Source organism: Lactuca serriola, chromosome 2 (assembly GCF_051521515.1).
Source record: "Lactuca serriola cultivar US96UC23 chromosome 2, Lser_US96UC23_V15, whole genome shotgun sequence".
Classification (NCBI taxonomy): Eukaryota; Viridiplantae; Streptophyta; class Magnoliopsida; order Asterales; family Asteraceae; genus Lactuca; species Lactuca serriola.
This window is the reverse complement of record NC_136409.1, coordinates 207,600,776-207,672,864: the sequence shown is the minus strand read 5'-3', so window position 1 is coordinate 207,672,864 and position 72,089 is coordinate 207,600,776. Positions and strand designations below refer to the sequence as shown.

General features: G+C 36.9%; 1 protein-coding gene and 1 pseudogene across 1 annotated transcript; one reads left to right on the top strand and one right to left on the bottom strand.

Moving 5' to 3' along the window:
• Positions 1-30,389: 30,389 nt before the first annotated feature.
• Positions 30,390-31,067, top strand: LOC145090007 (latex serine proteinase inhibitor-like). Its single transcript, XM_079028368.1, has one exon. It carries the CDS (start codon positions 30,390-30,392, stop codon positions 31,065-31,067), a length of 678 nt encoding a protein of 225 aa, XP_078884494.1.
• A 2,043-nt stretch (positions 31,068-33,110) lies between these two features.
• Positions 33,111-33,825, bottom strand: LOC145090766 (agamous-like MADS-box protein AGL62 pseudogene; annotated as a pseudogene).
• Between the last annotated feature and the right edge of the window lie 38,264 nt (positions 33,826-72,089).

Genomic DNA, 72,089 nt, shown 5'->3' with positions numbered 1-72,089 from the left:
TATGCCATATACATATCAATATGACAGAAGCAAAGAGGTACAAAGAACAACAAGGGCAAATGAGTATCATATGACATACTTTCCATATCAATCAATAAGACATAACAATTTCAACAACTTGATATACATCAATAAATCTTTGGCCAAAATGGCACAGAAGACATATACTTTATGATTAAACATTTTGGTTGGTAGATTTCAGGCTTTCAGCCCTATCTAACCATCTGCCAATGCCATAGAATAAAAGTCATTCTCTTACGAGACATGCTCTACATGGCCAGAGGCTACATACCAATACCCAAGTGATGCTTATGCCATACACTTCAAGTCAAAGGTATAGCTCCGTTAGTATACAAATCATGTTTTACATAGCCAAAGGTATAAAACTAGAATAACACAGGAAAGCACAATGAACATATAACACATAACATACAATTGTTCCTATATATTGAACTCACTGTGAAATAACCGTGGATTAATTTTGGCAGCACTTCGGCTCTAAATATGACTTTCTGCGATGAAACTGGGGAGTTTAGTTGAAAACTGGCCTTACACGGGAAGAGTTTCGACATGAAAATATAATTTTCTCGGGAACTTCGGTGCGTCAGGACTTGCTTCGGGTGTCGTGGATGATACCGGGGCTTGGGGGGGGGGGGGTTTAAAAGTGGGCTAAAGAAGGTTTAGAGAGTGAGAGATATCAGAATTAGCAAACAAATCCTGAAGGCTTCGTTTTCTATTTATAGGGTGAAAATTTGTGATTCACCTCGTGAACCAAGTATGTTCACCTCGTGAATCAAGTATATTCACCTCGTGAAATCGATCCTGATCATCTCCTAGGCTTGCCGTGTATCTTCTAGGCTCAAAAGGTGTCATGCAACGAACTCACCCCGTGAATTTCAATGTTCACCTCGTGAAGGTCTCGAAGTTTGTGCGCCGAACTTCAAAAATCCATATCTTTCGCATACGAGCTCCTTTTTTTATGTTCTTTATAGCCACGCGTAGGTGAAATTATGCTCTACAACTTTCATTTAGACTCCGTCGGCTAATTTTGAATTGGTTATTATTATTATTATATTTTTAACAGGCCGAGACAGGAAAAGTTGTTTAAAAATTCATAATTTCTTCATCTGACATCTGTTTTCTTCTGTCTTTTTACCGTTGAACTACAATCGTGAGATCTTTGATTCTCGTTTAGGTTGTGTCGGATAAAAATCACACGGTATTTATTTCGAGTTTTTAGCTGTCTACTACTATACCGAAACATAGAAAAATCATAACTTCCTCATACGAAGTCAGATTTTGACGTTTCTCTTTATAAAAGTTCTCAGTTTAACGAATACTACAACTTTAATTTAGATCACAAAGGCTAAAAATTAGTTTGTCGAAAACTCACTTTTTACGTCTTTCGGCGTCGTGTTGGTTTTGTCGCGGATCTTCGATTGGTCATAACTTCTTCGTTATAACTCGGATTTCGATGAGGTTTTCGCCTAAATGTTTCTAACGAGATTCTTTCCAACTTTTAATAATAAAATTTTACTTATTTCAAATTTTATATTTTCATTAAATTTCAATATTAGATTGGAATCTCATAAGACTTCCAATATTTTTCAAGTGATTCTAAACATAGTTTACTTCATTTCTAGTAAAAACTATCAGGTAGAACTCAATACTTAAATTTCATATAATATTTCATAATATTATTCACTTTTAAAGATACATAACACGATAACTGAACGTGTATGTTATATTTATTGTTGGTTGATGAAAATTAATAAATTTATTATTTGTGGGTTGAAAACCCTATATGCTCACCAGGCTCCCAAGTCTGACCCACTCAGCTTTTATATTACAGATAGTGGACCCAGAGCATAGTTGGATGACAACGAGGGACTTTTTGATTATAGGCTAGTAGTTGTAAATAACTGTTGTAAGACTTATAATGTACTGTTTATGCTTTTGGTTTGTATTAGAACATGACATCCCGAGGTTTTGTTATATAATGAAAATATATTTCTTTAAGAAATGTTTTGATAAATTTTTATTTTATTTTGTTTTGGGAACAAATTCCGCAACATCTTTTGGAAATTTACTCTGATTTTATTTTAAAAGCATAAACTAAATCGGTTTTTTCTGGCCGAGAAAATTAGCGATGTCACAATTCTCTTCAAATATATTTCCATTCTTTGGGAACAATGATGATATTCACTTGCAACAAGTATTGGCGCTCTGTTAGAACCTCCAACACTGTTTGAAACATTTAATGAATAAATTGTGTCATATTTCCTTTTTTATGTGCTTTAGTGGTATAAAAAGCATTTTAAATCAGAGCTTGTTGAAAAGAGTTTTGTTTTTTTGAAAGGAATTAAAAGGAAACCACTTTGGCTCTGATACGAATTGTTGAGAGAAAAACGTGATAATAGTTAGTAACGAGATAATAAGTTGTGGAATAATAATAAGTTAATCTCATTGGATCTTGTTAGCTCAAAAATAAAAGTTAGATATGTTAGATTGCGAAAATATAAGGAAAGTAAATAGCAACAAGTTTATATCAATAAGCGTTAAACAAGTAGACACTTAGTCGTATCGTAACATGATTTGGATGCAAGCACAAGTTAGCATGTGTTGAACAACATAATTGAAGAGGGACTCGGTTTAAGTATCAGTTAAGATAGCTTGAGATATAGAGATGAACGATCTTATATTACTATGATACGAAGTGATAAGAATATATGAAGTGGGAAGCTCTATTTATAGAGTCCCAAAAGTTACACATAAATAATATAATAACATAAAGTAACTGACTTTGGTGACCTTGAATGGTACATCGGATAATACTACGATTACAAGCAAAGTCAGTAAAAAAAGGTAACTTATAATAGTCTTCATATATGGTTCATATGCGGGTCATCTTCATGTATTCGAATTCACATGATGACAAAAGTAGTCTCCGGGTAAGTCTTCTTTGTTTCACAAGGCATGAGGTATTCGGGTCTATCTTAACTGAAGAGGGTCACTTTCTTGTTTCAAAACACATACTACAACCCATGCTAGGAACTTCCACTCTCACTGCCAGTTGCCTTATGCATGAAAATTATACACAATGTATGATCAAATAGACTATCGAATAAAAGACTCTACCCTAGGACCACAACCAAACGAGGAACAATAAATAAGGCCAAATCGGTCATTGTAGGGCTATATGATCCTAAGTGTATACAATTTTTAAAGCATACACTTAGCGATTACTGATACGAATACATATTCCCAATCTAGCATAGCATCCAATGCTTCCTAGGCTAGAAGGCATCATAAATCAGGCGCATCTATCATGCAATTCCTGAAAGTATCCCTAGCATTATCCTAGCATGCAACGTTCATATCATATAACATATCAACATGTATGGGTATTCCTGGAATCAATTAATTGAGCTCGGTTGATTGAACATACCACACCCCCTATTTATTTATAAAAGTCTTTTTAGAAATCTATTTTCTTTTAAAAGATTACCAACTCCTTAATTTAAGTTCAGTCACACTTGAGAGTGTGTTCGAATCCCACAAACCAAGGCTCTAATACTAACTTGTAACATCCCAAAAATCATAAGGTAAAAATGTCATTTTTAAATCAACCACAAACACCATTTTTCCTTTTCAATCATTCAAAAGTATATTAGAGTGAAATTAGTTATCAGAGTATAATCCCAAAATCATAGAAGTTGCGGAAACATGGGTGGATGCGCTGTGATCTAGTCGGGCCCTTTCATTTTGAACCGACAGTACATGAAACCATAACCATAAGAACATAAGCACAAAGCTTAGGGAGTTCCTCAAAATACCACATACCATACATACATTGGGTCTTGCCCGGCAACCATTGGGCTCCGCCCAACACACTCATCAGGCCTCGCTCGATATACATTCAAACACAAACAATACATGCAAGAGTCACAAAGACAACTAGCAAACTACATACTTATCAGGCCCCGCTTGGTATATATGCAAACACATACAATACATGAAAGATTCTCACAGATAGCTATCATAAAAATAACAACAATCCATGGGCTGGCATTGGTGCCTTCGACCTACCAAACATTAGGAGGTGACTCACCTCAATCGAAGATAAACCGAGACAAATGCGCTCCTACTACCCGAAACCTCACATTGGATGTAATAAAATATTGTAATCAATAATTAAGGTCATTTCCTAAAATTCAAGGTCGAATGCATATTTTATACTTCCAATAGGTAAAAGATCATTTTACCCTTCTTCATATCTGATCCAATAACCCATGACCCAAACTCTAAAAGGCCCAAGTCCTAAAAGAAGACCTCACGAGTACGCCATGCTTACCTAACTCATACACCCCACGTATGGCCAACTGAAGCACAAGGTACAACTCACTAAAGCTCAAGGATAGTGACTTCTTGCATTACGTTGAGCATACACATACGTACACCCAACTTACTCATAAGATAACCAAAACTTCATATTAAACACTTAATGCTTAAGACCAAAATGTCTAAACTCCGATCTAACTTCTAAATAAGGTCCTAATCCATAAAGTTTCCAACTTTACTCCTTTTCATGTCTTGATAGGACCAAAAACCCATTTTTATCCATCTAAACCCATAATTTGAACATCAACTTAAGCATGATTCATTAAAACCCATCAAGATGATATTTTTTTGGCTCCTAATAACTTCATAATTGATAAAGTTACCAAATTTATCCATTAGAATGGTCCAACCAACCAAGATATAGTCTTTAAGTCTCAAAGGGACCAAAAGTGCATCCTTTCCAACTTAATCCATTAAGTCCAAGTCTCAAGCTTTTAGATCTGAATCAATATGATGTTTAGATGGATAAAGTTTCCAACTTTATCCATAATAAGGTCACAAAATTTCAAGATCTAAAATTTATGAACTAAAGTGACCAAAAGCTCATAACACCCAAGACTAGATAGATCTATCAAAAACATCATCAAGAATCAAACTTTATACCTCTAGAAGAAAGATCAAGGTGAACAAAGTCTGGATCTACAATCTCTAATGCAAACAACACTTCTCCAATGAGCTCCTTCTTCTCCAAGATGCACCAAGAACAGTCAAAAGCAGTAAAAACACCTTTTTTTCTCACAAGGCTCAAAATAAGGTTATGGTTAAAAAGGAAGATGTTGGAGAGGTGGAGATTGAGAATGGAATGGGTTTGGGGAAGTTAAGGAGCTTAAATAGGGATAAAACCACAAAAATATGGTTTAGGCACTAATCACTTATGCCCAATGTACTCCTGGTATGCCCAACATACTCATGGATGCCCTAGTATGCCCAACGTACTTCACCGTACGCCCAACATACACGCTTAACCCAAAACCACCCTAACTTCAGACAGTCATAACGTCTTCATTTCAACTTTGATTTCGATGTTCCTTATATCCATGGAAAGGTAATGAGAAGCTCTAAAACCCTCTCAACTATCATTTTCTTTAAAACTTTCCGAACTTAAATCCAAAATTCATAAAAGGCTCGAATTATCACTTTACAGTTATACCCTTGGGCTCCAAAGCGACAACTGAACTCTCAGATCACCTAATCTACATTACCCACATCCAAAAGGGGTCTAAATCTCTCTTTCCCTCAAGGCCCGAAGCCTTAAGATAATTGATCTTCTGGTCACGACCCTAAATTATGAAACGATTTGAAACAGGATTTTACAGAAAATATGCATGATAAACAAAAACAAATAAAATTTCATTGAATAAGTTATAAAATAGTAAATATAATGCTAATATCACTCTCATGAAGCAGCAGGCTTCTAGCTACTCTACACCATGTCTCCGCTCATTGGGGAGGTGTTCACATCTCCACGTCTATGCCACATCAAACCTACGAACATCATACAACCTTAGAGATAAGAGGAAAAAATCATTTGTTACAATATTTGGGAATAAATCAAAACATTTCTATAACAGACCATAACTACCACTTCATCTTTGAGGAGATCCGAAAAATGCTGAAATCGATCATGAAACCATCGTGCATGCGGATTTTTAGGTCCCATGATCCCAAAATCACTTATTTATGTCCTCTAAATAAAATGGTGTCTCTAGTCGACCGAGATTGAGAACATAAACTTTTTAAAGCCACCAAGAGTAAGTCAGTTTTAACATAGGAACTGACTTGAATCTTTATCGAAAAATAGATTAAATTCATTTTTGATTTCTTTTAAATTAGAGATCCACGAACCATTAGAAAGAACTTCTTGAATATTTTTATTCCTCCTGCCAAGATTAACAACTAATGGAAAATCCTAGAGTTTTCATCCTCATATTTAATCCATTTGTATTTAAAGTTTAAGCTTTATCACAAGTCTATTTCTCTTATAAATCTCTAATGCAAGTAGATTTTTTAGCTCTATAATTCTAACATGACCTACTTCTTCAGTGGCAGTCCCAATATCAATTTTAAGCTCCGATTCGTATGGTTTCCTTTTGGCATTCTCCTTATCTATCTCATATTATGATTTTGTCTTTAGACTAACATGTACTTTTCACTTTTAAACTCGAAGCTTTCATTTAAGGTATTTAGTTTGTTCTCCCTATCAATGTCATATAGGTTAGACCATGCATTATTAATCATCTATTCAAACCTTATCTCCCATTGCATGTTTATTATTACTATGAAAAGCTCCATATAGCCCTTTCTGACACCTAGAAGAATGGAGTCCTTGTAGGTGTCAAAGTTGGGGATCATGCTTATACGATGTCTCATTTATCAATCAATCACAACCACTTAAATTGCCTTATCTACGGTTACAATGAATCCCTCACCAACACCAATTTTCCCAACATAAAAAGACACAAACATTTTATAACAATCTTGATCCCCATCATCGGAGATTTTGTAACGTCCTAAAATTCATGATAAAAATTTTCGTTTTTATAAAGCATTTTTAATAAAACCATAAGATGATCAAACATTGTTTCCAAATCAGATCCATAAAATCAGAGTCTCAGTTAATTTATCAAAACAAAAATCAACAGGAGGATGTGTACGATCATGCATTCGCCTTGCCCCGATCGTATGATATACCTGAAAACAATAAAATCAACAACTATAAGCCAAAGATTAGTAAGTTCCCCCAAAATAACCCTCATAAAAAACATATAGAAACATGCATGTTGGATCGACAATCATGAGATTGGATTACCCCTGACCCACAACCACCTGACTGGATTTTCTTGCATATTGGGTCCATAGTCATCAGACTGAATTAACCTTGGGTCTACAGTCAGCAGACTGGACTACCGCTAGCTCATAGTCATCAAAATAGATTTCCCCGGCCCACAGTCATCGGATTGGATTGCCCTGGGTTTGTTGGCTTACAACACAGAGCAGTAAAGCCTCAACCCAACCACACTATGTCTACATATGCAACATATAACATATAACCAGCAAATACAGATAATCATACAGATCTTCCAATCTAATAGATCACTACATCTTAATATCATCCTATATACCAGGATACATAACACAACCTAGTGCACTGGCATTGGTTCCTTCGAATTACATGTACAGTGATGATAACTCTCCTTGCAGAACCAGAGAAGTATATAAGCACTCTAGCTCCTTGAATTGATTAATCCCTCAACCGACAAACTCCTAGAATAGATAAATCCTTAATTAACACCCTACTTCCTCCAAGTTTGACCCTAGGTCAAACTGGTCAAAAGTCAATGGTCAAAGGTCCACAAGGTCAACGATTAACTTAGTCAAAGTCAACGTCACTTCGTGACCATTCTTGGTCATGTCGTGAGGATGCAAAGACAAAATAATCATGATTTTGGAACCCCCCACATCGTGACACATCCTATGTCACGTCGTGACTTTTGTTCATAAAGCATAATGTTCATTAAGTGCTTAATTACTTTAGTCCAAGGTGATGGGTTTTATGCATAAGAAACATTCCTATGTGCTCATACAAACCCTAATGCTTGGATCTAGGTTTCACTATTGAACATGCTTTGATTCCAAGACTTACAAACCCTAATCTAGCATATAAACAACATAACTAACATATAGAATCAGATCTAGATGTTTACCTTTTCAATTATTGGCTTAGATCTTGTATATCTTCTTCTTTTGAGCCTAGAATCACAAATGCAACTCCTCTAATGGTTCACAAACCCCACAAGCAAGAAGGAAATATGAGAGAGGGAGAGGGAGGCTAGAATTCGGCCTAGGGTACTCTTGGAATCAAGTGGTAGCCGAATTCATGCCCTAGGGGTCATATTTATAGTTACAGATTACTAGGGTTTCACTCTAAACCCTAATGGACAGCTTAACCACCAAGCAGCCCATGGAACCTTCTGGAATAAGGCCCTTGGACGAAAATATGATGGTTACCCATCATAATTTCGTTCCCCCTTAAGCCCATTAGGTTTCCTTAACCTAAAACTCAACTATCACACATTTGACAGTTTATACCCCTTTATTCAATTAATCTCTTTTGACCACTAAATTAATTCTTAATTAAGTTATGACCAATACTAATTAAATAAATATGATTTCTCCTTTAATATATTATCTTGTCAAGTTGCTATGGAGAAGGCAACCCAAAAGGACCATGCACAATCGGGTCAAGTACATACCAAATATAGTTACGGGCTTAGACACTATTCCAACAGTCTCCCACTTGGATAAGTCTAGTAACTATATCTCACATATGACTTCAGAATCCGATTAGCAATCGTAGCTCTTATACTTCGCTGTCAACTCTGATCAACTTGTCCTTTAGATAAGGGATCGTATAATCCTCTGTTCTGGATATTATGCTGACAATGCTTATTGTCCAGCAGTAGTTCCTTGATTTCCGATTTGTTTGACATAGAATTTAGTTGAACACATCAACTTCATTCTGACCGGGCCTGGCACATAAGTCAAACCAAATCATCAAGTGGCCAAAATATCACTTTTATCCTCATAGAATAAAAGGAACAGATCAACTTCGACTCATATGCATCTATCATTTGCTAATGGATCACACACAATAATGTGTTTTATAACATCAAGTTACTGATGCGTTTACACATTATCAATGTATAACCAACCAGCAAACAACAACCATATCTCTAAGTTTTAAGACTATATGATGTTATCACTTTGCGATCACTTAAGATAAAACACCACTAAGTGATACAGCAAACTCGGGTTTAATCCAATGCTCAACTCATATTCACAAGCACTCATGAACTTTGCAGCAAACCTTTGCTATGTCCAAAACCTTTCAGATAATCTACAAACAATTCATGACAGTCTTAATTCATATCTACTTCCAAAATATGACCGACTGTGGACCTTTTTGAATAACCATATCATTCAGGAAGTCAAAACATGCAAAATGGAAACAATAGATAACCAACATAAGATAGTAACTTTACTCATAAATAATACAATTTCATTTATTCATCAAATGTCAAGTACAAACTATCTATTACACATTTCCTATCTAATCCAAACTTATATCATCCTTCAGCCCAATGCTCCTAGCGTGCTGCAAGTGTTTGACCCTACTCAGTCCTTTCGTAAGGGGATCTGCTGGGTTCTCTTCTGATGATACCCTCTTCACAATGAGGAGTCCCTCTTCTACCCGATGTCTGATAAAATGGTATTTTCTGTCAATATGTCGAGATCTGCCATGATCTCTCGGTTCCTTGGTCAAGGCAACCACACCTTCATTATCACAGAAAATTTCCATCGGCTCTTTTATGGATGGCACAACTCCAAGGTCTCCAATGAAGTTCTTCAACCATATAGCCTCCTTTGACGCTTCGCTCGCCGCAATATACTCTGATTCGCACGTTGAATCAGCTACGGTCTCTTGCTTGGAACTTTTCCAAGTCACTGCTCCTCCATTTAGGGTAAAGACCCAGCCCGACTGTGATCGGAAGTTATCCCGATCCGTCTGAAAACTAGCGTCACTGTACCCTCGTACCCTTAAGTCATCACTCCCACCGAGGACTAGAAACCATTCCTTGGTCCTCCGAAGGTACTTAAGAATATTCTTAACTGCAATCCAATGTGCTCTACCAGGGTTCCCTTGATATCTGCTGACCATGCTCAAGGCGAAGGCCACATCAGGGCGAGTACAAGTCATAGCGTACATGATAAAGCCTACTGCGGAAACGTAAGGTACTCGACTCATATCAGCTATCTCTGTCTCTGTACTCGGGCTCTGAGTCTTACTCAGCTTGGTATTGCTTTGGATTGGCAACTCCCCTTTCTTGGAATTTTCCATACTAAAACGCTTTAGTACTTTTTCCAAGTATGTATCCTGACTGAGTCCTATCAGTCTCTTTTCCCTGTTTCTAACTATTCTTATTCCCAGAATATAAGCAGCCTCTCCGAGGTCCTTCATAGCGAAACATTTCCCAAGCCAGGACTTGACCTCCTGTAAGGTTGGGATATCGTTTCCTATGAGTAGTATGTCGTCGACATACAATACGAGGAAGCTTACTATACTCCCACTGGCTTTGACATACACACAAGATTCATCTTCGCTTCGCAGAAAGCCAAACTCTTTAACCTTCTCGTCAAAACAAAGATTCCACCTGCGAGATGCTTGTTTCAATCCATAAATGGATTTCTCAAGCTTGCATACTCTATTTGGATGCTTCGCATCGACAAAACCCTCTGGCTGATTCATGTAGACATCCTCAGCCAACTTTCCATTAAGGAAAGCGGTTTTCACGTCCATCTGCTATATTTCATAATCATGAAACGCAGCTATGGCAAGCATCACCCTAATAGACTTTATCTTCGCAACTGGCGAGAAGGTCTCATCATAGTCAACTCCGGGAGTTTGAGTAAAGCCCTTCGCAACCAATCGCGCTTTATAAGTATGCACTTTCCCATCCATGTCCGTCTTCTTCTTGAAGATCCACTTGCACCCAACTGTCTTACGACCCGGTACATTATCAACCAAATTCCAAACTTGGTTGTCGTACATGGACTGAATCTCGCTGTCCATAGCCTCTTTCCATTTCGCAGACTCTGGGCCTGCCATGGCTTCCTTATAGCTGCTAGGTTCATCCAAATTTACTAGTGTACTATCACTAATAAATGTATCCCCTTCAGTAGTAATATGAAAACCATAAAACTGGGGTGGAACACTAGCCCTAGTGGAACGTCGAAGAGGTAGGGACTCGTCAATAGGTTCAACAGGAGTTTCCTCCTCAAGTTGAGTGCCAGTGTCCGAGGTTCCTTCATCGCTTTGATCTTGAATCTCTTCAAGTTCAATTTGCCTCCCACTGTCTTCTTGGCTTATTAATTCCCTTTCTCGGAAAACCCCTCTTCTAGCAACGAAGACAACATTGTCACTCGGTCTATAGAAAAGGTAGCCAAAAGACTTCTGCGGATAGCCAATGAAATAACACTTCTCACTGCGAGGTTCTAGTTTGTCGTGAGTCTCTCGTCTTACGAAAGCCTCGCAACCCCAAACCTTGATATGTGTCAACGAGGGAGCCTTCCCTGTCCACATCTCGTGAGGAGTCTTGGAAACCTTCTTGGTGGGAACTAAGTTAAGTATGTGGGCGGCAGTCTCTAAGGCATACCCCCAGAAAGCTATTGGTAACGAAGTCCGACTCATCATAGAACGAACCATGTCCAACAAGGTCCGATTACGTCTCTTAGCCACACCATTCAATTGTGGCGTTCTCGGAGGCGTCAATTGCAAAACGATTCCGCATTCCTTTAGATAGTCGTGAAACTCAAGACTTAGGTACTCTCCTCCTCGGTCTGACCGAAGCATCTTGATTTTCCTGCCCAGCTGATTCTCCACTTCATTCTTAAACTCTTTGAACTTTTCAAAGGTTTCCGACTTTTGCTTGATCAAGTAGATATATCCATATCTACTATAATCATCTGTAAAAGTCACGTAGAAGCGGCAAGCATCCCTTGTGGTGGATCTAAAGGGTCCACACACATCGGTGTGTATGAGATCCAATAAACCCTCACCCCTTTCACAAGTGCCAGTAAAGGGTGACTTGGTCATCTTCCCAAGTAAACAAGACTCACACGTGTCATCGTCCCTAAGGTCGAATGACTCCAACACTCCATCCTTTTGGAGTTGGGCTATGCGTTTCTTGTTGACATGGCCAAGGCGACAATGCCACAAGCATGCTTTGTCTAGACTAGTAGACGAATCAATATTCAAAACATTATTTCCAAAATTATCAACAATCATCACATATTCATAAATCCCATTACAAGGTAATGCATTGAAATAAAAGACACCAATCAAATAAACATTAATAGAACCATTATTATTATCAAACGAATATCTGAAACCTTGTCTAAACAACCCGTGAAAAGAAATAATGTTTCTTGTCATATCTGGCGAATAACAGCAATTCTCTAAATCTATTCCTAACCCATTACTCAACACTAAAGAATAAACACCGACTTTGGTCACAGGCGAAGATCTTCTGTTTCCCATAATCAGGTTCATCTTCCCATGCTCCATCTCCCTACTTCTTTTTAGGCCCTGCAAATCAGAACAAATGTGGTAACCACATCCTGTATCAAGAACCCATGAAGTAGAAAATGATGAGTTATTAGATTTAATAGAATACATACCTGCAAATGTGGGCTTGATCTTCCCATCTCTTATGTCCTGCAGATATTGAGGGCAGCTTCGCTTCCAGTGGCCCTTTTGGTGGCAATAGAAGCACTCTGCTTCTTTAGGATCGGAAGAGGGTTTAACGGAGCCAGCTTTGGTCCCACTTGAGGATGAACCATCACGGGGTTTCCCCTTATGGTGGCTCTTACATGGAGCCTTCCTCTTTTTGCCCTTTCCTTGACCTATTGCCATCACAGGAGCGGCCACAGCAGGGGATGGTGCAACGGATTTGTCTTTGAGGTTGCTCTCAGCAGTCCTCAAAAGTCCTTGGAGCTTGCTCAAGGAGACCTCCTCTTTGTTCATATGGTAGGTCATCCTAAACTGATTGTAGCAGGAGGGTAAGGAGTGGAGGATTATGTCAATAGCCAAATCCTCATCAAACTTAACATTAAGTTTGAGAAGACGATCAACATACCTCTGCATTTTCTGCAAATGAGAGGTTAGGGATTCTCCACTCCCCATCTTAGCGGTGATCATGTTAGTAATGATCTTATAGCGCTCTTGCCTTGCGCTCTGGTGATACCTGTCCAGCAAATCCTGATGCATTTCATATGGATACATGTCCTCATAGGACTTTTGGAGTTCGAGGTTCATGGTGGCCAGCATGATGCAGTGAACTTTCGTGGCATCATGCTCGTGGGCCTCAAAGGCGGCCAATTCCTCAGGAGTAGCAACATCTGGGATGATCTTCTCAAGCTTCTCATCGAGGACATATTCTTTGTCCTCGTAGCGTGTGATCATGCGAATGTACCTCATCCACTCGTTGAAGTTTGAACCATCAAATGTCACTTTTTGACACAAGTTCATCAACGTGAATGACCCAGAAGCGTTGTTGTTGTTGTTGTTAGCAGACATCTGAAAAAGAAAGGAACAAAGTTTGATTAGAATTGAATCCCTAATTAAACACCCAAATGAGAAATTAGGGCTAGGATCCAACAACATTATTTACAACTTAGAAAGGGATGCCGTACTCTAAAAGTAAATAATTTGAAGGTAAGTGAATGATGATTCACTAATTCTCACCATGAAAAACGAAAAAGCAATTTAGGTTTTAAATGTATTGAAAACTCCTAGATCTTTGAGATTCATTGAACTTTTCAATGGCATGTTTAAATCTCGATATGCATTTCAAATTTGCGACTGGGATGCCGAGGATCGCAAACAAATTTGTGAATAACCATGCGAATTAACGTGGTGCACTCAATGTCATTATCACCCAATCAATGTGCCAGTAAACCACACAAGCTCCATTGATCTATGACAAACATCAAGTCACCCTTCGCTACCTATGTCATCCCCAAATTGATGTGCCGGTTAACCACACGCGCTCCATCAACATTTGACAAGGGTATAAAGTGTAATTCCATGGATTAGCATCATTTTCACATTTTACCCTAAAGTAACTAGGAATGGGAATTTGCAAAAAAACATGTAGTTACTTTATATTCAACATTATACTTTTAATGAGTAGAGGGTTGCCCTATCCTACCCGTTCGGCAAACGACCCTCCACCAGTCAAGCAAGCGGTAGGTGTGAGTGTACACCCATTAAGCGCCATTTTATAGGCAGCAACCTTATACCCACCTTATAGACCGGCTTCGTGAATGAGGCCTACTAATGGTAAGACTAGCATTTAAGTTATACATATATATATTATTAATCAAGCTTGTAATATATAATAGTATAGGGTTGAATTTTAAACTTGTAAAATTCTAAGGGTTTGAAATTCAAATTATTCAAAATTAAACTTTTAATTACAAAATTCAAATTTCAAAACTTGAGGGCAAGTTTTGAACTTTTCAAAACATAAGGGATCAAATAACAAATAATTCAAATTAATCAATTAATCTCATAATTGTATATATTTGACCTAATCTTAATTTTAGTTATTTGATAATTACCAAATAATTTTTAAAAAATCCATATTTATCACATAAATAACTAATATTTAAAAAGATTTGAAATTATCTATTATTTTGGCAAGGATAAACACTTAATATAGATAAAATTCGGATTTTAACTTCATAAAACAATTAAGCATCAAGTCCAAGTCAAAACAGCAGCCAAAAACCCGAAAAACCCTAATTCTGACGAACTGACTCGCCGAGTCAGGCCTGGACTCGCCGAGTAGGGGCCAACTCGCCGAGTCCAGGTAGTGACTCGCCGAGTTGAGTTGGGCAGGGACCAAAAATCGTTTTCTCAGCAAATAAAGCAGTTAAGCATCACATACAACTGAAACCAATCAAAGCTCTGATACCACTGATGGGTTTTATGCATAAGAAACATTCCTATGTGCTCATACAAACCCTAATGCTTGGATCTAGGTTTCACTATTGAACATGCTTTGATTCCAAGACTTACAAACCCTAATCTAGCATATAAACAACATAACTAACATATAGAATCAGATCTAGATGTTTACCTTTTCAATTATTGGCTTAGATCTTGTATATCTTCTTCTTTTGAGCCTAGAGTCACAAATGCAACTCCTCTAATGGTTCACAAACCCCACAAGCAAGAAGGCAATATGGGAGAGGGAGAGGGAGGCTAGAATTCGGCCTAGGGTACTCTTGGAATCAAGTGGTAGCCGAATTCATGCCCTAGGGGTCATATTTATAGTTACAGATTACTAGGGTTTCACTCTAAACCCTAATGGACAGCTTAACCACCAAGCAGCCCATGGAACCTTCTGGAATAAGGCCCTTGGACGAAAATATGATGGTTACCCATCATAATTTCGTTCCCCCTTAAGCCCATTAGGTTTCCTTAACCTAAAACTCAACTATCACACATTTGATAGTTTATACCCCTTTATTCAATTAATCTCTTTTGACCACTAAATTAATTCTTAATTAATTTATGACCAATACTAATTAAATAAATATGATTTCTCCTTTAATATATTATCTTGTCAAGTTGCTATGGAGAAGGCAACCCAAAAGGACCATGCACAATCGGGTCAAGTACATACCAAATATAGTTACAGGCTTAGACACTATTCCAACACAAGGCCCATAATCTCAGGTCTAGTTTCTAAATAGCTTCTTAATGGATAAAATTTCGAACTTTATCCATAGGATAGTCCAAACAACCAAGGTCTAGTCTTTAAGTCTCAAAATGGCCAAGAATGCATCTTTCTCAACTTAATCCATTAAGTCCAATCTCCAACCTTCAGACCTGTATCAACATGATGCTTACATGGATAAAGTTTCCAACTTTATCCATAATGATGTCTCAAACTTTCAAGATCTAGGCTTTAATACACCAAAATCACCTTAAGGACCAAGATAACTTGCATGGATAAAAGGGAAGGATAAAGATCATAACTTTCGTAGTCCATAAGGTCCAAGAAGCATTCTAAACTGATCAAAAAGGTGTTGGAGTCCATGTCTGAAACGTACTATGTTCTTGTGATCTTGGAGAGTAATAAAGTTGCAAACATTATTCCCAACTCTCACTTAAAACTCATTAAAATGAACAAAACACCAAATATTCTTAGACTTGAGATGAAATGCAATAAAGCTTGGAACTTTATAACTTAGAAAGGTCTAGAAGGTAGATGAAAATTGAGATCTTTAGTTGCGAAGCTTCAAGGATCAATCTTGCATGGAAACATTGCTACAAACCACCAAAAACTCCAAAAATGGATTAAAGAGGGGAAGGGAGGCTCAAATCTTGAAAATGGAAGCTAGGGTTTCACCTAAAGGGTTCTATATACGATGGAGGCTAAGAAAATATGCTATCATATGAATCCTTACCTCTAAATACCTTGAAAACTCTAAAAATTTGTAAGCTTGGGCAGAACAGTTCTCACGTCGTGTTCTCACGACGCGAGAATATATTTTCACCTCGTGAGAACGGGCTCCTCACGTCGTGACACATTTTTGTCACCTCGTGAGGATAGTTTTTCACCCAATTTCACTCCAACTTCAAACAATCATAAACGGATCGAGGCTTAAAACACACCGAACTTAAATCCTTAATTTATGAAAGAAGTCTGGAACATCACTTTTCCCATTTTACCCTTTAACTCTAAGACACAATCCAAGAGCTTAGATCACATAACCAATATTATCAACATCCAGTAGGGTCTAAACCTTATTCCCTTGAAGCCTAAGGCCTTTACTTGATCCATTTATTATACACAATCTCGAAATAAGAAACTTTCGAAACAACATGTTATCGATTTTTGGAAGGAAAACTAATGATCCTTTTTAGAAAGAGCATTACATACTAGTTTTAGCCATCATCGATGTTCTGCATCAAGAAGACAACACAATTGACCAATAGATCAATGTATATATTGTTTTAGATCTTGGGGATTCAATAAACAAGAGTTCAATATATAGCTTATGTATTTATGTTTGCCGAAATTTCTAGGCCAGTCTTTACAAATAAAGTATTTTTCTTTTTTTTTTCTCTAAGTTAAATAAGAAAACTTGAAATCATAGTAGAAGATATGGTATAATGACATCCAAGGAAAATAATTTTTTTTAAAATGATAACACACATACTTTAGTCTGCAATGAAAATCCACATATGTCCATAATGATACTTGAACCCTCAAACTATGGTTATCAAAATCGCGATACTGATTGTAGGATCGTACGATCCTATGATCCTAGGTATGAAAAACGAGTTGGATCGTAAACGGATCATAAGATCGTAGGTAAGGATCGTAGGATCGGGATCCGATCCTATCTTCCCTTGATTTTTTTAAATGAATTTTTTTACCATTTTATGTTTTTTACCTTTTACCTATTTCATGTTTATCATTTTGTGTTGTGACTTATTACTAATATTTTGAAGTTTTTATAATATTTGAACGAAAAATTAAATGTTTGAAATATTTTTCATGTTTTAAAATTATAAATTAAAATTATGTTTTATTTTGTGGGATCTTAAGATCTCGATCTTGCAAACCTAAAAACGATCTACGTACACTACAAGAAGTGTTGGCATTACCGGCGACGCCTTTAGCGGCGACAGAGGGCATTAGCGACGACATGTAATTGACGCGTTACATGTCGCCGCTCTTTCCCTTTGTCACTGCTAAAGGGTCACCGGTAATGCTCGCAAACGGGGATCCGCGTCAAATTACCCCCATCCGTCCGATTTGTTTTCAATCCAGTGGTTGTAGAAAACACGCTGATTTTTCCCTCCAGCGAGTCGCCGCTATTGCCCTAATGTCGCTGCTAATACCCTTCTGTCGTCGCTATTGCCTATCGCCGCCAATGCCGATAACACATAACCACCTCCAGTTCCCTTTTCGGTGACATTTTTTCTGTTCTCTCCTTTCGTTCTCTCGTTTATGTTGCTACTTCTCATTTTCATAACTTGGACGAGTCGACTAAGTGAAGGATGAAAGTTAAATTCGGTGCTAGCCCCCCTGCCCCCACAAGACCGCCACACCTTCCCCCAAAACCTCCAAAACCGGCGACCCTTAAGCTCAATTCCGAAATTGCCCACATTCAATGTCAAATTCCTCCTATTTTCTATTATTTTTCTGTTTTGGTGTTATGTTGGATGATACATTGTTAGTAATTTTGAGATAAGAAGTGTTTGTGCATTTTGTTGGATTGTATGCATTTTGTAATTTTTGTTTACACCACCTGTGCTGCTTCTTCCTTCTTTGTAAGTCCACTCCATCGATCCTCTTTTAATCTCTTGATTTGTTCGTAGATCACCGATAAACACAAGACCATTCGTATTTTTTCTTGCTTCTTATGTGCGCATGAACGACGAGGAGGAATCAGGAGGTTTTAAATCTCCTGATTTAACCAAACTCCATTACAAAGTATATATGATCTGCCCCTCAACTTCTGACTTGTACGGTTTTGGTCCCTTGCTCTAAAAAATAACTAAAAATCTAGTTGTAAAAAAAGAAACATCAGTTGTTGGACAATAAGTTCCATAAGATTGTCCGCATAATATCTAAACAGAGGACTGTACGATCCCTTATCTAAAGGACATGATACTGATAAGATCAGAGTTTGACAGCGTCTTTGAGAGCTACGATTGCTAATCGGATTGTGTTTGCATATATAGTTACTAGACTTATCCAAGTGGGAGATTGTTGGATTAGTGTCTAAGGATGTAACTATATTTGGTAAGTACTTGACCCGGTTGTGCATGGTCCTTTTGGGTTGCCTTCACCATAGCAACTTGACAGGATGATTTGTTAAAAGAGAAGAGATATTATTGTTAATATATTATGAGAATAATATATTAAAGGAATAATAATGTTATTTGATTAATATAAGTCATATATTAATTAAGAATTAATTTGGTGACTTAAAGAGGTTAATTGAATAAAGGGGCATAAACTGTCAAATGTGTGATAGTTGTGTTTTGGGCTATGTATCCTTATGGATATAAGGGTGGACGGATTTTAGGGTTAGAGTACCATAAAATCATCCAAGCCTAGTATCTAGGAGGATCTTGGATTGCTTAGGGCCTAAGTTATTCAATTAGGGTTAAAGGTGAAACCCTAGTAGCTCATAGTATAAATAGATCCCTTGGGTGAGGGAAATCGGCACTCATGCAAGGCAAGGAACCCTAGAGTTGATTTCTCACCCTCCTCCTCTCTCTCTCAAGATCATTCTGTTGCTAGTTGGTGTTTGTAAGCCATTAAAGGAGTGACAATTGTGACTCTAAGCTCCAAGAAGAAGAAGTATCAAGCAAGTAATCCAAGGTATTATTCTAGATCCAAATTCATATGACTAGATTCAATTGTTTACATTAGATCTAGTATTGTAAGTCTTGGATTCAATGCATGTTCAATTAGAGAAACCTAGATCCAAGCAATTAGGGTTTGCATGTGCACATAGGAAAGTTCTTATGGCTCAAACCCATCGGTGGTATTAGAGCTTTGATTGATTTCTATTGAATTGATGCATTGGTTGATTGCTTGTTGCTTGAAAAATTCAATTTTTGTGATTATGCATGATGAACTCGGCGAATTCCTCTGTGGACTCAGCGAGTAGCTCCAACTCGGCGAGTCCATAGTGGGAACTCAGCGAGTTCGAGCGTCAGAAGGAGGTAGTTTCGGGATTTCTTGCTGTTTTACTTGAGGATACTTGCCTTAACTGTTTTGGGTCATTAAAATCCGATTTTAATCAAATATATGAGTATATTCTTGACCAAACAAAAGATAATTACCAATTAGTTAAATAATAATTTCCTTATATGATAATAATTGATTATTTGAACTGAATTGGTGGATTGTCTTGCAAGTAATATTGAATAAGATCAAATCGAGATAATCTAATTAGTTGATTTATATATTTTGCTATTTGATCGTTATGTTTTGAAAAGTTTAAAACTTGTCCTCAAGTTTTGAAATTTAAGTTTTGTGATTAAAAGTATAATTTGAATAATTTAAATTTCAAACCCTAGAATTTTACAAGTTTAAAATTCAACACTATACTAATATATTATTACAAGCTTAATATGTATATATGTATGATTAAAAATGCTAGTCTTATCGTTAGTAGGCCTCATTCACGAAGCCAGTCTATAAGGTGGGTTTAAGGTTGCTGCTTATAAAATGACACTTAATGGGTGTACACTCACATCCACCGCTTGCTTGACTAGTGGAGGGTCGTTAGCCAAACGGGTAGGATAGGGCAAACCTCCTCTCATTAATAAGTATAATGAATCTATATAAAGTAACTAAACGTGTTTCATAAAAATTCCCAATCTTAGTTACTTTAGGAAAAGTGAATTGATGCAATCCCATGAAATTACACTTTGCACCCTTGCTAAGAAGTTAGTGGAGCGTGTGTGGTTAACCGGCACACTAATTGGTTCTAAGCAAAGGTGGCAAAGGGTGATTCATTTTTTGTCATAGTTTGGTGGAGCGTGTGTGGTTTACCAGCACATCGAATAGGTGATTGTAACAATGAAGGCACCATGTAGATTTGCATGGTTATTCACACCCACTTTGTGATCCTCGGTATCCCAGTCACAAACTAGAGGGGCATATCGAGATTTAAACATGCCATTGAAAGGTTCAATGAATCTCAAAGAATCTAGGAATTCTCAATACATTTAAAACTTAAAGCATATGTTTTTCATGGTGAAGAATTAGTGAATCGTCATTCACTTACCTCCAAATTATTTGCATGTTGGATCACGACATCCCTTTTCTAATGTGTAAATAATGTTGTTGGATCCTAGCCCTAAATTTTCATTTTGGGTGTTAATTAGGGACTTAATTCTAATCAACATTGTTCCTTTCTATTTGTAGATGTCTAACGCAAACAACGCTGCTGCTAGCTCATTCACGCTAATGAGCCTTTGTCAAAAAGTGACTTTCGATGGATTGAACTTTAGCGAATGGATAAGATACATTCACACGATCGCGCGTTACGAGGACAAGGAGTATGTTCTCGATGAGAAGCTCGAGAAGATCAATCCAGAAACTGCTACTCCCGAAGAAATGGCTGTCTTTGAGACACATGAACGTGATGCAACGAAAGTCCATTGCATCATGATAGCCACAATGAACTCCGAATTCCAAAAGTCCTATGAGGACATGTATCCTTATGAGATGCATCTAGACTTGATGGAGAGATATCACCAAAGCACGAGGCAAGAGCGCTATGAGATCATAACGAATATGATCACTGCTAAAATAGGAAGTGGAGAGTCTTTAACCGTGCACTTGCAAAAGATGCAAAGGTATGTTGATCGTCTTCGCAAGTTGAATGTCAACTTTGGGGAAGATTTGGCTATCGACATTGTTCTTCACTCCTTGCCCTCATGCTACAACCAATTTAGGATGACCTACTACATGAACAAGGAAGAGGTCACCCTAAGTAAACTCTAAGGGCTCCTAAGGACTGCTGAGAGGAACCTAAAGGACAAGTCTATTGCACCAACTCCTAATCCAACCGCTGCTCCTGTTTTGGCTATTGGGCAGGGAAGGGGCAAGAAGAGGAAGGCTTCTTCAAAGAACCACCGCAAGGGAAAGTCCCAAGATGGTTCCTCTTCTAGTGGGACCAAGGTTGATCCTGCTAAGCCCAACCCAAACCCAAAGGAGGCAGAGTGCCATCATTGCCACAAAATAGGGCATTGGAAGAGAAGCTGCCTGGAATATCTGCAAGCCATCAAGGATGGGAAGATCAATCCATCTTTCGCAGGTATTTACACAATTAAATCTAATGATTCATCTCATGCTATTTCTTGGGTTCTTGATACAGGGTGTGGTTACCACATTTGTTCTGATTTGCAAGGACTAGGAAGAAATAGGGATGTGGAGCTTGGAAGAATAAATCTAATCATGGGGAACAGAAGATCGTCGCCTGTTACCAAGATTGGAGTGTATTCTTTAGTGCTTAGAAATGGATTGAATTTAGATTTAAATAATTGTTGCTACTCGCCAAATATGGCAAGAAACATCATTTCTTTTTATGGTTTATTTAGACAAGGATTTAGATATTCATTTAATAATGATAATGGTTCGATTCATGCTTATCTAAATGGTGTTTTATATTTTGAAGCAATGCCTTGCAATGGAATTTATGAAACTGTTATGGTTGTAGATAACCTAGGAAATGATGTGTTGTGTATGGATTCTTCCAATAGTATGGATAGAGCATCCTTGTGGCATTCTCGTTTTGGACATGTCAACAAGAAGCGCATAGCCCAACTCCAAAAGGATGGAGTGTTGGAGTCATTCGACCTTAGGGAAGATGACACGTGCGAATCTTTTTTACTTGGAAAGATGACCAAGTCACCCTTCACTGGCACTTGTGAGAAGGGTGAGGGTTTATTGGATCCCATACATACCGACGTGTGTAGGCCCTTTAGATCCACCACAAAGGATGGGAACCGCTTCTACGTGACTTTCACCGATGATTATAGTAGATATGGGTATATTTACTTAATCAAGCACAAGTCAGAAACGTTTGAAAAGTTCAAAGAGTTCAAGCATGAAGTGGAGAATCAATTGGGCATGAAAATCAAGATGCTTTGATCCGATCGAGGAGGAGAGTACCTAAGTCTTGAATTCCACGACTATCTCAAGGAATGCGGAATAGTTTCGCAATTGACGCCACCTAGGACACCGCAGTTGAATGGTGTAGCAGAAAGGCGTAATCAAACCCTGTTAGACATGGTTCGTTCTATGATGAGTCGTGCTTCACTACCTATCTCATTCTGGGGGTATGCCTCAGAGACTGTCGCCTATATCCTTAACCGAGTCCCTACAAAGAAGGTTGCCTAAACACCTCACGAGATGCGGACAGGGAAAGCTCCCTTGTTGGCACATATCAAGGTTTGGGGCTATGAAGTTTTCGCAAGATGAGAAACTCACGACAAACTCGAACCTCGTAGTGAGCGATGTATTTTCATCGACTACCCGTAGAAATCCTTTGGATATCACTTCTATAGACCGAGTGACAATGTTGTCTTCGTTGTGAGGAGAGGGGTTTTCCGAGAGCGAGAACTCATAAGCTAAGGAGACAGTGGGAGGCAAATCGATCTTGAAGAGATTCAAGAATTGAGTGATAAAGGAACCTCAGGAAACTCCGGTTGAACCGATTGACGAGTCCTTACCTCTTAGACGTTCCGAAAGAGTTAGAGTTCAACCCCAGTTTTATGGTTTTCATATTACTACCGAAGGGGACACGTATATTAGTGATGGTACACTAATAAATCTAGATGAACCTAATAGCTATAAGGAAGCCATGGCAGGCCCAGAGTCTGTAAAATGGAAAGAGGCGATGAACAGCGAGATTCAGTCCATGTATGACAACCAAGTTTGGAATTTGGTTGACAATGTGGCCGGACGTAAGACGGTTGGGTGCAAATGGATCTTCAAAAAGAAGACCGACATGGATGGGAATGTGCACACGTATAAGGCACGATTGGTGGCGAAGGGCTTTACTCAAACTCCTGGAGTTGACTATGATGAGACCTTCTCACCAGTTGCTAAGATAAAATATATTAGGGTGATGCTAGCCATTGCTGCATTTCATGATTATGAGATATGGCAGATGGATGTCAAGACCGCTTTCCTTAATGGGAAGTTGGCTGAGGATGTTTAAATGGCTCGGCCAGAGGGTTTCGTCGATCTGAAGCATCCCAATAGAGTGTGCAAGCTTGAGAAGTGCATTTATGGACTTAATCAAGCGTCTCGCAGATGGAATCTTTGCTTCAATGAGAAAGTCAAAGAGTTTGGATTTGTACGAAGTGAAGATGAATCATGTGTATATGTCAAGGCCAGTGGGAGTATAGTTAGCTTCCTCGTTTTGTATGTCGATGACATACTGCTCATAGGAAACAACGTCCCAACTTTGCAGGAGGTTAAGTCCTGGCTCGGGAAGTGCTTCGCTATGAAGGACCTCGGTGAGGCTTCCTATATTTTGGGAATAAGGATAGTGAGAGAACGAAGTAAGAGACTAATAGGACTTAGTCAGAATACTTACTTGGATAAAGTACTAAAACGTTTTAGTATGGAAAACTCGAAGAAAGGAGAACTACCGATACAGAGTAATGCCAAATTAGTAAGACTCAAAGTCCGAGTACAGAACCTGAGATAGCTGAGATGAGCCGAGTACCCTATGCTTCCGTAGTTGGCTCAATCATGTACGCTATGACTTGTACTCGCCCTGATGTGACCTTTTCTTTGAGCATGGTCAGTAGATATCAAGGGAACCTGGGAAAAGCTCATTGGATTGCGGTCAAGAATATACTTAAATACCTTCGGAGGACCAAGGAATGGTTCTTAGTCCTCGGAGGGAGTGATGACTTAAAGGTGTGAGGGTATAGTGACGCAAGTTTCTAGACCGACAGGGACAACTACCGTTCGCAGTCGGGCTGGGTCTTTACCCTTAATGGAGGAGCAGTGACTTGGAAAAGTTCCAAACAAGAAACCGTAGTTGATTCAATGTGCAAATCAGAGTACATTGCAGCGAGTGAAGCGTCTAAGGAGGTGATGTGGTTGAAGAACTTCATTGGTGATCTTGGAGTTGTGCCTGCCATAAAGGAGCCTATGGAAATTTTTTGTGATAATGAGGGAGCGGTTGCCTTGACCAAGGAATCGAGGGATCATGGTAGATCTCGGCATATCGACAGAAAATATCACTTTATTAGACATCGAGTAGAAGAAGGATACTTAGTAGTAAAGAGGGTATCCTCGGAGGATAACCCAGCAGATCCGCTTACGAAGGGACTGAGCAGGGTTAAGCATTTGCAGCACGCTAGGAGCATTGGGCTGAAAGACGATATTAGTTTAGATTAGATAGTTTTGGAAACATGTAATAGATAAATGTAATTGACATTTGATGATTAAATAAAGGAGTATTATTTACAAGTAAAGCTACTGTCTTATGTTAATTGTTTAACTATTGTTTCACTTTGCATGTTTTGACTTCCTGAATAATTGAGTTATTAAGAATAATCGAATTATTTGAATGGTCCACAATCGTTCATATGTTGGAAGTAGGTATGAATGAAGATTGTCATGAAATTGTGTGTAGATTGTCTAAAAGGTATTAGACATAGCAAGAGTTTGCTACAACGTTCATGAGTACTTAAGTTTTGAGCATTGGAATAAACCCGCGCTTGCTGGAGTCACTTTTTGGAATGAGACACAAGTGATCGCAAGACGATAATATCACATGGTCTTAAAACCAAGATATATGGTTTATTGTTTATTAATTGGTTGTGCATTGATAATGCGAAACCACATCAGTAAAGTGATGTCATAAAACGCATTGTTGTGTATGGTTGATTAGTAAATAGTAAATGCATATAAGTCGAAGTTTATCTGATACTTTTATCCTAAGAGGGTAAAAGCGATATTAGGGCCCCTCGATGATTTGATTTGACTTATGTGTCGGGCCCGGTCAGGACTGAATTGATGTGTTCAATTAAGTTCTATGTATAATGAATATGAGATCGAGAAACCAATTGTTGGACAATAAGTTCCATAAGATTCTCCGCATAATATCTAAACAGAGGACTGTACGATCCCTTATCTAAAGGACAGGATACTGATAAGATCAGAGTTTGACAGCGTCTTTGAGAGCTACGATTGCTAATCGGATTGTGTTTTCATATATAGTTACTAGACTTATCCAAGTGGGAGATTGTTGGATTAGTGTCTAAGGATGTAACTATATTTGGTAAGTACTTGACCCGGTTGTGCATGGTCCTTTTGGGTTGCCTTCACCATAGCAACTTGACAGGATGATTTGTTAAAAGAGAAGAGATATTATTGTTAATATATTATGAGAATAATATATTAAATGAATAATAATGTTATTTGATTAATATAAGTCATATATTAATTAAGAATTAATTTGGTGACTTAAAGAGGTTAATTGAATAAAGGGGCATAAGCTGTCAAATGTGTGATAGTTGTGTTTTGGGCTATGTATACTTATGGATATAAGGGTGGACGGATTTTAGGGTTAGAGGACCATAAAATCATCCAAGCCTAGTATCTAGGAGGATCTTGGATTGCTTAGGGCCTAAGTTATTCAATTAGGGTTAAAGGTGAAACCCTAGTAGCTCATAGTATAAATAGATCCCTTGGGTGAGGGAAATCGACACTCATGCAAGGCAAGGAACCCTATAGCCGATTTCTCACCCTCCTCCTCCTCCTCTCTCTCTCAAGATCATTCTCTTGCTAGTTGGTGTTTGTAAGCCATTAGAGGAGTGACAATTATGACTCTAAGCTCCAAGAAGAAGAAGTATCAGGCAAGTAATCCAAGGTATTATTCTAGATCCAAATTCATATGATTAGATTCAATTGTTTACATTAGATCTAGTATTGTAAGTCTTGGATACAATGCATGTTCAATTAGAGAAACCTAGATCCAAGCAATTAGGGTTTGCATGTGCACATAGGAAAGTTCTTATGGCTCAAACCCATCAGTTTAATAGGTTTATCAGATGGAAAAAGAAAACTCTCCAGAATTCCACAAAGAGATGTCAGCCCTTTCAATGGGTTCACAAATGGATGTTTATACTTACACCGCGTGCATAGTCAACGGTGTTAGGTTTATGGTACTTAGTCGTGATGCACAACGCAAAACACAAAACTCTGGGGTTCTAGCAGTTGGTGAGAATGGAGAGAAATATTATGGCCGATTAGAAGAGATTATGGAGGTGCAATATCCATATGATTATTCGACTGTAATATTTCAGTGCAAGTGGTTCGATACGGGAGATATTCCTGATGATAATTTCATAAGTATTGACACAGAAAAAGAAGCGTACCAAGATGATCAACTTATATATGCTTCGCAAGCCAAACAAGTGTTCTACATCCGCGAGCCTGTTAATCGTCAAAGAAACTAAAACAATAACCCTAGTTGTGTCGTCGAGCATGTTAATCATCGAAATATTTGGGATCTACCATCCGACAATGCTCGTGTCCAAAATGCTTACAGTGACTCTGTCCAAGATGTCGACAATGTGGAGGCCGAAAATGTTGACATAGTTCAAAACAATTCTTCATCTGGAGCTAGACTTTTTATCGACTTCTCACAATACTTTCAAAACAATGTTGATGTAGCTCAAAACAATGTTGATTATGATGATGAAGACGAAACTGAAGTACCTCCGCCAACGGGTAGAATCGATAATGTTTCCGATGAAGAGACTGATTATATGATGACGATTCTGATTATGATACTGATGAAGAAGACATTGAAGTATATGACGAAGATTCTGATTAAAAAAATCAAATGTTTTTTTTTCTAATAGAAACTTTATTTGAAATGTACCTTTAAATCATATTGTTTGTCTAACTTTTATTTATGTTGTTTGTCTATATTGTATATCTTACAATTTCGCAGGGTAACTAACTTTTATTCATATTGTATTTCTATATTGTACATCATGTAATTTACAGGCTACAGATGAGGTTTACTTGGGCGATACTCTTGGCCATGATGGTCGATGTTATGGGGCTTGGACATGGAGGTGATGGAGTCAGGGATCCACCACCTCCAGTAGGCTTTGGTCGTGGTCAGCACGAACAGGATGATGAGCTTTATTATGATATATTTATTAAATATTTTTATTATTTTATAATAAGTTATCGTGACTAATATTTTTAATTGTATTTTTTCAGCCGAGCTTTCAAAAAAAAAGGGGGCATTTCAAAAAATATCGAGCTGGGAAAGTTGATACGAGCAAACAAGGGAAAGTCCGCGGATTTGGATTTCGACAAGGAGATCACATATTCCCTGTCGGGAAGCGTGATAATTGGTTCACACATGAAATTGAGAGGTATTTATGGAACAACGTCCCTTTTAACGTATCTAGTTGGGACAATGTTTCCCCCGCCTTAAGGAACGCAACAGTTGTGCATCTAAAGGTAACTTGGATACAAATTTAAGTTTAGTTGTGATTGTTATTTAATTAAATAATTTTTTTTGTATTTTTCAGAATAAATTTGATTTGGATAAGGTTAACATGGATCCGGAGCGTACTCAATTGGTGCGGAGCATTGATTAGAGTCTTGCAAAAGTTTACACAGGCTGAAAAAGTAAAGCTCGTTCTTATTTTAAGGAAATCGGGGGGGGGGGGGGGGGGGGGGGGGAGGGGGGGCTACAGATATCCCAGTCGCATTAAACAACCCCCCCCCCCCAAGGGTATGTCACATAAAAATTGGGCGAAGGCAGTCGAACATTTTCAAATGCCAGAATTTTTAAGGCGTTCGGCGTCAAATACAGAATGTCGTGCAAAACAAGTAGTTGAGGGGGGTCGAGCTCATACAACAATGCATGTTTCAAAGAAGTAAGTTATGATATATTTAATTATTTATTTAACGTATAAGTAATCTAATTTTTAATGTTAAATAGGATATCAGTCGAATCAAAGTTTTTCATAAAGCTAATTCGAATCGCCAAGGGCTATTTTATAGTCTTGCGGTCGAACAACAATACGTAAGTGGTTAATCAGTATTTTCATATAAGTGTTTATATCATCAAGGGTATTTAGTAATCTAATTTTTATGATTTTTATTATTTTTTAAAAATACAGAATGCTTTACTCGAGGAGATCAACCAACGAACCCAAGCTACTTCTGAAGCAAGCAGTCTAACACCAACTGATATAAAAAACTGTTTTGAAAGAATATTGGGTGTTCGACGCGGACATAGCAGAGGCATTGGGCGTAAACCCCCTACCGTTGTGTCCATGTACGATCAAGAACAACCAGTGACACAAGAACAACCACAATCACAGGTAATTGTTAGTTATGATTTGATATGTTGATATTTTGTAGTTTGGTAATTTTTTGAAATACAATGCTATAATGGAAAGTAGAATGCTATAACGATATGTTGGTTATGATTTGATATGTTGATATTTTGTAGTTTGGTAATTTTTGGAAATATAATGCTATAATGGAAAGTAGAATGCTATAATGATATGTTGGTTATGGTTTGATATGTTGACATTTTGTAGTTTGGTAATTTTTGGAAAGTACAATGCTATAATGGAAAGTAGAATGGTATAATGATATGTTGGTTATTGTTTGATATAATGGAAAGTAGATGTATGTTTAAGTGCATTTGATATGTTGATATTTTGTAGAATGGTATAATTATAATGCTATTATGATATGTTGGTAATATATTTTGTTTTCTTTATAGATAGAAATGTTGCAAACAATACTAAAGGACCCAGTTTGTTCTGCAGCATTGGAAAAGTGGTTTCGCTCATTGTGATGAGGACAGGTAGTTACTTTAGGATTTTATGATATGTTTTGTAATTTGGAAGAATAGTTTAGAATGTGGTATGGATTAATATTTTAGATTGGTTGTGTATGGATTAATATTTTGGATTGGTTGTGTATGGATTAATATTTGTATTAAAAGTTATCAGATTTTATAAATGCTATATTGTTTTTTTTATAAATTTAATGTTAAATAAAAAAGAAACCAAAATTGTTTTTGCGGCGACATCTTTTGTGGCGACATAAATGTATTAGTGGCGACAGGTCAATAGCGGCGACATACATGTATTAGCGGCGACATGTCAATAGCTACGACGATCTACCTTTAGCGGCAACTAGAAACGTATTAGCGACGAAACATCATTGGCGACGCATTTGCAGCGACACGTCGCCGCTAAAGGTATTAGCGGTGACACACCTAACCTTTAGTGATGACAGGCGTCCCTGCTGTTGCCCAGTCTTCTTGTAGTGGTAGGATTCCAATCTTGACCACTTTTCCTCAATGTCTTGGAGAGAGGACAATCTCACCATATCACTAACTAAAGCATGATTAACTCTACATAAATTATATTATCAAGCATTTCCAGATATATTTCCATATTAACTCTACATAAATTATCTTTTTTTTTTTATGTATTTCCATTTATGCCGATATTTTCTACTTGGTTGCCATATTAAGAACCTTTTGATGACTATATCACGTACTGATGGATACAAGTTTCCTGATTTAGTCATTGTAATAATCATTACAAAAATTCCTTTTTGCGGCGTATTTGACATGTCACCTTTGACAAAAGAGAAGAAAATGCCATTCTCGTTGATAACGAGAGTAAGCTCAAATGTAAACAGAAAAAACATGTCTGAAAGCATTTAGAAACAGTTAAAATGCTTGAAAGATGCATTAACAGTGCACCCTTGATTTACATTGCTAATCCTATAAATATATACCGACCTCTAACTATATAATTACACCACCCATCAATTAAAAAATTGTACACAATCATGAAGCCATTATTGTCTTATGTTCTCTTGCTTCTCTTCATCATCACTACACAGTTATTAATCTCTTCTACCACCACCACCGGGACTGCAGCGGCCACTGAAGACATAGTAAAAGACTCTGAAGGGAAAGAGGTATTGGATAATGTTCCCTACCACATTGGTCCAGTCATCACCGGAACCGGAACCGGAGGCCGGATCAAGTTAACTGACACCATGTACAATAAGAACGTTTGTCCACTAGACGTGGTGCAGGACCCATCTGAGGATAACTTAGGGGGCCAGTTCATGTTCACTCTCATTGGTAAGGAAAAGTATCTCCTCACCTCACGCATTCTTGGTATTGATTCTGGCTCCCCGAAGGGTGAATGTGAGGAGTCTACATTTTGGACGATCCCAGATGTGGAAGAACCACCACCGTCTAACTTGATTACAACTGGTGGCGGTTTCGATCAATCTTTTACATGTTTCCAGGTTGTGGAGTATCCTAAACCAACAAGTCCGGAGGTGCCTAGCTATATGCTTCAACACTGCCCCTCATTTTGTGGCGCAGGCCCTCAAACTTGCTTTAACATAAGCATTTACACAGATAATGGAGTCAGACGGCTTTCTTCCATCACTGGTGGTTATCCTTTTGAGTTTGCGTTTTATAAGGTCAAAAGAACCCATGATACTTTGTGATTTTCATAATCTGGAGCAAAAAATAAGGAATATGTAGGAGTCCATATGGATATTATTCCAATTATAAATTAATGAGACTCCGCTCCAATAATAGAAACTATGGTTATACTTTAGTGATGAAGTTGATACGACATTTTTTTTATTTTTTTATTTTTAATTTTCATATAATTTTTTCTAAACATTTTTTTACAATATTTTTAAAATGTTTCATAGATTTTTTATAACTTTTATACTTTTTTATAACAAAAACTTACTAACTATTAGTTAACACGTATAAAAAAATTATAATTTTTTCAAAAAAGTTTACAATATATTTTTGTTTAAAAGAAGTTGTATTAAAATTGTATATATGATTAGAGTATAAAAAATTAAAAACTTATAACCGAAGTTTAAAACGTTGTATTAAGAAATATAAAACAAGTTTATAACTTTTCTGTAAATAAGTATAGCAACTAACTTATAAAATTAAAAAATGTTGTAAAAAACTATACAAAAATTAATAAAAAAAAACCTTAAAAAATATTCTAAAAAATCTTTGAAAAATTGTAGAAAAATTAATTTGTAAATGAACTCAATTTAAGTTGAATTCATAATAAATTAATGTTTAACATGAGACAAATAGAAAACATACAAAAACACATAAGTTGGTTATTTTTTTAAATATTAAAATGTATTTAATGGCACCCTTATTTTTGGAAAAACAACTTCCTTAACCACGGTTTTGTGCCAATTTCGTGTCACTATTCCCTCGCTGAAAAATATTAAGCTATGTCTCACATTTAGGAGTCATTGTTCACGAACCTCTATGGTCACGTTGATTAAGTAGTGAGTAGTGTGTGAATTTGAAAATAGGTTAATAGGTTATCAATATTGTTAAAAAAATAAATATTTAATGGCATCTCGACAAACTGTTAAAAGGATATATATATATATATATATATATATATATATATATATATATATATATATATATATATATATATATATATATATATATATATATATATAATGGCATCTTGAAAACAAATAAAATAGTTATTTTCCAAATTTAGTCATTTATCTTCTTGCTTCTTTGTTCTGTTACCATGTTCTGCTACTTGTTCACTTTCAGTCCTCATATTTCTCATTTCTTGGTAAACGCCAAAACTTAACATACATTTACACCTATAACTAGTCACTAATTACATCTAGGAGAGTGCTACTAAGTTCAAGCAAAGAGAACCAAACAAGCTAATACACTATATCAACTAGACTTAAATTAACATGAGACAATAGATTCAAATACAGTAATTAGGAATCTTTTTGTGGTCTTCTTACTGATCAAATAGTGATGGGGGTTAATCGGTGCATATAGTGGCAGAGATTGAGGGTGTGACAGGGTATGTTGAATCCCTATTTTTTCATCTTTCATATTTTACTGTAACGTAACCCACATCATCCACCTCCTAAATCTTTCATTTCATTTTTCAAATTGCGCACCCGTTTTCATTTTTCACCCAATTTTTGTTTAATACAAATAATAAGTACTGAAGGAGTGTTTCTATGCAATGATGGATAAAATTGATGATGAGGTATGCATAATCCTCGATACCCTTAAAGGTAAGCAATAGCTGACGTAGGTAGAGTAGTCCAAGTGGGGATATTAAAACAGAGGAACCCAAACTAATGTCCAAGACGCTCCAATTAATTTGTGAGCATGAAGAAAAAGGGGCTAATACACACAAACCTTATTCAATGCATGAACATCTCATTTTTTTCCCAAATGAATAAAGCTAAAAGATCGAGCCTCAAGAGAACTAAAGAAGGCTGGGCGTTCAATTTCCCTAAATATAGAGAATCAATTTAGTTATTAATTTAAAATAACTTAGATAATGAAATTTCAATATAAATTTTATTTAATAATTTTGTTAAGGTTTCAATTTATTCCTAACACGATGACAAGCAAGATTCAAAGTCCATAGATCATCGTTCAATGGCCGGTGTATATACATGAAAATTAATTTAAAAAGCATAGTAGCTAGTAAGGTACTAACTAGCAAATCGGCCAAAAACATAATAACTGCTTAAAACAAACCATGGCCATAGCCATAGCTATGGACGTGAGAAGAAGTACAAGATGCTGAAATGATGGGGTTAGGCTTCATCTCATAATAATCAGCATCACCGCTAATAACATTATTAGTACCAAAAATTGTCACAGAGTTAGCATTCTCGAGGAACAGCTTATTGGCCTGTATGGAGATAGTCTTCTTGAGTTCCTCCATTGAATCCTTCAGTTGTTCAAGTTCATGGAGATTCAAGTCCTCAATAGGTGCTTCCCACCAGAACTGGTTCTGGCTAGCCTTTCTCATTTCATCAAGGGTCTCCCTTCTTTTCTTCTCAGCTTCTAACTCGTCCCTCATGTGCGTTTGCTGCAAATTTAGATCAGGAATGGAAGCTATCCTATGCGCCTCTACAAGATGTAAATTTGTAGGCATAGGATTAATTTGCTTTCGGGTCAGAAATCTATCAACAACCGAGTCAACTTTAGGATGGCCAAAGGAGTAAACTTTTCCAGCCGGAGAAAAGACCACGATAGCGATGTCAACCCCACACAATGTGCAAAGCTCGCTAGCCTTCTTAAACAGCCCTACTCGTCTCTTTGAGAAAGTCACTTGCAGATGAGATTTTTTCTGGATTTGTGCCATTTTAATCTTTTGGCGACCCAAACTTCTCTTTGGCGCCATGTCTTAAGATCTTCAACTAGAAACTTGATTAAGATGGAGGGTCTTGGATACTAAAGTTTAGTGAAACATGCCTATTTATAGGTGATGAACAAGTATTAATTGTAGTCATTATTTGGGAGTTATAAAATCTTGGTTTTTAATACACGGATATCAGGACAATCAATTTCTTGTTGTCAACATCATTATGCAAACTATTTGACATTTGTCAGTTACAAAGTCAACACCCTGTATTTGTTGTATGCCAGACTGTATTTATTTAATAAGTTTAATGTTTTAGAACAGCGGTTAATAAAAATATATCCCAAATATGAAGGTAGACAACAATTACAAGGAAAGAACCATAAAACGAGATAAACAATAAAGAGAGAACCTATCTAGGTTTTTTTTTCTTCCCTTTTTTTTTGTTTGGCTCTATGCTTAATCCATATATACAAAAGAAGAGGGTAAGAGGCCTTGACTTTATAAGTTCAATAGTTGGTGATTATTTGGAAAATGCTTGTTTCAACTTTCAAATTAAAGAAATCCTCTGTATTTTACTCACTAAAGCTAGATCATAATATATATATTGTAATTAATAATAAAAATCTTGCTAAATAGCTTCTGTGATGAAAATTTCAACTATTATATCTCCGCAAACTTCATGTGGTGATCAGTTTGCATGTTCCATGGACACTATAGACAAAAAAAAATATTATAAATTCTCTTTGGTTTTCATAAGTTGCTTAATAATCATTTTATGTCCAAATTATTTCTGAAAATTCTATGAAAAATGACGGGTGGAGTGCAAATATATATAAGGTTAATGATCGACACATGTATTCTCAATACGACGTATACATATACATAGTGCCTAATATTGTTTCTCATACATAAAGATATGGTTATTAATCGAAAATGGCATAAGTATATGTGAAAAATATAACAACTAATTTAGTAAGAAGTTATGGACAATCGCATCTTACGGGTATGAAATCAAACATAATAAAAACAAAATATTAAATTGCTAAATCACATTTATTCATATGCAAAAAAAAAAAAAAAAAAAAAAAAGCATTTATTTCGACCATATATGCAACAAATTGACAAAATGGCAGTATAATTAAAAATAAAATTAAAAAAAAAACATTTATTTCGACCATATATGCAACAAATTGACAAAATGGCAGTATAATTTATAGTAGATTTCTTTTTGAAAGAAATATTATATTAGAGTTGTTAAATAGCTGATTTTATTTGTCTGTTTGTGGGACTATCATTATTTTATAAAATTGACCAATATAATTACCAACTATATCAACCTAAAAACGGTCACCTTAATTTTAGTATTTGGATCTTTTAGTCTTTGTTGTTCGTAAGGCTGGTCTTCATAAGGATAGTCAAACTTTACCAAATAAAGTCTCAAACATTCAAGATAAATTGTAACACACTATTTCTATTTCTGTTTTTTCATTCTTTAATGGGGGGTTTAATAGTCCAAGTAAAGTAGAAGGATGAAGAGAAGCAGGAAGTCATTAATCGCAATTGCTGAAAAACTGAAAAGGTTGGAATTAATCATAAGGGTGCGGGGTGTCCCTTAGTAGACACGGTGCGCCGGACCCCTTGGGCTGGAAGCCTTTTTTAGGGTTTTAGGGCTCTTTAAACACCATTAACTCTCTAGGGTTGTATCATTTGCAGCCTGTTTCATCATCCCTAAAGAGAGTTTCCAAAAACCCTAGCTTCCCCTATGGCAATTGGGAAATTCCCGTCAACAACCATCACTAGAGATTATCATCGACAAATAATAACAATAGAGTTTTTCATATTTCGGAAAAATATGATTAGATATGCTATGATTTATGAGTAAAAATAAGATTAATAGGGTAAAAAATAAGTGACCAAAAGTTATACCACTATTAATAATGATAAGTGTACTCGAACGTAATTAAAAGGAAATTCGTAGTACTCCGAGAGATAACAACTTTAAAAGGCAAAATGTCAAAAATGGAGCTTGTATAATAAATATACGATTTTAATATATATATATATATATATATATATATATATATATATGTATAATACGAGTTAAAAAAATATTAAGGAAAGTTGTAATACTAGTAGAGAGTTATATAAATATATAAATAGGATAAAAAACAAGATTCATATAAGGAAGATATGAATATTTATAAAAGATTTAGCGATGCATGTCAAGTGTGCGCCATTCTCGACGTGCACGTCTGACACCCAGATTCATCGATAATGGAAAAACGTGGACCACCAAGAGTGTGACACATGATAAGCTCTAGATGGATCCACGAGTCGTGTGCACGACATGCATGAAGTGCATCGCACACATATGCACTATAAATAGAGGTGCTCACTTTCTAAATTCTTCACACCCAAAAATCTCTCTTTTTCTTGATCTATCTCGAAAGCTTTCCCAATGAAGCGAAGGTTCGGGTGCAGTAGTCAGGATACTTTGGATCATGCTACTAGGGTGAGTTCACGGCCCCACTTTACTATTTTAAAGGTTTTACGGGGGGAGGGGGGGGGGGAGGGAATACATGCTTATCAAACTGCTTTATATATATATATATATATATATATATATATATATATATATATATATATATATATAAAGTCATATAAAACATGAAACCTTAGGATAATCTAACCAAATATACTATAGCTAGTTGTAATGAATGATATTATGCCTAAGAATTATGATGTCTGATAGTCTAGGAAGAGATATTACCTAAATGTTATACTGTCCAATTTCTTAGGATAACATAGTACCTAAAAGTAATGTTGGTCAATTATATGAATATGCATTGTATGTAGTTGTTACTCTACACTAATATCATGTATTCAAATCATAAATAAATAAGATATATATATATATATATATATATATATATATATATATATATATATATATAGGCTTAGGTTATTTTGTTTTTACTAAGTATTGTGTGCCAGAATGCATAAATCTGGACCAATGGATGAAATTAATCAATGGACATGATTTGAGGGTGTATGATATTACAATGGGGTAACATATAGCATATAATCACACAATTTTAAGCAAACGGGTATTTTGGACAATTAACTACATTTATAAAAGGAAATTTTTGGATTTTTAGGGATGATTAATTCTCCTAATTTAAAAAAAAATCTGAATTTTTTAATTAATTCAATTTCAAATTTTTACCGATTTTATTCTGCCAGAATATTATTTGTTAGAATGATGCTCTTTCAGAATTTTATTCTAATAGAATATTATTTTGTTAAAATGATGCTCTTTCAGAATTTTATTCTAATAAAATATTATTGAAGAAAAACAAAATTTTTGAATCAATTCTAATATATTCTTATACATCCAAACTTAAATACAAATTCATACATATTCTTACATTCTAATATAATTATACATATTCTAAAAGAATATCAAGGTCTTCAACGTCTTCTTCCAGCCATTCCTATCACAAATACAACAAAAACTAATACTTGTTAAAAACATGTTACTTACAATTATCTATCACTTAATATATTCTGGTAGAATACATTGAATATGATATAATACATATAATACATTTTGGCAGAATACATCGATTTTATTCTGATAGAATAAATTCTGATAGAATATATAGAATACATTCAAAGGTATTGTATTTACAGCTAGTAATTCTGACAGAATGCATACCACAAGGTTAAATTCTTTAAATACTCTTTCAGGCATTTCAACAAGCACTTGTTAGACATTATCATCAAACAAGCCAAAAACCATATTTGATTTACTTGCAATAGTTTACATATAAACATAATTTCCAGCAACATGATTTAGAATGCATACCACAAGGTTCAAAGAGTAAATTAATTTGTGTTGATGAAAAATAAAAAGGCACAAACAACCTAGAATTGTATTCCATAACCGAAAGAAAAACAAAATATATGGCAGGCCCATTAAAGCATAGAAACGTGGTTTTCATATAAGATTTGAAAACATTATTTTGTAAGAAAGAAGAGCATCCACATAAAAGAAATTTAAAACTCATCAACTTGAACACATGAATAAAGAATGTTACTTACATTATAAGGCCCTGATACAAGAGCTGGAACCATACGAACTAACATCTTTTTCTATGCTTCCTTCTAACTGAAAGTGACTCATTAAGCAAGAAAGAAATTTTTTTGGAATAAGTAACTGAAGTTCACTGAGACATTTTAACAAACAGTTGGTGTGCAAATCGGAATATTTTCAATTCCACCAACAGTTCACTAAGAAAGCAAGCCGGTCCTTCTTTCAGGAATTTAGTCGAGCACCTTATGTGCATAGCTCGTTCTTCTTGAACACGTTAGGTTTTCCCTTACTGGACCATCCAATTCAGCGAACAATAGAAATAGATAATTTGAATCACAAGTTAACGATCCGTAATTAATGAGAATTGAAGAGTTGTTACCGGATAAATAAGGGCATAAGAAATTTGCTCGATTTGGAAAAGCTTTAGAGAACCGATCATCGAAGGAACTGTAACAATGATGCAGAAACATACACCGGCTTCTTGTGACTCCAAAATTACCTCGATGTTGAAGCTAGCTTCGATTGGAGATGGAGCCACCGAGAATAACATCTTCTTAATCAATGGAATGGGGAAACAGATTTGCAGCAAGAGGAGGTTTGACTACCTCTTTTAATCAGACGATGTTCATTCGTCCATAACAAAATTGGAGGAGGCATATTACGTATGATATAGAAGGCTAGGGTTAAATAGTTGGTCAAACAGATTTTTATGGCAATTTCCATGAATTAAGGGATTTTATTTTAATTAGCATGCTAAAGTTACATAATTACCCTTATTACAATTTTTAATTATTTAATTATTCCTAAATTCCTATTGGTGCACACAGGCACACAATAGTTATCAAAAACATTTGAACCTATCTCTCTCTCTCTCTCTCTCTCTCTCTCTCTCTATATATATATATATATATATATATATATATATATATATATATATATATATATATATAGAGAGAGAGAGAGAGAGAGAGGGAGAGAGAGAGAGAGAGAGAGAAATTTATGAGATATAGAAGCTATAATTATCAAATATAAAGTAAAAGAATTATATTGTGTTAGTTATAGGAATTACTAAGTAAGAAATTTAAAAGATAAAAAGACCTAATGTTAATGCGTTAGTGAGCTGTTATTATTCATCGTTAACCTGATTACATTCAGCTACACCGAACCTATAATAGTTAATCTTGCGAGAGCCAGAAATATATGTATAGATCTATACAGGGTTTGACACCCCCACCTGTGATTGCTAGGTACAATACCGACATGATAGCTTTCTTCATATAAGTATCATTCGACATCCAATAAAGTGTCATGATGGGGAAATTATTAGTCCACGACGTCAATTATAGGGGCTCATGGTAATACATCCCGACAACCTTAAGGAAATAACCTACCTAGATGGACGCCTTCGAGTAGCTAATAAAACAAGTTATGATTGGTAAAATATCCTACAAAGTTAGTAAATTAGGATTGGTAAAATATCTTATAAAGATAATAATTTTGATTGGTAAAATATCGTATAAAGATAATAAATTAAGATTGTTAAATATTCTATAAAGATAGTAAATTAGGATGGATAAAATATTCTATAAAGATTGTAAATTAGGATTAGTAAAACACTCTATAAAGATAGTAAATTAGGATTGGTAAAATATCCTATAATGATAGTAAGTTAGGATCAGTAAAATATCTCATAAAGATAATAAGATAGGATTGGTAAAATATCCTAAGGGTGTATAATAAATTAGGATTAATAGAATATCCTAAAAAGAAAAGAATACAAAACCTTAGAATTTAATGTATTCGGGAAACCTATAAGTTTCAAGATACAAGGAACTGTGGAAGATACAATCTAGTAAAATTTAGGAAACAAGGAATATAAGTAAAATGATCGTAATCATTTTAAAAGTTTCTAAAAAAAATTCAAAGAGTTTATTTAATGTTTATTTAAACCTGTGAACTCACCAACATGAAGTTGGTGTTTTCAAAACCCCGTGTATTCCTAGGATGGAGTAAGGATCAACGCAGGAAAGGACAATCAACTTGAAGATATATATAGGTTTTATTTATTCCATGTAATAGACATCATTAACTTGTAAAAAGGTAATTGTCGTTTGTTCGCTGTGATTTGGGTAATCTATGTAACTGTCGTCACCCCTCGACGCTTCTGCTAACAGTCGGGGGATGTCTGACAGAATGGTATCAGAGCTACTTGCTATAGCGAATTAGTACGTCCTTAGGAATTACGAATATAACCTAGGACATAAACTCCGGTTAGTTTTGTCCTCAAACCTATAAATAAAAGTATTATTATTAATTACACAACTGATAGACTTACGGGAAAGGTGACTAGTTTGAACTGTCACTTGGGATGCTGGATTTCAAAACTACTATATGTTAAAATTAATGATCCTGCCCTACGACACTTCTCATCTGGCCAATCCTTATTTGATAACCTAGAAGTACAAAACAATAATAATCCCTAACCCATAACAATTAAATATACAAATCAAGAACGCAAACTATGTAAGTCATTCATCTAGGTTAATTCATTGTGTAAAGGTTGAGTCACAACTAAACGTAGCCTGGTCACCTATGTTTATTCTTGGATGGACCAATACATTAACTGAATTTGGACTCGGTAAATGATAAAATAGAAACCATGCATACATATCTAATACAAACCAAAGTAAAAAATATAAACATACATAAGTGTATCAAAAAAAATATATCCCACAAAAATAAGTAGTATCAAAATACAAACAAATAAATCAACCCTCCCACCTACTTGTCACTGCTCTCATACTTTTCCTCCTCATCCTCCATAATGTCATCATCGGTATCTCCATGATGTGTACCTGAAGGGCCAACATCATCATGACCAGCACCCATTGGCTGAGCATGTGGGGGAAATGCAGGACCTGCCTGAGGAAAGGGTGGGTGATCCATCCCCAAATATTGCATTACCCCATAAATTTAGGCCATAATCCAGCGATGTTCCTCCTATAAAGCATCCAAAAGTTGCATCACATCACGTAGATTCAGCTCTTGATCAGCCTCCGCATACATAGGTCTTTAACGCCTCTCGAAGGCACAGGGATGTCAAAAAGTTCCATGGGACCCCGTTCCCATGTGGGCCCTATCCCATTTGGGGGAATTTTTCTAAAACAATCAGGGTCGGGCGCAAGGTTAACCCTCGTTTTAATTTCGGGGCGGGGGCGGGGGTAGGCAGTCACGTCCCAAAACCCCTAATGGGGACCCCGTTAATAAATTACACATATATTTACATATATTAATTATATAAATATAATAGACAATAACATGATTTTGAGCTTCCAAAATTCATCAAAAAGCATGTTTTTAAGTTGTTAGTATAATGTTTTTAAGATGCCATAACTTTTTTATTTTGAACGTGTAAAATTCTGCTATAAATAATTATTTGTTACCTAAAAGTAGCCTCTTTCATCCTAAATGACAATTTCTTTTAGCCCAAAAAAAGACAACCAAAAATCAATCAGGGGCGGGGGAACAGGGGCGGGGGTGGGGGTAGTAAAGAGGATTCGGGGCGGGGGCGGGGTAGGAAGGCTGAACATTTCGGGGGCGGGGGCGGGAGATGCACTCCCCGTCCCGTTTTCCCCCTTGGCATCCCTACGAAGGTAGGCTTAAGGATATGCTTTGACTCCACCTATCAGATCGACTCCACGACATCATTATCAGGAACCCTCCACTTTGGATCATCCCTTTGAACCAAAACCCACATCTTCCCTAGAATAGTTGTACCTAAATCTCTTATACGAATAAGAACCATCCCGCTAGTATCAACGTCGTAAGACATGGCCAATCGAGTGACCTAATGGCCACCACAGATCCTACTCGAAAGCATAGAACCTAAAGCCATACTAGACAAATAGATAGCAAGAGCAAAGCGAACATTGAAGCGAACCTCAGTCTAAGTAAGGAACCACATGTAAAAGAGGCTGCCAGAAGGAACCTTTTCACACTCCTCATGGTGACAAATAGTATAAGCAATTAATCGGTGAAGCAACCGATAAGTAGTAGATCTAAAAGAACTCTAATTGGCTGTCCTAGAAACATAGATCCCCCTAGCATTACCCCAAACCTGCAGATAGCTATACTCTTGAGGTGGCACATTAATGTTGATGTCAAGATAAGCAAAGAAGTGAGGACTAGTGGTCTCCTCCTCTGTATAAATCCCTAGATGTATCCCCGACTCAATCAAGCTGCAGGAGCAGGTTACGCCTCCCAGGCAAAAAGAGAAGACTGATTTGTCAAGCCAGTTCGTCGACACCTTGTCGAAGCAAACTGTAGAAAATAAATGTCACCGGAGCTCTTCATAGATCAACTCATGAATCCTAATGACCCAACATCATCATTGGCAAGTAAATAGCTAAAGACCTTTATCCTCACGTAGGACCTGGGTGAGGAATGGCTCCAGACGAGCCGTCAACCCAGACTCATTCACATCACTCTAGGAAAGGGCCTGGGGGATACTAATCTTCTTGGACAGAAGAGCAATTAGACGAGAGATGAAGAAACTATGATCATCAAGATTATCGGGGAAGTGTAGAAACGGAAATGATGGCCAGTTAGGAGGTAACTGGCCGGCAGCTTGATGACCTTCTCTCGACATATCTGTAGAAAAATAAGCAAAAGGAAAATTAGGAAAAAATAGATAAGATAAATACAACATGGAGCGTTGAAATGGATCAAACCCGCAAAGGTGTGCGCTACATGCGAGTGCACGCGGCGCACATGCCTCTATGCGACGTGCTCCAAGAACACAATGAGCAATAGATTTGGAAATTTGTTTTTCTGTCCAAATTCCAACATAATAACCACATAGGGATGTTCGACTAAGCTTCTAGAATGCGAACAAATAGCTTATTTTGTCTAAAACATTACGAATTCGAGGGATTTAGTTGAAAATTTAGAAAAAAAAAAATTCAAAATCTGAAAACTCAAAATATAGATCAATGGATGAAATAAACTCAAAAATTAGTATTGAGGCAGTAAAATCAGTAGTATAACAAGCCCAAATGGTATCCCATTACAAGAAATTAGTCCAAAATCTACCTAATACAAAATCTCTAAAAAGCCTTAAAACCCTAATTTGAGCAATATAAAGAGTTAGGATTAGTATAGATAGTATATGGAAGTAGAAGAGTCAAAGGAAATGCTAAAAATCAAAGCCCATAATCGAGTATGTGGCATGCTCATCGTGCGAGTGGGGATCAATCGAGACAGAAAAAGGGGGGACCAAAGGAAATTTTGAAGATGAAGCCAAAAATCGACTTTAATGTTGATTTGTTTTAGGTGCGAGCAGCGCACATCATGTGTCAGTTGCTTGTTGCTCAAAATTTCAAATATTCACCATTTTGATTTACCCTTATATTATATTATACCTTAAAACCCTAGAGACTCAATCTAGCTTAGGAGTTAAGGAACAATGAAGGAAAATGTATAAAAGATAAAAGGAAAATTCTTATTTTAGCAGCGATAAGAAGACTCGTTGCCAAGATAGCAATAGTAGCTTGCTATAACAAAGGAAATAAAATATTACTAGTAGATCCATACATATAAGTAATTGATTACAACCCCATTAGTTAAATGTAGGATCGACAAGTAACCTACTTGCTGTTGTTTTAGGATAACAACCCTTCAATCCTAACCTTGATTGACCCAACCACCATTCAAACCATGATTTGGTGTCAAGTATCTGATATGTTAGGGAACCTCATAGAAAGTAAGGAAGAGGGAAGCAATAAGGAAGACAATCAAATGACAAAAACCTATCATGATTTCATTTACAGTAAACCAATACCTCTTTATGGATATAAAGGGGTAGATAGTCTAATCCATTGGATAAAGGAAATGGAGAGAAAGTGTGCTAATGAAAATAGAGTTAAGTTTATGACATGTACATTTATGGGAAGAGCTCTCATCTGGTGGAGTACCCAAGTCAAGGCCTTAGGCGTAGACAAAGTCTATGTAACCCCATGGGAAGAGCTAAAGAAGAAGATCATAAGGGAATTCCATTCCGAAGAAGACATGACTCGAGCAGAACATGATAAAGGAATTCCGTTTGGACAGATGTTATTTTGGCTTTTCTTGGAACTGATCGGCATCTTGATGGGACTAGAAATAAAAGTGGGTTGTGGTGATGGGATGTGTGAATATTCATATGAGAAAAATATACTTATCCATTAACAATTATCTTGTCCAATCTATAAATCTCATGTATAGTAGTTTACACTTTTGGAATGATAAATGGTGCAGTTACAGGAAGCTTTCCGAGACCTTTCTTAGGCTCTTTTATCTTGACACGAAACCTGATTGATTCATCATAAACAAATTAAAATGGAATGTAAGGGACTTGATATTTCAATGGAATTAGATTCGTGATATGGAAGGGATCAGGAGGGGGAGTACAGAGGTCACAAATTTACATCAAAATTACTGTAATAATCACTATAACTGTCACAAAGATATGTGGATTTGGAAGCTTCAACAAGGTAGTAAGTTCAGTGTTGCCTATTTTAGAAAAGAGATTGACATGTTGTATTTGGATAGGACATTCATTCCTACCAACTGGTTAACAATGATTCTAGGAAAGGAGAATGTTCTTTTGGGGAGAATAAGGCTTAATCGATTTTCAACCCGGTCCAACTTCATTAGGATAGGTATGTACTTTTTGTCCCTTGTGAAACAATCTTGTTGAGAATGAAGATCATATTTTCATTAATTATGATGTGGGGAAAAGATTAGACTTCATCTTCATAGGTGGTGGGACAGGATTCCTTGGAAGATTAACTCTAATAATAATTTGTTCATGAAGGATCATTCTAATGGGCTTCAAAAACAACCGGTTGAAAGGTGGAAGGTGATTATGGCCACTTACTGTTGGGTCCTATGGAGGATAAGGAATGATGTCGTCTTCAATGCCAATGAAATGAAAATTAACTTCCTAGTTAGCAAAGTTAAATGTGTTTCTTTTTTTTGGCTTAAATGTCATTCTAAGCTTGCTCATTTATGTAATTAGGACACTTGGCATTATAACCCGTCCCTCGAATTTTCTGTTTTGGCTAGCTTCTCGTTAGTTTAGTTGGAAAAATTTCTTGTTATTGAAAAAAATATCAATAACTAGCCTAACTTCACCTTCTTAAATTAGGTCAAAGATCCATTCATATGTAAAGTATCAATTCCGGTATGTAAATATGTGGTTATTAAACAAAATGCAACATCAGTATGCAAAACGTAATGACAAATCAATTAAAAATGACAGACACTTACATATTATGAATGAGGAGTCCTACATTATTAATAAATTCGATTATCTATTAAATGAATAATATAGGGAAATGTATGATATTACATATAGTTTTCAAATAATTCCTAATTTATTACATGTTGTCTAAATTCTTGTGTGACTATCATCATTCTATGAGAATTATGCAAAGATTACCAAGTGTAACAATCAAAAACAATTTGGGGTTGATCTCCCTAATGGTTGGTCGATGGTCTCCATTATTCAATATGCTAACGAAGAGCTTTTTTGTAACATCCTAAAAAAGTCGATAAAATTTTCATTTTAAACATCAAATCGTAAAACCAATCGTTCCAACACCAAATAAAGTAAAAGTGTATTTTTTAAACATTGGAGTGAATTAAAAGTAATCAATGCCGAAAAAGCCATCAATGGGATGTTATGCAGTCAAGTCGGGCCCTTCCCCTTAGAGATGGAAGTAGTTGAAAATATTTAAACCACAAAACCACAAGCTCAAATCTTAGCGAGTTCCTCAAAATACCACATACAAACATAAGATAGAGAATGCTACGGGTCATCCATAGTCTGACTGTCACAATCAGCCATGAGCTAATCAGGGTCTTTCTTTGTCACACCAGGAGCCAAATCATATTCTTATGTATAAGTGCCAAGAGCCACCTCTTGGTCTTCCTTGCGAGCATAACAAAGATAACTAGCAACATACAAATAACTATCGGGGGCCAGACTCTGGTCTTGCATACAATTTTCCAGGAGCCACAACCTAGTCTTTCATACATATGCCAGGGGCCACCACCTGGTCTTCGATACAAGTATCACATAGACAACTGGCATCCTACATAGTACAACGAGAAGACTCATGTGACTCATGAAATCAGCTACACCACAACTCAATTCCCCATAATAGATGCTACAACACTCCTATCAAAACACACAAGGTACAACCTTAGTCTACACATTGAATCTAGAAATCTTGACCAAAAGTCTATCCGAGTCAACAAGTAAACGGTCCAAGGTCAACCCTTAAGTCAATAGCCCAAAAATCACTTTACTGGATCACCATGTTGTGGTCTTCAATTGGCCATGTCGTGGTTGCATAACGAAAAAAACAGTCGAGCAGCCTCCCAGTCGTCGCGACATGGAGAGCAAAGTGTGATGGCATTGTAATTAAGTCTTAATAGCTTAATTGATTAGTATATTTTCATTGTCCTTAAGAGCTCCAAAGCTAATATCTGATAGATTTGTTATTTTATTAAAGTTTGGGTTTTTTGGAGTTGCCACGACGTGTAGAGGATCACCACAATGTGGCGAGGCATTTTTGGTTACAGACTTCTTTTGAACCGCCAGGGCGTGGAAGGTATAGGCCATGGCGTAGCCGCCGTTGATGACTTAAACCCTAGTTCTTAGGGTTTTACATCATCTTTAAAGGAATGAGGAGGCTAGGGTTTGCTCATCCTTAGCATCCACCACTCTCCTTAGCTCTAAAGAAACCCTAATTATATTCCCTCTATTGCTGAAGATTACCTTGGTGCTTTTGGAATATTTTGAATTAAGAAGATAGAAGGGGTGAGCCAAGAATTAGCAAGAAATTTCTCATTTCTCTTCCTAGCATGTTTCTGGACCTTTGTAAGTATCCAATACTCCACCTTTATGTTGTTAGGATGCTAGAACTTTAGTTTTGCCTCATTTTCTTCTTGTTCAAGTTAGTTGGGATGGTGAGATCCTATAAAGGATGCAACTTTATGAATCTTTGGGGCATTTGGAGTAGTTGTTTGATTGGATCTGAAATATGGTTGGAATTTTGAACCATGCATGAGATTTTTGGTCATTATCCTCATTTTGACTTAATAGATGTTCAAGAAATGCATTGGACATCCATGCATATAATGCATCGAATTTTAAGTTAGTTTTAGTGTTAGAAATTCTTCTAGAAATTATGGACTAAGGACTTTGGGGATTAAGTGTTTAATGGTTAAGTCCATGTTAAGTTTTACCCCTTTTTTGGACCTAGGGTTTGAGATTTTGATCTCTTAGAGTGTATTAGGGGATAAGGTTGGAAAATTTATCCATCTAGACCATAGAAAGGACCAGATCTATGCTTTAGAGCTCTTAAAATGGGAGGAAATGGCTTAAACTGTTAAGCTGTTGAGAACCTCATGCCCACAACGTGATGACTGGGCAATCAGCGATTGTTTTAACGTCGGTGGGCCACGACGTGGTCAAGGATTGCCACGATATGGAAGGTTGACTAAAGTCAACTTTAACTGTTGACTTTGTAATGCTCCAAATTTCAACCCAAATTTTATGATTAAAACTTTAAATATTATTTCATTAAAAAATGTAAGAATCTTAAAACATTTATCAGAGTATCATGAAAAGTTATCAAGTACACAATTCCCCCATTAATGTGATGCAATCGAGTAATGCCCCTCCTTTAACATAAGAAAACCTGAAACATGTAAACCGAAAATCGTAAGCACAAAGCTTAGTGTGTTCCCCAAAATACAACACACAACACAACACTAATAAACAACTATGGGTTATCAGCAACCGTGGGGACTATCAGCAATTCTAGTGAGCTAACAGCATGCCCGGTGGGTTATCAGTAGCCCTGGAGACTATCAGCAGTCTCAGTCACATATAATCAACATAACACAATAATAACAGTTAGACCTAGTTGGTTATCATAGATACAACTATTCTACCACATAGGCTCATACAAACATGCAAGAGTCACAAAAGACAGCTAGCATCCTACATACATAATTTAGTGAGCCATAATTGGTGCCTTCGACTCACGAGCACCGGGAGAAGACTCACCTAAATCGAAGAACATTAAAACACTACGACACGATCCCATTTCTGCAATGCTTGCACCTACAAATACACTAATACCAGAAACAGATAAAATCATATTGAATAACCCAAAACCCTCAAGTTTGACCCCATGTCAAACTTGGTCAAAAGTCAACGGTCAACGGAAGTCAAAGTCAATAAGTCAACTTCAAGTTGAGTATTCCCAGCATACTCAGCTCGTGCGCATGGCGTACTCACCATATAGAATCAGAACCGCATACGAGTACATGTAGCGTACTCAAAGGTACGCCCAACATACTCGGCTAAATGGCACTTTTCCATTAAGTGGTTAATCTCCTAAGCCCTTTCAGCCAACACTTAGGTCTAGTCGCACAACATCATTCTAGATCATAATGTTTCCACCTTTATGACTTTCCATGTCTAGAAAAGGTCCAAAAACCAAAACCTTGACTTATTAATCCATTAAGACATCATGACACTTGCATGAAAGGAATAGAATGATCAAGATCACATTTTTATGGATCCTAATTGCTCCATAATGGACAAAGTTTCCAACTTTATCCATTAGAATGGTTCAAACCACCAAGATCTAGACTTTATGTATCGAAGGGACTAAAAAGTGAATCTTTTTCAACTTAATTCATTAAGTCTAAGTCTCCAAGCTTTAGATCTGAATCACAATGATGTTTAGATGGATAAAGTTTCCAACTTTAGCCATAACAAGGTCATAAACTTTCAAGATCTAAACTTTATGCACTAAAATGACCAAAAGCTCATAACATCCAAAACTAGCTGGATCTAACAAATGCATCATTAAGATTCAAATTTTATACCTTTAGACGAAAGATCAAGGTGAACAAAGTCCAGATCTACAAGCTCCAATGTAAACAACACTTCTCCAAGAAGTTCCTTTTTCTCCAAGGTGCACCATGCATACTCCAATGCACTCAAAACACCTTCTTTTAGCTCAAAAGGCTCAAACTAGGGTTAGGGTTTCATTGGAGGCTATTGGAGAGGTGGAGGCTGAGAATGCAATGGTTTTGGGGGAGTTAAGGAGTTTCAATAGGGTTCAAACCACAAAAATAGGGTTTAAGCACTGATTACATTCTCCCTATGTACTCTAGGTCCGCCCAGCGTACTTAGGATGCCCTAGTACGCCCAATGTACCCCCCTGTACGCCCAGCGTACTCAGCTTAATCGAAAACTGTCCAAACTTCAAACGGTTATAACTTCTTCATTTCAACTCCGATTTCGACGATCTTTATATCCATGAAAAGGTATTGAGGAGGTCTACAACCCTATATAACTAATTTTGACTTAAAACAAATCAAACTAAAATCCATAATTCATAAAAGACGTCTGAAACACTACTTTCCTATTGTACACTTTGACTCCAAAGCACAAACCGAACTATTAGATCACATATCTACATCACCCACATCTAGATGGGCCTAAAACTCTCTCCCTAAAGCCCGAAGTCTTATGATACTTGATCTTCGAGTTACGGCCCCAAATTGTGAAACAACCCAAAACAGGGTGTTACAACTCTCCCCAACATAAATTAGATTTCACCCTTGAAATCATTCCTTACTATCTCTTCTACCAAACCAAACGATCCTGACTAAACTCCCTGAATCACGAAGATGATTGGGAAAGTCACCTCACTTTGATAACCATCCACCCTTACTACTATTAAACCCAAAATAATGGAAATCACAAGCCCTAATGAAGAATGAACCTCAACATGGCTCTAAGCCCATGTGTGTCCAACCGCTACGCCTAAAACTGAAAACCCTACTTGATTTTTGACTCCCAGGAAGGCAAAACCACTCCAAACCATTTCCACAATTACTCAACTTCATATCCCTAACCACACAAACCTATTCGTCTTGAACAAATTTATAGATACTCGAAACATATACGCCCCGACCACTTACCGGTACCGAAAAATCCTCATCTAAAACAAAATCAGCTCTAGACTCAAAACAGAATAGGTATAGGTGGTCCTAGTCTATCCACCAACATTAATCCATCATTCATTCACTCCCAATAAGTACAACTTAACCAAACAATGCTCAAACGATCACCAAGTCCGCTTAACTCCAGTGATGGCTACAAACCGAATCGAGTACTCACATTACATTTGGCCCCAACCCAGCCTACGATCTCCCAAGTATTACAGATGTTGAGGCCTACTCACAACCCTTCGCCCAACCATGTGAGAATCTAAATCATCATAGAGAATGCCACGGGCCAAGTCATAGACTTCCGTCACTATTACCAGCGCCTACCAACCGAGTGAATGCTACGGCTACTCTGCAGTCTTATAATACTTCTAGAACTGCATCCTATCCTAATGAATGCTACGGCTGCTCCGTAGTATTACATCACTTCCACAACCACACACTATCCTGGTGAATGCCACGGTTGCTCCGCAGTCTTACATCACTCCTACAACCAAACACTAACCAAAAATACTGCGAGTCAAAACCCTTCCTATAGAACTCTATCAGGTGTGCGGGTCGTGCTTTAGAACCCAAAGCCCTCATCAGACAAGAACAGGCAGAAAGGTCCTAATGCAACCCTTGTGCTCAACCTAACCATAAATCCATATCATTTTATCTGATGCTCGTCACTGAACAAAGAACATTATTTATTTCTTAACTCTGAACCCTCTCGCAACTAGAACTGGATCTCTAGTTGACTGGCCTTCTGAGTTAATCCTTAATCAAACAATATCTTATCTGCACCATCTGATTAGCCGTTTAAGGCCCCACCAGCCAAACGGTAGTCTGCTCCACACTCACATTATTGACCTATCTCGGATTCTTCCCAGTCTCGGAACCTTGGTGCTCCTTGCAAATATATCGATCCAAAACTATAACATGGGCACAAATTCTAAAGTGGCTCGCACTTGGAACTATCCCTGGCATCCCCAAGTAACCATCCCTCACTTGGATTCATCTATGTTCTGATAAATTCATATTCATTATATTACTTAGCCATCCCATAATCTTCCTACCTAATCACTACCACATTGAGCTTACTGGACTAAGATCCCATGATCAAACGATATCGAGTTCTCATACCCCAAACTAGATGAAGCACTTTACTACTCTCGGCCAAGATTGTCGTATCCAAAGTACCCTCCCTTGATACAATTCCACATCCTTCTACGATCCCAACTGATGACAAGGAACCCAAAAGACCCACAATTGGAACAGATAGATAATCACTTCAATGTTCTTCCTACTACCAAAACAAACCTGAGTCTAATATAGACCATAATCCCCCAATCCAACAATTCAGGGCAACGTACCCAGAAGCCATGATATACCATAACATAACATGAAGATTGGTTGCCACGATCATTGACCTCCAATTTTACAACTCACAACTTTCAAAGCATCCTTACCCATTGACGATGAACGAGAACAACCAATGATCGAGAATGCACTGATAACAACCCAATAATCGAAAGTTTTCCACTGAACTAAACTCATGTAGAACTACATATAACCAACCCTGAAGTTTATTGACAAATCAAACACTGCTTATCTCAGACTAAAGGTAGCAATCTATACCATGTTGAAGAATCCTTCAAACATAGATATTCAACCCGAGCGACCCAAACGGCTTATGACCTAAACATCAGTGAACCCGAAAGAACCAATAACTACAACATCCTCCCTAACCAACATATCCTGCTACTAAAATGACTCATGCATTCCTAAGCTCATACAATAAAGGTTAACTTGCTTTCTACCCTGTCTTGACCACATCTTGAACCAAAGCCTCGCATATCTGGACCCCAAATCCCTATAACCCCTTCTTCTGAAACCGCAAGTTCAAACATATTGATGATCTTTCAAGTAGCATGCCCAGTTCTCCCCCACTTAGGTTCAAACTATCACCAATTGACATTGCATACAAACCCCACTCAAACCAACTCAGTCAGATACATACCATCCCTTACTCTTGGAATTTATAACACAACGCAAGATAATCTCCTAGATAAAGATCCAACAATGCAAAGACATTGTGAATCTCAGACGGAGACCTCGAAAACTTCCTAGACCTAACCGCCTCTATGATCAAGAGTCCTATGCAAAAGCACAAGAAATAACTCTAATAGCCCATTCATAACATCGATTATCTATCTAACAACAATTGGACTACCACAAACTTCGAATCTGACTCCCTGACCTTCACTCAATCCCGAGACACAATCATAGAATATGAAGCATCATCCTCACAGTCGAGACACAACAAAAGTTGTTGTTCCTGATTCATTTTTCCTGATTATCTGGAACATCCTGCCAGAACACTCTCTAATTGAACTCACGAATAGCATAACCCTGGTCCTCATCTTGTAAAATCTCCACGAAAATGACTCTTTTTCCATACATGGAAAAAAAATTAAAGAATAGAATCCTCTTCATAGAAAATGTCATCATAAGCCGTCGACCGATCACTTAATCTCAAGACTGTAATCCTCAAGCCGCTCATCCCAATCGCTCCCTCATTGAGTCCTACGACTCAGACTGACACTACCTCAAGTAGTGCCACAATATCTAGAAATTGACTAGTCATCATGGTCTACACCAATGAACGCCACTAATATGGCCACTAAGGTCCCAACAATCATCAGACCCGTCTTCTTCCTTAAGAGCCATAACCGAAAAGCTGATAATAACTAAAATACTGCAACAAATTCATGGTGCCAAACCATGTTCCTACCCTCAAACATCTCCTTAGAATTTTAGGGACTTTCCTTGATTCAAGTACGGATCATGTGCTTCCAGTAGTATAGTCCCAATACTACCGTCCACACCTGTCCGTACTCTTCTCAGAATCATCTCGAATCCTCTAAGTCGCTTCCTCATAATGATACCCTCCAAAATCTGTTGAACAGCGCATCACTCAAACTAAAGCGCTTCCTAGGCACTCCTAGGATTCCCACCTCACCTTGCCATCAGCTGTTGAAGGACCGCTACGAATGTCAGTTAACTACTTCATGAATACAATTACATGCAATAAAGCTTAGATAATCCTTCGACTAAAACATGCAACCCTAGAACGGTTAGACTCAAACGAGATCTGCACAATAAGGCCAAGTCAACTACTCTAAGATTATTTAACCCTTATTGTATGTAACTTAACATATTCATGCGATAACTAACTTACATCAATATGAGTCCTACAAAGCACAAACCAAGCAGCATTCGGGCATCTAGCACTAAATCATCACATAAACAGGAAGTCCTACCTTAGAAGCTCCTAAAGATCTATAATCACTAGCATGCATCACTACCAGCTCACATAACAGCCATAAAGGCATCTCTCCTAATCAGGCATCCTACCATGCAACATTTAGCAGATCCTTAGCCCTAATCTAGCATGCAATTCTCATACACTCACATAACACATCAATCATCTACCAAGCATGGGTATTTTGGGAAATACTTACTTGAGCTTGGATGATTGCATGCATCACACCCCTTTTATTTTAAAAGAAAACATTCTTAGAAAAATAGTTTCTTTTAGAAAATATTACCAAATCCTCAGTTTGAGTTCAAGCATGCCTGAATCCCTCAAACCAAGGTTCTGATACCAACTTGTAACACACCAAATTTCAACCAACATTTTTTGATTAAAACTTTAAATATTTATTTCATTCACAACTGTAAGAATCATAAAACATTTACCAGAGTATCATTGATACATAATTCCCCCGTTGATGCGATGCAAACAAGCCGTGCCCTCCTTTAATATAAGAAAACCTAAAACATGTAAATTGAAAATTGTAAGAACAAATCTTAGTGAGCTCCCCAAAATACCACACACAACACAACACAAATAACCAACTATGGGTTATCAGCAACCCTAGGGACTATTAGTAGTCCAAGTGGACTGACAACATGCACGGTGGCTTATAAGCAACCCTGGAGACTATCAGCAGTCTCTGTCACATATAATCGGCATAACACAATAATAACAGTTAGACCCAGCTGGTCATCATAGGTACAACTATTCTACCACAGAGGCTCATACAAACATGAAAGAGTCACAAAGACAACAAGCATCCTACATACATAATTTAGTGAGCCAGCATTAGTGCCTTCGACTCACGAGCACCATTAGAAGACTCACCTGAATCGAGGAACCCTAAAACACTACGACACGATCCATTTTCTGCGTTGGTTGCACCCACAAATCCACTAATACCATAACCAGATAAAATCTTATTTAATAACCCAAAATCATCAAGTTTGACACCAGGTCAAACTTTGTCAAAAGTCAATGGTCAACAGAAGTCAAAGTCAAATTCAGCTTGAGTATGCCAAGCATTTTTAGCTCGTACACATGGCGTACTCACCATCTAGAATCAGGACCCCATACGAGTACGTGCAACGTACTCAAAGGTATGCCCAACGTACTCGGCCAAATGACACTTTTCCATTAAGTGCTTAATATGTAACCACCCAAAAACCACAACTAAAAATTTCTTTTTAAAACATTACTTAAACCACAATTGTGAATTCATAACATAAATCATAACATAAAATCAGAGTGTTAATTCAAAACATAATCTTTTTATCAGAGTAAAACATCCCAGACTGACTAGCTATGGTGTGTGTCATGCGATCATCCCGAGCTCTTCCCTCCGCTACTGGAAATACTTGAAACCAAAACTGAAAACTGCAAGCACGAAGCTTAGTGAGCTCCCCCAAACTACCAGATACCATACAATAACATATAAAGCACATACTGGGCCTTGCCCACTGCATCGGACGGAAGTCTGGACTAACTGGGGCCTTGCCCCCTGCATCGGACCGAAATCCGGACTAACTGGGGCCTTGCCCCCTACATCGAACCGAAATCCGGACTAACTGGGGCCTTGCCCCCTGCATTGGACTGAAGTCCGGAACTGATTGAACATGGCATAGCATAATCATAACTACTAGCATGAACACATATAATGCATACTGCATCGTACCGAGGCCCGAACTAACTAACACATAAACATGACTAAATCACAAAGACATTAAGCATACTGAACTACTGCATCGGACCAAAATCCGAAACTAATACTATCTAAACGGGCTAACATTGTGGCTGTAGACCCATTCCTACTGGAGGGAAAACTCACTTCGAAGAATTGATTGCTGAATGCCTGAGTATAGAATCCCTGACTGCTGTTCCGGCTGCTCCCCGGCTATCATGATCAATTAAGACACTAAATCAAAAATAAGGATCCTTCTATAGGTAAAATGACTTTTTTTACCCATGCTATGGTGTGGGTCAATCATGGCCCAAACCCTTTAATTCTTTCTAAGTCCATTAATGGCCCACTAGAGGCCCGCTTATGGCCTATTTTTCTACATTGGGCCTAACTCCTCATATGGGCCCTTCATAAGCCCAAAAATGCCCTTGGCTCACAGTGTGACTTCTGAAAGGCCCCATCACTAAATAGGCTTCCTAGCCCACTCTTGGCCCATTAATGGCCCAATTTGCTACATTGGGCCCCATTCCTTTATTGGGCATTACCCTAAGCCCAACACCTATACTTAGCCCATATTTACAGACTCCTGATGGCCTACTAGTCCAAAAACCCAAAGCATGGCCCAAAGCACAAAACCCAACACATATAGATTACGCGGGGCGTACTCTAATATACGCTTAGCATACAGGCTTGATGACGCGTACGCTGGGCGTACCTACACATACGCTCAGCGTAATACTCTATTAAGCTAACTTTCTATTAAGTGCTTAATACCTCGATTCAGAAGCTACAAACTCAGATCCAAACCTTATTCCATGTCTTAAGCCATAAAGTCACTGACTTGGTGACTTTATATGGCCCAAACCAACTCAAACTCTCAAGATAATCTTCTACTTCCATAAAGGGGACTTGATCTCATGCATGGACTTAATAGGACCATAAAGGTTGGAACTTTAATGCTTATGGGACTCATAAGACTCTAAGGGAGGAAACCCTAGTCTTAGAAACGTGCTTAAGTCTCAAAGACCCAATCTTGGGACCAAAAAGTCCATAAACTTGCACTAAAGGAGATTTAAGAGATTAATCATCAAGCTCAAAATTTTTTACCTTGAAGAGGTCCGAAATGAAGCACTTATCCCAAATCTACAAGCTCTAGCTTCCAAGGTTCCTCCTTGCCAACCTTATTCTTTTCTCTTCCAAGCTTTAAACCACCAAAAATGGGTTCTCCAAGGTCAAGATCTCACAAAATGAGGGTAGGGACGTTCTAGGGTTTCTTCTGAGGTTGGGGAGGCTGAAATGGGGCTAGGGTTGAAGCCAACATGTCCTTTATATAGTGCTCAACCCAAAAATTAAGGTTTCATGACTTTTAGCGTACGCTGGGCGTACACCTTGAACATCCGCGACCAAGTTGCCCCATTACGCTGGGCGTACCTACGCGTGTTCCAAACATGCATGCATGGCCTTCCATGCGAACTTTTCTCCATAAGGGCCATTATTGCCAACTCTTCAAAGCGTCATAACTCCTTCATTCTAAATCCGTTTCTAATGAACTTTATATCCACGGAAAGGTGGCGAGAAGCCCTACGCTTCTAACAACACGCCTTGGCCTAAAACCTTCTCGAATAATACCTCTAAATTTCATAAAGAACTAAAACGCCCCTCGCCTTGGCCTCCGAAATCCATAAATGAATATTCTAAAACAGGGCATTACATAATATCTTACGCCCTTTCATCCAACACTTAGGTCTAGTCCCACAACATCATTCTAAGTCTTAAAGTTTCCACCTTTATGACTTTCCATGTCTAGAAAAGGTCCAAAAGCCAAAACCTTAACTTATTAATCCATTAAGACATCATGACACTTTCATGGAAGGAATAGAAGGATAAAGATCACATTTTTATGGATCCTAATAGATACATAATGGATAAAGTTTCAAACTTTATCTATTAAAATGGTTCAAACCACTAAGATCTAGACTTTAAGTATCAAAGGGACCAAAAAGTGTATCTTTTTCAACTTAATCCAGTAAGTCCAGGTCTCCAACCTGAAGATCTGAATCACAATGATGTTTAGATGGATAAAGTTCTAACTTTATCCATTAAAAGGTCATAAACTTTCAAGGTCTAAACGTCATTGAATTAAAATGACCAAAAGCTCATAACATCCAAAACAAGCTAGATCTAACAAATGCATCATCAAGATTCAAACTTTATACCTTTAGAAGAGAGATCAAGGTCAACAGAGTCCAGATCTACAAGCTCCAATGAAAACAACACTTCTCCAAGAAGTTCCTTCTTCTCCAAGGTGTACCATGCATACTCCAAAGCACTCAAAACACCTTCTTTTAGCTCACAATGCTCAAACTAGGGTTAGGGTTTCATGGGAGGGTGTTAGAGAGGTGGAGGGTGAGAATGGAATGGTTTTGGGGGAGTTAAGGAGCTTAAAAAGGGGTCAACCCACGAAAATAGGGTTTGGGCACTGATAGTGTACACCCTGCATACTCCTGGTACGCTCTGCATACTCAGGATGCCCCAGTACACCCATCGTATTCCCCCTATACGTCCAACGTACTCAGTTTAACCCAAAACCGTCCAAACTTCAAACAGCCATAACTTCTTCATTTCAACTCCGATTTTATTGATCTTTTTATCTGTAGAAATGTATTGAGGAGATCTACAACCCTATCTAATTAATTTTGACTTAAAACAAGTCGAACTAAAATCCATAATTCATAAAAGAAGTCGTAAACACTACTTTCCCATTTTACCCTTCGACTCCAAAGCACAAACCGAAGTATTGGATCACATATCTACATCACCCACATCCAATTGGGCCTAAACTTCTCTTCCCCAAAGTCGTAAGCCTAATGATACTTGATCTTCGGGTTATGTTCCCGAATTATTAAACGAACCAAAATAGGGTGTTACAAACTTTTGACTTGAGTTGACTTTTGGTCAAACTCCTACCTTTAGAAGGTGCGCTAAGGGTTTCCTTGTTTAGTTATATAGGTGGTGTATATCATCGGTTTTTCAGCAATGAGAGAAAAAGTAGCTGATTATTATATGAGAGGTGAGTATTTTCATTGTACTCTAGCACCTCAAATATGATGCCTCAAATGCTTCACACAACACCACAACTCTTGGAATAACTTGAGAGAAGAACACTTGTGCACAAAATTCGGCTAGCCCACACCCTTATGTCTTAGTGCCGATTTTGCTTGCCATGGGGCTCTTTATATAGTGTGGCACATGTAGGGTTACACCATGTAAAGCCTAATGTGCGTGACTTTTCATTTCCTCCATGATCCATGGGTTTTAACCTCCATGGAGGATCCATGGAGTACCCTATGGGTTTTAGCCAAATCTAATGAACCATGGATCATAAGCCCACTATATAAGAATGGATGATTTACCAAATCAATCCCCATATATTTAATTAGTCTCTTTTGATCACAAAATCAATTCCAAATTAATTCTTGATCAATATTAATTAAATAATATGATTTCATATTAATATATTAGAGATTATTATATATTAACAAATCATAAGTGTCCTTTTTCTCATTTTGTCCATCCAATTGTTATGATGCCATGCAATGCTAAATTGGGTCAAGTACTTACCAAATATAGTTATGGACTTAGAAACCTTATCCAACAATGATCACTCAACATTCCCCTCATGATTCCACATTGATGTTTATTTTTACTCTGATGAGTTTTAAAACATTGTATTATGATTGTTTTTGAGACACCTGATGTGTGGATTCTGCTTTCCTTAAATGTATGTAGTGAGTCGTGTAGGTGGCGTGTTGAAATTAGGACCATACATTGGGCGACTTTTCTCCTCATCACTAGCCTTTTTCCAAGAGGGGGAAGAGAAGGTCTTGCAAGTTGGATTGATGATTTTAAATTCAAATTTTTTATCACTATTTTTGGGATGTTACAAAAGTCTCGATGGATAAATTTTCCAACTTTATCCCTTAAGTTATCCTAATAAGCCAAAACTTCTAGCCCTATGTCCTTAATGACATCTTAAGACATGAGTTAACCCATTAAGCGCTGAATCAACTAAATCACCCACCCGCACTTTCCAGAAGACTCTCACACCCAAAATACACCATAAAAACATGTGTTTTATGGACATGTATGCCCAATGCATGTCTCACCCAAAATAGGTCAAAACCAAGGAAGAAAAGGGATCAAACTTGAATATGAGGCCAAATACACCAAGGAACGCTAGATCGGGAACATATAACTTCAAATGGTCTTTAAGAATCCATAAATTTGCCAACTTTATGGAATTCATTCCTTCAAACTCTCACAATATGAAGAATACAGGCAAGAACCCTAGATCTTGAAGCACAAACCAGAAAGCTTGGAACTTGGATACTCACAAGGGTCCAAAAATACGCTCCAGATGGTGGTAATGAAGTTGCTTGCTGGATTAATGCACCAAAACACCTTCTTCTTTTCCTTCAAGGCGCCAAGAATACCAAAATGAAACAAAACTCTCTAATTGAGGATAGGTTTATGAGGTAAAGGGTTGGAGGCTAAAAAGGATGCCCTAATCCTCTGGAAATGTTCCTTAAATATGGGAGGAAACCTTAAAATTACGAGCTTGGGCTAGAATAGCTTCCACATAGAAGCCAACCTACTGTCATGCCGTGACACTCATTAAAAACAAGTGTTCCTTTTATTCCATGCTACATCGTGGCCATCCTTGCACCATGTCGTGGCACAAAGTTTTTCCCAGAACTCCATCTTTAGTCCCTGATAAAATGAAAGCTAAACCAATATGCAACACGGGTTTTACACCTCACCCCCACTTAAATTACATTTCGTCCTCGAAATCATTCCTTACATCTTACTTTGCAATACCATACGACCCTTCCAAAAGTTCCTGAACAACAATAAGGACTAAGAAGTCGCCTCACACTGACGATCACCAATCAACACTACTATTGAATCCCCGACTTAGAAGAAATCATATATCATGACAAATAACAAACCTTAACACTCCACCCTCAGACAACAAAAGAGAAACCCAACTGCACTGCCTAAAAACTGAAAACCCTAAATCATGTCTCACTTCCAGACATACATGACCTTTCTAAACCACAACCATAATGACTTAACACTGCAACCCGAACCGAAACAAACCTCTCCAACCCTAAATAATCCCACTGATACTAGTATGGCTGTTCATTATTTGGATAAAACCAAGTTTGGATTGGACTATTTGGTTCGGATATTCAAAATTTTGGATTGGTTTACAACAAAACCGAATTATTATTTTGGATTAGTTTTGGATTATAAAATAAGAACCGAATAGTCCACAAAACCGAATAACAATTTATAATTTATTTATTTTTAATATATCAATAATTATTTATTAATTTTCTAATTTTTTTTCAAATAAGTTCAAAAAGTTTCAGCTAATAAAAAACATTAATATGACTATTCTCTCAAACGTTTTTTTTATCTATTAAATGTTAAACTATAATATACATTATTAGTAATTGTTTATAAATTTTAAATCACAACTAAAGAATTTCTTTTTACTTCTTCTGTAAAAGTTGGATTATATTATAATTAAACGTCGTTTTAAAATATTCTAGTTTTTGAAAACCAAATAAAAAAACCGATCCAACTGAATTGTAACTGGATCGGATCTGATTGGGTTTGATTTTAGTTTGTACTATTCGGATCTATATTTTGAAAACCAAAATCAATTTGGATTTACTTAATTGTGATTTGTGACGGATCAAACCGATCCATCCAAACGAACACCCATGGATACTACATAACAATATCCCTGACCATTCAACGATGCCAGCAACCTTGCACACGCATACGAAGACGATTCCCAACACAAGACTCAACCATTGGTGCCATACCAACATATAAATCACATCCTGATAACCAAACATTTACATTTTTATCTAACTGAGATCTCCCTGGTTGTGTAGTGACCTACCAAATAAGTGATGTATTGAATTCCTAACTGATTGCTGAAGTTAATAACCTCACACACGGCCGTACCACGAGAATCCAACCAAGAGTCTAACTGAAAAAGGCTATCTTGGCTTGTTCGCCAACACGAATCCAATAACCCTCATGTTCGAACAATGACGACATAACCAACCAACACACAGACATTTCCTAGACCACTTCACTCCAGATGAATGCTACTGGCCCCGTCATAGTTTTACATCACACCCGACCCTGATTCGTCCTACAATCTTCCTCAATCCCATGAATGTTGTCCCCCCCCACACACACACAGTTTCACAACCCTTTCTGTAATGTTCTAACTCATCCTAGAGAAGGCTACAAGCCAAATTGTAGGCTCACAACACTCCCACAACTGCTCATCGACCTAGTGAATGTTACAGGTCACCCTGCAGTCTTACAACACTTCTATATTGCCTACTAACCAAGTGAATGCTACAGGCCACCCAACAGTCTTACAACGCTTCCGTACTGCACTGGGCCTAACCCATGGTCTGGACAACTATAAACATGAATACCTTGCTTGCAAGAACTAAAATTTCATGACTAGTCGACCTAGCATAGACACATCCCAAAATCCAGATAAATACAACTCATTATGTCAATGAAAATTGATATCTCCAAGTACCTTCCACTGATACAACTTTAAAATCCTTGAGTGATTTCAACGGATGACAAAGAACGAATAATCTAGTTATCGTACACAAATAGATAACCAATCCAACGACCCACTTTCTATGGAACAATACCCATGCGAACATGAAATTAACCACTCCCTAAAGGTATCAATTTGACAACAACCATCCTTACACCCACGATTTGACCAGTCCTTCGTTGCATAGCAACCAAGAACGATCCTTACCAATGCTTCATTCAAATCCAACATCCTCAAACTGCAACTTCTCAGACTCAATTCATTGAAACCATCAAATCAACCCAATTTTTGATCCTCCATGCAAAACACCCAATTCTTCTCTACTTAGAGCTTACTCTATGTCACCTCCCATGTCAAAGTCTAAAACCGACCCAACCAGACTTACTCTAAGCATGACTCTCAGTATGCAAAATGGCATATTAATAACCCTCAAATTATAATAACTAGACCATCAGAAATAAATTCTAATTCCTAGGTGGAGACTTAACTAAATCGAACATATCGTGGCGCACACACAATCGCATAATCATAAGCATAAATAATAAAAGCATGAAGGAAGAGAATACGATACATACTTGCGAGAACATATGATGTAACTTCGATCTCCTCAACATCGAATTGAAACGCTCGAAACCTCACTATAGGAGCCTCCACTCTGCCATCGCGACCATCATTAATCATCATAGTAGCTGGTTCTTGTGTCTGCACCGCTCCACCTGTCAATCCCGGAAAGTCGACCTTCTTATGGGCGACTTGTTTGTAGCGAAAACATATTGGACTCGATCCTAAAGGAAAATCCTTGTTGACATGACCAATCCCATTACACTTGTAATAACACATAACTCTAGATTGACATACCCCATCATGCGGTTTCCCACACTTGTCATAATGGCCCCGACCCTACTATCCTCTAGCTCATGAATCAAAAGTCTTGGTCTTCACCACCGAGCCCTTTGTTGTCAAAACTAAAACTGGCTTCCGCTTCCTCAGAAGCTCCAAATTGATCTCCCGTTCCCAGGCTTTAGAAATCATACCCTCTAAGTTCTTTCAACTAAACATGCTCACAAACTCCTAAATGTCATCCCTCAACATATCATGATACATCGTCTTCTTCATCTCCTCATCTACAACATACTAAGGAACTCGCAGAGCCCTCTTCCTAAACTTGGCGGTGATCTCTTCCACAATCTATGTCGTCTGGTGAAGGTCCTAAAACTCCCTCGCCAAATGCTGCACCTTGATGGCCGGTGCAAACTCTGCCCCAAACCTCGCCACAAAATCTGCCCAAGACATGGCCGACAAGGCCTCCTCTCCCAAAGAGTAACCAACATCCTCCCACCAGTTGTGGGCTCAATCCCTCAGAACGCAAGATGCAAATCCCACATTCGATCCCTCAAGACAGAAACTCGTCCCCTGAGCATTCTCCATGTCATAAATCCACTGCCTACTCGTAATAGGGTCGTTCTTCCTAAAGAACTATGGGGATCCGCAAGCCTTGAACTTGCAAAAAGAGAGAGTTTATGCCCCAATCTTACCAACCACAATCTCTGCATGAAAATCCCCAATCCACTCTTCCAAGAGTTCCATGATCCACTCCTTTTTAGTGTCATACATCACAGGAGTCGCATCTAAAATATCTCAAGTGATCTCAGATGAAACGAACTCGCGAATCCTCTCTTCTATTGGCTCAACACCAGAACCTGAGCCTGAGCCTAAGCCTGAGCCTGAACCGGAACCAGACCCTCCTCCACAAGTTCTCATCTCCATACTGAAAAGCAACCAACAAATTATCAAAACATACCCATAGAATCCTCATCCGTAGGATTCTCAGAATCCCCATGACTTTCCTTGATTTGAATACGGATCTTATGTTTTCAGTAGTATAGGACCAATACTACCTTCAAACCTATCCATACTTTCCTCAAGAATAATCCTGAATCCTCTAAGTTACCTTCTTACACTGATACTTCCAAAACCCGCTAAACAACGCCCTAAATGCACTAAAGTACCCACTTAGGCTCTCCTAAGATCCCTATCTCACCTTGCCATCAGCTGCTTGAAGACCTCAACCAATGTTAGCTAATTACTTAATGAATATAATTACTTGTAATAAAATTAAATAATCCTTCAAGTAAAAGACTCAACCCTACAATGGTTAGACTCAGACAAGAGTTCCAACATAAGACCAAATCAATCACTCTAAGATTATGTAGCCTTCGCATCATATAACTTATCATGTTCATGTAATAATTAACTCACATCAGTATGAGTCCTACAAAGCAAAAAACAAGCAGCATTTGATCAGTAAAACTCTACAGGCCACAAAACAATAGAAGTCATATTTCCTAATAGGCATTCTAGCATGCAACCCTAAACATACCCATAGCCTTATATTAGCATCTAAACATTTCATAACATATAACATATCATCATGTATGGGTATTCTAGGAATCACTTACTTGAGTTCAACTGATTGCACGCATCGCACCCCTCAATTTTAATAAAGATCTTTTAGAAAAATTATTTTCTTATAAAAAGGTTACCAATTCCTCCGTTTAAGTTTAGACACACCCGAGAGTGTGCTCGAATCCTTCAAACCAAGACTCTGATACCAACTTGTAATGTCCCAAATGTATCATCCCAAAAATCAATGTAAATTTTTCTTTTTTCCAAAACCAATCAAAACCATAAAAATTTACAAAACATAGTTTCCAAAATGTCAAAATCTAAAATCAGAGTGTCCTAAGAACAAATCTAATAAAATCTAAAGGATGTGCACGATCAAGCCTTTACCTTGCCCCGATCATCAGAAGTACCCGAAACATAAAATTTAAACTGTAAGCCAAAGCTTAGTGAGTTACCTCAAAGTACCACACCCAACCAAACAAATATACATATTGCATATTGAGTCAACAACCTCTCGGTTGGATTACCCTAGGCCACAACCTCCCAATTGGATTGCCATACATATTGCATACTAGGTCCACAACCTCCCGGTAAGATTACCCTTGCCCACAACCTCCCAGTTTTATTGACACTCTAGCCCACAATCTCTCGATTGGATTACCTTAGGTTTGTTGGCTTATAACACAAATCAATACAACATCAACCCAACCACACCATGTCTACATATGCAACAGATAAACATATAACCACTAAACATATAATCATAGGATCTAGCAAATCATTATAACATAGCAACATCCTATATACCATGATACATAACCTAATGGGTCGGCACTGGTGCCTTCGACCCACAAGTACAGTGAGGAAAACTCACCTCACAGTATGAAAAGATAGCAGAAAAGAATGTTGCTCCAAAAGTTAACTTTAGAGGTCATCTATACAAAAAAACAGTGACCTAAACTCAAACTACAACTTAAAATACCTAAAAATGCCCCTAAGTCAAACTTGGTCAACCCTTGGTCAAATGTCAAAGTCAGCAAGACAAAAAGTCAAAGAAAGGAAAAGTTGACTGAGTACGCCCAATGTACTCAACCGTTACATTGAGTGTAGTCGAGACTTCAGCCAAAAATACGGGACACAAACCCCATACGTGCGACGTACCACTTGGTACGCCCAACGTACGTCGTTTGAGCCCATTCCTTCTCATTAAGTTCTTAATTCTTAAGGGTTTCCATCCAAACACATATCTAGACTCAAAACAATGTCTTAAGTCATAAAATTTCCACCTTTATGAATTTCCATGGCTAGAAAAGTCCAGAAACTAAAACCCTAACTTATTAATCCATTTAGTCATCGTAACTCTTGCATGGAAAGGATAAGAGGACCAATATCATGTTTTTAAGGTTCCTAACACCTAAAAACATCTGAAATGAAAACCCTTATGGGTTAAATTAAGCTATTCTCATGAACACCAAGCTTATGGGACCAACAGGATCACAAACTCCAAGCTAACATGATCGAAACAAATACTCATCAAGTTTTAGACTTTATACCTCCAAATGATGCTTGAGGGTGAAACACTTCTGGATCCAAATTTAATTAAGCTTCCAAGATGGTTTCATCTCCTTCTCCTTCCTTCAAGAACACCACAAATGCACTCTTAAGATAACAAGCGATCACACAATGAATTAGGTTTTGTTAGGGACAAAAAAAAAGGGATGGAGGTTGATGAATGAAGGGGGTCTCAATGAGATAATGATGCTTAAATAGGGATCAAACCTTAAAAATTAGGGTTTGGGTTTTCACCACATATGCCCAGCGTACCAAAGAGTATGTCCAACGTACGCACAAGTCACGCGTTTCTTACTTATGGAGCCATGGGACCATTTTTGCCATTAAATTTCATACTTAGGGTCAAATTGTAAATTACCCCAATAATGAATATTGCACAAAAATGTCGATAAAATTTTCATTGTAAACATTGAATCATACAACCAATTGTTCCAAAACCAAATATAGTAATAGTGAATTTTTTTAAACATCAAAGTAAATCAAAAGTATTTAGGGTAGAAAAAGCCATTAGGGGGATGTTGTGGAGTCAAGTTGGGCCCTTCTCTTTGGAGCTAGAAGTACTAGAAAATAACCATAAAATTGTAAGTACAAAGCTTAGTGAGTTCATAAAATACCTCATACCATACATAAGATAGAGTATGCTACGGGTCATCCATAGTCTGACTGTCATTATCATCCATGAGCCAATCATGGGCTTTCCTTGTCACACTAGGAGCCAAATCCTGGTCTTATGTACAAGTGCCAAGATCCACCTCTTAGTCTGCCTTACGAGCATCACAAAGGCAACTAGCAACATATAAATAAGTGGCAAGGCCAGACCCTGATCTTGTATACAAATTTCTATGAGCCACCACTTGCTTTTTTATACATATGTCAGGGGCCACCACCTGGTCTTTTATGCAAGTATCACATAGAAAACTAGCATCTTATATAATATAGCGAGAAGACTCACCTGACTCGTGAAATCAGCTAAACCACATCTTAATGCCCAAATATAGATACTACAACACTCCTATCAAAACATACAAAGTCCAATCTTAGTCTACACCCTTAATCCAATAATCTTGACCAAAAGTCAACCCAAGTCAATTAGTCAACGGTCCAAGGTCAACCCTCAAGTCAACAACCCAAAAAATACTTCTGTGAATCACTACATCATGGCCTTCTATTAGCCACCTTGTGGCCATGTAACAACAAAACAGTTGAGTAGCCTCCCAGTCGCCAAATCGTGGCAGCAAAAGTGCTACGACGTGGTAACTAGGTCTTAACAGCTTAATTGATTAAGTTGTTTTCTTTGTCCTTAAGAGCTCCAAAGCTTAGATCTGATACACCCCAAGGCCTTGATAGATAAAGTTTCCAACTTTATCCATTAAATCATCTTAATAAGCCAAAACTTCTAACCCTAAGTCCTTATTGACATCTTAAGATATAAGTTAACCCATTAAGCTCTTAATCAACCAAATCACCCAACCATACTTTCCAGAAGACTTTTATGCCCAGAATACACCATAAAAACCTATGCTTTATGGACATGCATGTCCAATGCATGTCTCACCCAAAATAGATCAAAACCAAGGAAGAAAAAGGAACAAACTTGCACATGAGGCCAAATACACCAAGGGAGACTAGATCTGGAACATATAACTTCAAATGGACCTCACGGATCCATGAAGTTGAAAACTTTATGGAATCCATTCCTTCAAACTCTCACAACATGAAGAAAAGGGAGAATAACCCTGGATCTAGAAGCACAAACTAGAAAGCTTGGAACTTGGATACTCACAAGGGTCCAGAATATGCTCAAGATGGTAGTGATGAAGTTGTTTGTTGGATTAATGCACCAAAACACCTACTTCTTCTTCTTCTTCTTCAAGGTACCAAGAATACCAAAATGAACCAAAACTCTTTAAGGGAGGCTAGGGTTTTGAGGTAGAAGATTGGAAGCTAAAGAGGATGCCCTAATCTTCTAGAAATGTTGCTTAAATATGGGAGAATATCCTAAAATTATGGGCTAGGGATAGAACAGCTGCAACGTCGTGGCCAACCTCTGACCCACCGTGTCACTCATTAAAAATTTGCGTTCCATTTATTTCATGCCACGTTGTGGGCATCCTTGCACCACATTGTGTCACAAAGTTTTTCCCAAAACTCCATCTTTGGTCCCTAATAAATAGAAAGCTAAACCAATTTGGAACACGTGTGTTACAGTTTTCTTTGGGAATGGTGAAAATACAATGCCTTGAATATAATATGAGCGAATTCCCGTGCGTTGCGCATGTTAATATTATTTATTTACTCATATTAACTACAAAATAATAATAATTCCTACTTTATGTTATATATAAAATTGTAAGTTTTTTAAACAATAAGATAAGATAAACATATATTGTAATCAAATTTTGCAATCGCGTCTACACACATTTTACGTATGAATAACATTTTAAACAATTCTTGATTTACTATTACTTTTAACTATTGTTATGTTTAATTAATTTAAAATTTATTTACTTGATTGAGTATTATTTTTAACTATTCTTGTTGTTCATTAATTAAAAAACTTATTTTAAAACATCTATAATAAAGAACTCATGCAACTTTTTTATAAATATGAAGTAAAATAAAAAAAAATCATTTTTATAACTTAGATCTTATTAAATGGTAACATTTTTAAAAATTATTATTATTCTATCAAACACATGGATAACTTATTTTGCTAGTATTCACTATTCATCGACCACTTAATATTTTCAACCATTTATATATGTTACACATTAGATATAATCTCACATCTTAGAACAATAACATTTTATTCCTCTTAATTTTATTTTATATTTATATTTTCTTATTTTTTAACTAATTAATCTAATATATTATTTACACAAAATAAAATTCAACATTATATAGAAAAATTATATAAAAACATTTTTAAGTCTATTTAAATGACATATCAAATAATTTTAAAATTAGAAATCAAATGAGGGTATTTTGTAAAATATATCAAACATGTAATACAATCAATAAAATTAATCACATTTATATGTATTAAATTATAATAACACATAGATTCTTCCAAAAACTATTTTGTAATAAAAATTTGGAAGTTGAATGTTATTATGTGTAAATTCTTTAAAGTATAACACTTAAAAATATAAGAAATAAAATAACTACGTCATTAATATAATAGTCACATCTATGACAAAAAAACAGCAACAATAACATCCATGCATCTCATACCTTTTTATTCACTAATTAAAATATATATTTAACTACATTAATGTAATAAAATTTTATTAATTGTTTTAAAGTTATGTTTTAATATTTTAACTTTTCAACTTCAAATTAGTGGTTATTTAGAATGGGATAGCGACATTTATGGTATGAATTCTAATTATGTTTGTGCCTTAGCTTCTCTTCATAGCAAGCTTCCGGACATTGACCTTACTAGTTTTACTACAAAGGACCCCTCCCCCCCCCCCCCCCCCCCCCGGGAAAAAAAAATCCTAGAATACACCGGCGAACGCACTTTTTAGTAAAATTGTCCAAGATATGGAAATGCATTTCAACATGACGTCTCGGTAAAAAGCATTTTTCCAATGTTTACGTGAACCACATGCTCAATATTTTCTTCTAGCTATCCCTATAGATGGGTTTAACCAACATATGTCTCCTGTGGAGTATCGTACCATCCTCAAATATCGACTAATGATCTCAATATTCTCAGCCAACAAGATATGTCTGGTGTGCCGCAAGGTATGTTTTGACTCTTTTGGAGAGCATGCAGTTCACTACAAAGAACTTTCGGGGTTCAAATACAGGCATGATATGTTTAAGGATGTTTTGGTCAACATATTTAAGCATGTCGGGGTTTCCGCCAAGAAAGAGGCTCCTGTGAATTTCCTGACTGACCCGACAGAAGGAAGGTCAACCGTTAGACCGACTGACGTTTTGATTTTTGGATGGGTTGGAGGGAAACACGAATTTGTGGACCTTACACGGGTATCTCCTCTCGTAGGCTTGAGGGTCGGGGGTTTCATGGCAGGACATGCTACATTAAAAGTTGTTACATGAAAGGTTACCAAACATGAAAAATCAACACATGTCCATACCTTTTGTAGATACGTTTGGTTTCCTTGCGCTGGATGCAATGGAGTTTCTTAGTAGAATATAACGAATCATGCATAACAATGTTATATCCCCTAGATCTTATGGATATAATATTCAAAAGAATTGACTTTACCACACGAAAAGGCTTAGTGGCGCAACTTGTTGCCCATTTGTCTTCTCATTTATTGTACAATCATAACTAAGATGTATTTGTTTGTGGTACTTAATTGATATTTATGAGACTTAATTAAATATCACTAAAATATTTAAATTATGTTTATTAAATTAAATTAATACTTATGAGACTTAATTAAATATGATTAAAATATTTGAATTCTGTTTAGTAAATTAAATGAATAATATAATCATATAATGTGTAGGCAAAATAATATATTAAAAGCTTTCAAACTAGTTATTAAAAACTAAATTAAGTGTATCTATTATTTTGTGTGTATTTATTTATAAGAGAGTGTATGTTTATTTTTGCTTTACAAACATATTGATCAAATATATATATATATATATATATATATATATATATATATATATATATATATATATATATATATATATATAATACAAAGTTATATGTTTAAAAGAAAATTCATAACTACCAAATAAAATTATTCACATCATCTATATGTATTAAATTATAAAAAAGAAGATTGGAAGATGCAATATATACAAACTTAGAAGCTTCCATCATACAGCTGGCTTTAAAGTTAATATTTTAAAAAAAATAAAGTGTTCTGGAATCGATTTCACAAATGAGAAAATTTGTGAATATGTCTAGACAGGTGAATTATGCCAATGACATCCTTCCATGTTACTTACCTTGGATTCCCTGCTGAAACAGATATGAATAGAATTTCCAATTGGCCTCCCTTATTGAAAAATTCCAAAGCAAGTTCTTGAGATGGAACTCTATAGGAACTTATCTTACAGAGGTTTCATGGTCTATTGCAATGTTGTTCTTGGAAGCCTTGGTTCGAGCATGTTATCTTTTTATAGAGCCTAGTCTACGGTCAGTAAAAGACTTGAAAATGTTAGGAACAATTTCTTTTGGAGAGGGAACTCGGAAAATAAAACCATTGTGTGTACAGCTCCAAATTCAAAAATATCAAGAAAAATGTGGCCATCATGGTGGCTGCTTTCCATTGGTCATGATTAGATGAAAATGGGTCATTATTGATTTATGACAGCTGGTGCACATGTAAATCCCATCCACTACTTTTTTTCTTTCGATCTATCTCTAGCTTCTCACTAACGGGTTTTTATTAGAATTCTCTTGTTGTTAAAAATGATGCTTTAAATAAAACATATATTGATTGATGGATATCGAACTATTTTGAGTTCATTTCACCAAAAAAAACTAACAATGCGTGGTTAAGAACGATCGGTATAGGTCAGGAATTGCTCGTTATGGTCTACATATACACGCCATAACGATGTCATAACAGGGGAACACCTCGTGCTCGTTACCACCGGGCAAAACACGTATACCGTTCGAATTAAACACAAACAGTCAAATTAATAAAAAAAAAAGATACCTATAATATTAATTAATTTTTTCTTATATAAATACCTATTGTCTATACAATTTTTTCCACACAAATCTCTCTTTCTCTCTATATAATTTTACTTATCTTCAGAAAAATTATGGATCCTTTCGACTCGTCCGATGATTCCGATGACAATATATTATATATTCAGGATGATGTATCATTATTACACTAACGAGCTGCTACAACCTGACAAAGTTCTGCTACTAACAAGACGTACGATGTTAAACAGAAACCGCGAGGAAGGACACGGACATCTATATCGCGATTACTTTGCGGATAATTGTGTTTACGGATCGAAGGACTTCAAAAGAAGATTTCGTTTGAGTAGGAATGTATTCCTACGGATCGCCAACGCCTTGGAAAGCCGGTATCGTTTCTTTAATCTTAATACATATTTACTATACTTTTATACAAAATAAATACAAATGTACTACATGTTTCTTTAAGTTAATATATGTTTTAGGTATGAAGTTTTTCAATTGAGATATGATGCTAGAGGTAGACGAGGGTTTTCAATGTTGCAGCAGAAATGTGATGCGACCATTCGTTTGATGGCTATGGGGGAGTCACCTAACACCATGGACGACTATATGAGAATGTCCGAGAGAACCGCAAGGGAGAGTTTGTATACATTGTGAAGAGGTGTTGTTGAAACATTTGGAGACGTATATTTGCGGAAACCTTCATTGCATGATTTGCAAGAATTGTATGCGGTGTATGAAGAACGCCATGGGTTTCCCGGAATGATTGGAAACATTGATTGCACACATTGGAAATGGAAAAATTGTCCGGTAGCATGGAA

Excerpts from the sequence above, each read along its gene's own strand:
- LOC145090007 (XM_079028368.1), top strand. The coding sequence starts at position 30,390 with ATGAAGCCATTATTGTCTTATGTTCTCTTGCTTCTCTTCATCATCACT.